At 38.4% G+C, this 72,089-nt stretch overlaps 1 protein-coding gene across 1 annotated transcript; it reads right to left on the reverse strand.

Moving 5' to 3' along the window:
• Window positions 1–23,542: 23,542 nt before the first annotated feature.
• On the reverse strand, window positions 23,543–28,967 carry irx5a (iroquois homeobox 5a). The gene is made up of 3 exons (XM_044133320.1): window positions 27,914–28,967; window positions 26,618–27,023; window positions 23,543–25,923 (listed from the first exon to the last, which is right to left on the reverse strand). The coding sequence occupies exons 1-3, from the start codon at window positions 28,154–28,156 to the stop codon at window positions 25,214–25,216; spliced, it is 1,359 nt and encodes a 452-aa protein (XP_043989255.1). The 5' UTR covers window positions 28,157–28,967; the 3' UTR covers window positions 23,543–25,213.
• Window positions 28,968–72,089: the final 43,122 nt, after the last annotated feature.

A 72,089-nucleotide genomic window follows, 5' to 3' on the forward strand; every position in this document is an offset into this window, starting at 1 on the left:
TCACAGTCTGTGCCCTAAAGGAATTGCCAGAAGCTTCTAAGTTTGTTTCTATTAAATGCTATCACTGAGAAAACATTTAAAGTAAGTCAGCAAGAGACTGCTGCTTTGACAGAAATGTGCACATTCTCCTCTTATAGGCTGATTGATTTATTTACCCAGGGCATTCGTGGACTGTAGGTTGTTATTGAATTATAACAACTAGTTCATGTTTGCTGTAGCTTCTCAATAATAACCTCCATTTATCTCTCAATCTGAACTCTGTATGACTTTAGATTGTTTCAGAACAAAATGAACCTACAATACACAATAGAAGACATTACTTTAAAGACAACAACATATTTTAAAATATTTTTAAAATGGTAAATATTATGCCATATTAATTTTCTATATAATACATTGCCGTTATTAGCAGTATTTTTTTTTTGCATGTTGAGTCTAGCAATAGATATTATTTTAAGTGTTAATGTGCTGAAATAGGTCTAAGGATAATTATTTGCACCTGTAGCTGTGCAGTGCTGTAGGTAGAATAAATGCTTTGCATCTCATGTGAAAATGCTGCTTTGGATTTTGGAACAGATTTGGACTATGGATCCCAACTTTTTGGAAAAACATTTGTAACAGATTAATGGGCAGTGATAGTTGTTTGTTTAGAATCATTGCCCTTGTCTCTCATCCTCACCATTTCGTTCCCAAACAGCTGAGCACTCCGGAGATGCATCTCCACAAAAGTTCAGTTTTCACAGAAGTGATCATGTTCTCCTTTGACCTGTTTATCAACTGTATTTTGTGAACAGCCCCAGGTTGCCTCTTGCTTCCTTATTTCCAAAGCACTAAGAGACCCTATATCTGCACTTTGAGTTTTTATTGAATAAATAATGACACTGTAAAATTTGTCAAGTGTCGTATGTAATCTGATGTGGTCTTTATCCAATTTTATGGCCTGACACAATTTTAGGGCCGTATAGTTTTTAGGTAGGCTCTCACATTTCAAACCAAATATTTAGTCTACATTGCGTTGCATGCATTCATGGGTGGAAAGGTGACTGGCATCGCTGCTGTTATAAATATTGCAATTATTAAACTAAACTTAGATGAGAAGGTGTAACATTTCTCATACAAATAGACTCCCCACCTCATGAGCTCCATTTCTTAATGTAGCATCAAATTTCTAGAGAAGCACACTTTTAGTAAGCTGAAACAGCATTCTGCTTTGTCACTGTCTTTCTTAAATGATTTACTTAAGAAATTTTTGTTTGGAATATTGTAAATGAACGTTAACCATTTTGTGTAAATCATGCTGAGAAGGTCCAAGAGCCATAGGTCTGGAGGTCAGGAGGTGGGGCTCTGAGCATGCCCACAAGGCTGTTCTTTATAGACGGCAGACAGATGAGGTGAGTAGGGCAAGCTGTCAGCAAAACCAGAGAAATGCATACAGCAGTCTGCTCCTGCCAACCCCTCAGATTGCTTTAAATTCATTGGGTGTGGGCAGTGTCTGACTTTACGAGGTGTTGGGATAGTATGAAGTTGGTTTGTGTGAAAGCAGGCAAATATTGATGTATTTTTTTCACCACCTCTCTACTGAAGCACTTCAAGGTTTGGTTCCAAGGCTTGGAACCTGTGAATAATCTTAAACCAGTTCTTTGTGTTTAAAAAGCCAACTCTTGACTATCTCTTTGTTGTCTGCGTAAGAAGGAATGTAGCAATGAAGTTGTAAGAAAAGTATTTCCTGAATTTAAAAAAATTTGTTTTGTTAACACCAAGTTAAAAATTGCATGAAAATCAAAATCACTGGTACTTTTTCCATTAGTAAGTGTTTGATTATGCTTATTACTGGTAACAGTAGAACATTTTAAATTTTCAGTCCTACACAAACACACGCACCTTGTCTTTTGGTTGTAAGAACTAATGGGGAAATTCTTGATTTACAACTATTAGCTTCAGAGAAATTACTTTTTAGAAACAATTATAGTTACTGCACTGAGATAAAACTGAAGTTACCATGTGTCCTACTTCTTTTTTTTTTTTTGACCAAATTAAATGAACAAATATAATGAACAGATTACACCCTGTATTCAAATTATATCGACATTTGCATTGTTATTACATGGTATTAAAATAAGGAATGTGTTCAGAATGCTTTCGTTCAGTACTTATATACTTTCAAGTCTTATCATTTTCAAAGCTTTTCTTTCCAATAATGGGTTTGTAGCTTACTATGTGTATATTGATTTTGATCACTCTCAACCAACTGTGCTACAGAATATTCACTGTTTTGTTTTTGAAAAATATAATTAAATCATTAAATCAAAGATAGAAAGGAGTACCTTTGTTTGTACTGAAGATCTTGTGGTTAGTTTTTACAGTTAATAAAGTTCAGTAAAATTTTAATAAAAGAAGGCTGTCCCCTTTTGTCCATAAAACACACATGCATTAAATGTCTCTGTGGCCTAGGTTGTACCCCTCTGAAGACTCATCATCCTTTCTCTTTCTTCTGTTGGATCCTCAGTTCAGTAACAAAATGTGTTTTGTCAGAGGTATTGATGTATAATGCATTGGCATCAGTGAGCTTATTTCCACTTTAATATTACTGAAAACTTTTTTAATATTTAGTGATTTTGCATAGATCTTTGTGACAGAATGAAAGTGTTACGGCAATGATCAAACAGCGTCTTGTTTCAGGTCACATCTCTTCTGTCTTTCTGTCAAAGCCATTCCACAGAGGACTGGGGAATGACAGAGTACTATTACTGGGGGGGGATTTCTCAAAAATGATGCCAAATCACATGGTTTTTCCTGCTCCTCCCAGTCACTGTTGAGACGTGTCAGAAATATACGTCTGTCACAGTATCCCAAGGCGGACTCTTGATCCAACAACGAGCTCTTGTCTTGTCACCTGTTATCTCTACCATGTTACTGAGTGGTGTGTTAGAAAACACACAGCATTCTTAAAAATTTCATGGAATGAGTTTAACAACGTGGAATGTTCCCAGGAGCATATTATGCTTTATTTAAGTAAAGAGCTGGGAAAAGATTTAGATGGAATAAATAAGTCAGAATTGTTATCTAGCCAAGTTGACAGGTTAGCATCTATTTCATTAAAATCCAGATGTTATCCACCTATTTACATTGGATATGACTATGAGCTGCATTTCTCATGAAATTGTGCAATTTTTTGGTCAATTTTCTATTAGAGATTTAACAATGAAGGTAGTGACAGCAAGTAGTTTATTTTTTTTTATAGAACTTTAACTGAAAATTTATGTTGTGGCTATTTTCTGAGTTTGCTATTCTATTGAAATGATTGAAATTCAGTTTATTACAAACTGTCCAAAAACATTTAAAAGTAAAATTAGTCTGATGTGTGAACTGTAAAAATTAAGAAACTGTTTTTAGAGGAAGCACACCTATTTGTATATATTATTCTGCCAAAGTTATGCAACCTTTGTCTCTAATTAAATCGCTCTCCAGGAATGATCTAATCTGCTTCTGAAAGCAGATTAGTTTTTAAACTAAATAGTTTATGTCTATGTAGTTGTGACACAAATAATGCAGCAAATCAGAGCACTTTCTTGCATGTGTTTTAGACTTTTTCTTTCAACAACATTCTCAATACCATGCTGCCATTATTTTTTAAATACACTGGAGCCATTTTGTAACTGACACACTGCAACTCATATGTTGAGGCAATGATCCAATTGTGAACTTTGTTTTTCTAAAATAAAATTTAAAAAGCACCATGTAAGGCAATGGCATCAGTGACACAGTAGTACACTAAATTCATCATCCTTCACTCTAAAACACATGTACTAAAACCAGCTCATATTTTACCATTAAACTCATGTAGCATGCTGCATATCATTGTCATGTATGTACATGACAATTGTGACAACATATTTAATATTTGGCGAAATGGTGCTTTAACTTTTCAAAAACAATTACCTACATTTTTATTTCTAAAATATTCTTTTTTCAAGAAAGCTATACAGAATTGTATAAAAACTTTCATAAACTTTAAAAACTTTGCCCCAAAAATCTCAGGAAGCTGACAGTTTCCTGTGGGGACGGAGGCATCTTTGCCTAAGAAGTTTGTCCATGACTTCACCACAGGTTTCCTCTTTTGACATCCTCTTTGACAGGCAGATTACTTTCAGTTATAAAAAAATCTTTGTAGGTACAAGCATACAGTATGTACTTTGGATTAACGGGGAGTGATAAATGTGTAAAGAGCAGTGTACTCCCTAAACCCTGAGAGGGCCTGTGGTGAAATGCTCAAGGTATGGATTAGCAGAGAGCTTGTGGCAAAATAACATCGCCTACAGGTGCTCCAACGTTGACTTGTGTGTGTGGCTTTCTGACATTGAAATATCCTAACACACTCTTAAGTAGCAATAATTATGAAAGAAAATTGTTTAAATCATTACATGATTAAACTATGTTTGCAATGTTTGTCTTTCAGCATTTATGTACATGCTCTGCCTACATCTGTCACTTTCAGTCAGATTATCAGCATTTGCTTTCAGAATTTTATTGAAAGTCACATTCCTGAATCTGTCATACTGGGTCCACAGTAACGCCCCACAGGCATACCAGTCAGCTTAGACACACCACAAATATCCACCCTGAGATATGACACAACCCTGAAGTCAGGAAATAAAATGCCTTCTGACTGATATGATTGTTTCTTTGTTTTCCTCTTTGTCTCCTTTGTTTTTCTTTCTTTCTTGCTCACTCACCTCTCCCCCCTCCACCTCCCTCTGTCAGCGTTCCCGCAGATTCCCCTGCTGTCGGCTCTCGTCACATTCCCCAATCTGTTAGCCTTCTGATACCGGGGCCAGACTTGAAAGGAAGTCTTAGGGACGAGAGCTTATACACTGTGCCAGATTTTGTTAAATAACTACGAGATGTTGGTGCCAATTCATTGGTAATTGTCCCTCCTGGCGCAGTCTGTTGAAAGTCCTGGAGAAGCCTAAGCTCAAGATCACTGCAAGTGTTAATCTTCTTATACTTAAGGTATCAGGTTTTCTTTTGATGTCGCTAAACATGTTGACTCCTATCTCAGCACAGAAGGCAATCCAGACATAGCTATGAGCGAGATGGGGGTTTGTCTGCCTTCGTCTTCCAAGAATCTTATGGTTTGTGTGTTCTTTTCCCATAGCGTTCATTATGCTGCTAAAATAATTCAGCAACAAAATGAGAGGGAGAAGAAAAAAGGAAGAACAAAATTGATTCAATGCTAATTGCCTTTTCCTTAGTGCAATTGGACTTGCTCTTGTTTGGTGCAAAATGGCTGGATTCATATTTAATGAGGTGAAATCCTGTTGCTCAGACAAGTCGGCTTGATAGCTCAAGGTTGTTCTTTAAACATGTTTTGTCAGAGAGCTCCTTCCAAGATCAACAGAAACGTCACTTGTCTCAAAGTATAAGTGATTAAATATCGAATTCTTTCCTGACCTAAAGGCATGTTGTATTAGTTTTAGGCTCACATAAACCACTTGTGAGGTAGAATGTGTGTTTATACACATAGTTGCTGTGTTGACCACACAGATCCATGAGCAAGGGAATCTGCCCAAGGGAGTCAGGTGGACAAGTACAGGAAAGGTGCGCTCTCTGAGGCTCACACTCTTTGGCACGCCCAGCCTCCCTGAGGTGCTCAGGTGAGACTCGGTGATCAATCACTGATGCTCTTTGTCAGATGAGATTCTCCCATTAGTCAGTCAGTCACTCATTCGGGCAGGGCCTCAGGTGGTGGGTGATAGTGCAGAGGCTGTGGGATCAGGGCGAGCTCCCACATGTACAGCTACACTGATCTCACACACAGGTGGAGATTTGTCATGAACTGCAAGGAGCTCATCTGTGGTTGAATATTGCTGTGACACAGGCAGAAAGTCAAAATCACACTTTAACTACATCTAGGGTTTGTCATATGTCGTACAAAAAAACAGCATGTTTATATAATACAAAACTTACACACAACTATAAAAACATTCATTCCTCATGCTGCAATCAAAATCAAAGTGTCTTCTGCCTGGAGGGATTCTTTAAACTCCATTCATGCTCCAAGATTTATGGCAGAGTTTAGGGCCTAATTGGGCAAGTTTGTTATTGAAATATAAAGACTGGTGGGAACTGAGCTGAGACATGTCTTATCAATTCACCTCTGCGTCTCTCCTATCTTGAATTACTTGCATAATCCAACCTGTGCTTTGCTGTAATTTAATTTTTGATTTAGAGCTGTTCGTCTCTGGCAGCCTGTAATGACTGGCTGTGAACAAAGTGGTTGGTGGCGACTGGGTGTTATAACGTCTGCTGCACGTCAGAGAAATGTGACCTAGCATGGTCATTAAGTTTGACAGATAAACAGAAAGGCACATCTTTGGAAGCTTTAGACTTGCAGCAGACCTGATTGATGGTCATGCAGCATGCTTTCCATGTGCTTTGCAAATGTATTTATATGCCTTGAACAGTTTTGCACAATTTGTCATGTTACAAACACAGACTTTCAAATTTTTACTCTCAAAAAACTTTTAGCAAAACCATTCCATTTTAGTTCTGGTTTTATGATGGAAGGTAGCCCTCTGTCATCTTTTTCAAGTCTTGAAACCACTGACAGGTTTTCTTCCAGGAATGTCCTGTTTTAGCTCCATCCACATCTTTCCTTTCACTCTGCTTCCACGTCCCTGCTTAAGAAACTAATCCCTCAAGTATAATGCTGCCACCTTCAACAATACTTGAGACAGAGCACCTTCTTTTTAAGAGTTTGCTGTCTTCCCTACATGGCTTATGGCAAACTATAAGCATAACCTTTTCTGTTAATACCTCAGTTATAAATTGTTTGTGCAGCAATAAAATATATTAAAATCTGTGGCTGCGATGTGATAAAATGTGGAAAAAAGTCACTGGAATGTAATGTGCCTTGCAAACTTATTTATATGTGCCAGTACCAATAGCCAAATCCATTCTTGGTCAGTGTGTGATGAACAAAACCCACTCTATAAAGTTCAAGTGGTGCTCGGTGGGCAGCCTTGCATCAGTCAAACCCACAGGTTGCCCAGGGGTCAAAGCAAAGCTGGCACTTAAAGTTTTAACACACAGTCAGCACACATATTATCCTGCTAATGATGGAATTACAGCTCTGACTCACCATGTAGCAACATGTAAGAGATGGGAGGACGGCAATAGATTATCGTCTGAGAAAAAAGCCACTCTCCAAGCAAAAGCAGCTGCTGCCAGGGAAGAAGAGAGCAAGAGTGAGAAGAAAAGGTGGAGATGGACATAAACTCCCAAGAATGGAGGTTTAGATGATTGTAATTATGATTCTCTATAAAACACTCAGTACTGTCATTATCATTGAGTCACATGTCCATGCGAGTGAAAGGGGTGTTTAAATGGATGTGTCATCGCTGTCTGAGGTTGAGAAGGGAAAGAGAGGTTTATAGTGGAAAGGAATAAGATACACAGACTGTCTTTTAAAATTGCCACTGTCGATATACAAGTATAACAGATCCAAACGGATGTAATGGATTATGGTGACTCATTGTGTGGAAGTGTGAAGGTTTGTGTGGGGGTTTATGACTCTAGTGTCTAGTATATCCATTGTTTTCTTTGGTTTCTAAATGCTTATGTTTCTCACATAGTTACATGTGGATTTGTTTAAATGTTTATAGGACTGTATGGAGCTGTGGGTGGATATGTTTGCATGTGTGTGTGTTGAAAGCCTGAAACGTCTGCGGTTCAGTATAAGAAAACTGGATGTGCACATGCAGGGGCGATTGATTTCAGTGTTGTGGTCCCTCTGTCTAAATGTTGTGGCCATCTTGTTTTCTTACTTTGGTTTCAGAGTGAAATTTGGAAGAAAAAAAAAATCCATATTTTCAATGGCAACTCTGACAGAGCCAACAAGGGTGCTGTATTTTTATCCTCTCCGGGTAATGGAAGTTCCAGAAGACAAAACAGTTACAGAAAGTGGTGCAGAGACTGGAGGGCGGGGTAGATTGTGGTTAAGAAAGCCATATTGGACATCTAGCCATTTGGGAAAAGTAACTATGAGAAGTGCTTCTCCGCCTGTGCACTCTCCACAAAACATAAGCCTTACAGCAGTGTGCAGGATGCATGTCGACTTTCTTACGGTGAAATCCAATCATGGTAGGTCTGAATATTCTCAAGCAAAATGGCTCCAAGTTTAATTACACTTTACATGCTGTATGACAGTTTCCATTGTGCAAATCTCAGCCAAACAAGGCTGCGCTAAATCGTCTAGGCATCCTTGTTCACACTGGAGTCAGTGAGCCGAGACAGAAGGGAAGGGCCCTCAACAAGAGGCCCTCTTAACTGCTCTATTATGGAAACACATACCTGTAGTGAAGGAGTCACCTGAGACTCAAAAAGCAAGTAGCTAAAGGCAACTAAGTTCCTCTGTGTTTTTTTCGCGGCAGCACCGTCTTGTACTTGACTGTTGTCGAACTGTTATGGTTCCAGTTCTATTGTGTTGATAGTGGGACTCATGAGTCATGAGGAGATTATATGATAACCCTGTAGCCATGGGCTTAGTTGCTGTAATGTATATCAAAGTGTCCCTTCTTCAATCTGGGTTTGGAGAGACAAAGTTTTGCAAAAAATACCATACTAAGATTGATAAAAACACTTTAACTATCTGTGACATTTAACATATCCTAAGCATTTAACTTACTTTGCACTAGCAGTACCCAGGTTTAATTCAGAGCTCATTCATGTAACCTTCTTTCATTTTAGTGGGAAAACAAAGGAAACAGGAGCCTCTCTTCTCAGTTTGATCACTATGGTGGTGGGAAAGCTGGAACCAGGCCTTCGAGAAATTCCTTCTTCAAACCACCATGACTGAGTAGATTAGACCCCCATTCGTTGGCAAACAGTCTTATTTCCAGAAGATATTTGGGGCGTTTAATTCAGAAACAATGCACAGCTGAGGTTTGAGCCTTTCTTTACTGCATGATTTTGTTATTACCATTCTAAATATTTTTTTGTTAAAGAGGAAGCAGATGAGTGGCACAGTGAAGCATGTTCAGATATTACCAAATACACTGGTGTCGAGCATAATTAATCTCCCAGTTGACTCTTTTTCTTCTGTACACATTGAAGTCAGGGGAATAAAATCTGACTAACACTCTTTTGTGCATACCGGTGCAGCCTTTGTTGAAGCCATGTCATCAATGACACATGGATATATGCATATTTTATTGGGACATGCATATTTTACTGTGTAATCCCTGGCACAACATTACTTTGTTCAAAGTATATAGAGAGGCTTGATAGTACTATTTTCTTTGACTAGATTAGGTTATGGGGTTATAGTAAAGTAGGGTAAATAAAAAATTGCAAACAACCTTTTGTATTAGCCGTTTTAATGTTGTAAAACTGTAGTATTGTGTGTTTGTGCTTCAGATGAAGGACAACAGTGAAATAACAAATTCTCAAGCTGGTGCAAGCTTCCTATCTGGTTATGTATGATAGTGTTTTTTCTAAAAATATGTGTTACAGCTGTCTACAAATGATGGGTATTTTATGGAAGTGAGTGCTGTTATGTCTTTGAATTGTGTGTGTCGCTTCTGTTGATATTTAATGTTATAATTGGATTATTCTTCTAAAATTTGAGTTGTATTTTGTCTATTCTGTTTTGGTGGCTCTCGTGTGACATGAAAAGCATTTGGCCCATGATTTTTTATTTTTTTTTGTCTTTGTCACAGTTAGACAAATTTCAGATCATCAAACTAATTATAGCATCAGACTAAGTTCTAAGTAATTATTTCTGTTGTTAAGGGATAAATCCATGGACACCAACCTGACAAAATCTTAACAACTCCCATGAAGCATTTACCATAACAAGTATTAAATATTTAGATTGCTATGAAAACACTTTTGGATAATCTGAGCTTGTAAAATTATTTTAAACTTGCCACCCTTGATAATGTTTTGAACCTGTTTGAGGCTATCCCACAGAATTCCAGTTGTATTGAAGTCCAGACATTCACTCAGCCATTCTGAAACCTGTAATTTAGTTTAGTTGGGTTTTTCAGAGGTGGACTCGCTGGTGTGCTTCATTGTCCTGTTGCATAAGACTAGCACACTTTACATATAGAGCACAAAGTGATACCAAATATTTATGGTAAGGATATTTTAGAGACAAGAAGTCATGGCTTCATCAGCTATGCCTATCAGGTTGTTGTGAAACAGCACTGCCACCTCAGACTGTCACACTGACATCAAGATGTTTAACTATGGGTCGGAAGTTTTTGTTGTTGATGTTGTTGTTGTTGTTGTTAGTTTTATACCAGATGTAATGAGAAGCTCAATTTCACAGCCTCCTTCAGAATATTAAAGATGTAAGTCTTGATAATGCATTTTTGATGAAAATGTGATGTTCTGTATTGCAAACAGTATTTTTTGCTCTGGAACTCTCCAATAGGTGTTCTTGAAGAGATCCACATTGATTTTGATCAAATTAAAGTTATTTTGTTTAATCATATACAGTATTAGTCATGACCTTACCTGAGTGTGTATGTGCATTTTTTTTCCTGTGTTGTTTTTGCATTGATAGCTTGGCAGCCTGCGCAGTGTGTACCTCATCTTTTTGCCCAATGACCGCTGTGGAAAAGCACCAGCCCCCCAGTCATCTTGTGACGAAGTTATAGAAAATATTAGTCATTAATTGATACAATTAATGCCAATTAGTGCTTTAGATGTTCTTTTTTGTGACTACCTGGTCCTGATGTTAATGTGTTTGGTTATCTGAAACATTTCGTTGTGACAAAAACAATCAAACTTTGTTTTTAGGTTTTGTTCATTCTACAGTGCCAATAAAATGAGTGTTTTCCTGTAGCATCTTACACTATTGAAATGACAGAAAGATATGCAATAGTTTTATAGAGTATTAAATACATGATATAATAGAGCAATTTAGTATTGCATAAGCTGTTTTTGGTCAGTGCTATTTACTTTATTGTTGCTCTTAAAATTACTATAAATCCTGTACAATGTCATTTAAAGGTTGTTACAGTGGAGAACTTCAGCTTACATGAAATGGCGTCCCAGATTGCACTTATTTACAAAACCCAACAACTTTGAGACTGTGGCAGACTATACAGGAGCTGAGTGAAGCCAAATGTGCTTGTGAAGCAAACATGATTGCATGTGGTAATTCTCTGCACTCACTTTGAATGGTGTTGTGGTTGAAAAAGTGATTATACCATGCCAGAGAAATGCTAATGTATGTGTTCACAAGAGACATAACATCCAGACACAATTAAAAGCACAAACAAGTGTCAGCCAGTGTTTGTGTTAATAAGCGGGTTCGCTCGAGAAGGGAATGAGGATGGAGATGAGACAGAGGGAAGAGAAGGGGAGCGCGGTCACTAGCACGTGTTGCCTGCACTCAGTGACGGAAAGAATGGCAGCACTTATAAGTGGAGTCCAAATGGAAACAAGGAGGGGAGTTGTGTGTGAACACTGGGATAAATATCAACTGTTAGGCTACACACCCTCCCCCATGCTCCCAAACGCCACCGCCCCCAACAGTGCCAAGCATCAAGTCTCAGCAAAGTTCATGGGAGCAACTTCAAGCATATCACTCACAACTAATAGCCCTCCGTATTCTAGCTACTCATGCACCCGCCACTTAATCATTGTGTTATATTGTGGTACTCTGGGGTGCTGCTCGTTTTTTAGCCTCACAAATAGACAGATAAGAACTGAGTAAAAGTTAGCTACAGCAACTTGTGGACAAACGATTATGTGTCTAGAGGGAGATTAGACATAATGATATAATTGTATCATGCCCACCCGTTCTTCATAATTCATAGGCATATGCATTGCTATTTGGGTAATTTACCTTGGAAAAAGTATTCATTCCACCAAAACCTTTTTATATTTATATAATTTTAACCACAAAGTTTATTGGATTTAAATTGGATTTTGTGTGAAAACCTAAAGCAAGGTAGTTTGTAATTGTGAAATTGAAGTGAAAACATGCTTTTAAAGATATTAAAAACAAAACATCTAGAAAGTGTATTAAATATAAGCTATATCTTTGACTTTTTAATCATTATATTGTAGAACTACAGTCCTAGGAAGTTAAAACTCCATATCTTTTGGGGTATGGTTCTACCAAATTCTCACATTTAGATATTTTAGTTTTCCCACTGCCCATTTTTCTGTCCTTTTGCAAGATAGTTCAAGTTCACTCCAGTTCAATGAGCGGCATTTAAACACAGAAATGTTTAAATTTGGTCACAGATTCAAAAATAGATTCAGTTTGAACTTTAACTAAGTTGTTTTAACCCATGCAGAGGATTTGATCTATACTATTCCATTTTAGCTCTGACTGTATGTTTCAGGGAGTTGCTGAAAAGTAAACTTCCCCTTAAATTTATTGCAACCTTTAATAATTTTGCCCACATGTATCTATGAACATCTTTACATCAACTCTGATGTAAATTTGTTCACAACTGAAGAAAAGCATCTGGTGCTTCCACCAATGTGTTTCTTTACGTGGATGTTGTGTTCAGTGTAGTATTAATATTCCACCTCACATAAACAGTTTGCATTTTGGCTGAAAAGTTTTATTTGGATCGAATCTGACAATATCACTAGATCTCCTTACTGGCTGTGTTCGATGTATGACTTTTGTTTGATTGAGTGTTTCTTCTTTTATTAAGGATAAAAACTAATAATTGATCATCAGATATAATTTTATAACTTAACATGAGCTTCCTACAATTTTATCCCAGACCATTTCAATAAGTTTCTTGGTCCTCAGGCTCAGGTGTGTTCATTAATGTTCACTAACAAATATCTGAGTCCTTTGCAAAACACCTGTATTGATGCTAAGATTAAATTACACAAAAATAAATTTTATGTTCTTTTTAGTAAACCTCCAAAGACAGTTTGTTACGTTGTATTTTAAATTGGGAATGAAACACACACTTATGCCCACACACACCCATCCATATATATATATATATATGCAGAATTTATTGAAGCAGATCCTTGGTAAAGATTAATCAGTAAAGTTTGCTGATGTGTGTGGAAAGGAGTTTTTTATTTATACATTTATACATAGCAGGCCTAGAAATTCAATAAACATTTATTTCTCAGCATTTTCACACTGGTCTGGTTTCCGTTGGTAATTATTGGAACTTTTGATGATGGATCAACAGCCACACAACGGAGATGAGGTAATGATAAGGGATCTAAAATATGTACGAGTTACCCAGCTCTTTACCTGTGGGCATTCAATTTTTAGGAATTTACTGGTAATTTTTTACTTTTTTAGTTAGAACTGAGGATGATCATGCCAGTTTGTTATGTCTTATCGCCTACGGTTAAAATAAGGCTCACCGCAAATCAAAAACAGATCCTACACTTTAAACACTATTGCTCATGTATAGAGGGGGCGGGAGGAAGGATCACATGTCCCGTTCATGTGTTGCCAAAACACAAAGTGTCTAAAACTATTCCAAGATTACAGTCTGAAATAGCTCTGGCTGTTCTATCTGTCACTCTTCAAAAGTTTTAACTTTTATTGTTAAATTCATGAAAGTGGGTCTACTTAACATTCTTTCAGAATTTGTCACATTACAACCACAAACTTCAGGAGGTATTTTTGGGGCTATGTTTTATTAGGACTGGGACAAACCAGTGAAATAGAAGAAAAATTACATTTTTGGGCATGTTGTTTTTCAGAACTAAAAATCTGAAAAGTGTGGTGTGCTTTTGAATTCAGCTCATGCTCAATCAGATTTGGGAAGCATCTTTGAATATGAGTTCTGAAATCTTTCCTCTTTGGTTTAAGGTTTGGACAAACGAGTCTCCCCTTTTCTGCTCAAGAAAGCCATTCCCACAGCAAGATACTGCCACGACCATGTTTCTTATTAAAATTGTTATGACACTTTTGGGGTCATGTACAATGTTACTTTTCTGCTTGACATTGTTTTGAATGTGTGCCAATATATTTGATTCTGGTCTCATTCAATCAGAGCACCATTTCCTAAAGGTTCAATGCCTCTTCTACAAGGTTTTTGGCAATTGACAAATACTACTTATAGCTTATTTACAACAATAGCCTCTCTTTCAAAAAGTCTAGACTTGTATGACTGTCCTGCCTACATATTCACCCATGTGAGCTGTGGATCTCTAGTATCCATTGACTGCTGCTGTTCTTATTAAAGTTGTCAGTCAGTTTGCATGGACACTCATAAATATTGGAAGTTCTAAGTTTGGGATATTATTTTATAACATATTGTTATTTAATGGTATCAGGAAATTAATGTAGACAATACAGTACGTGATATATGCTTCTGTGTGTTGGATTGTGTTGCTTCCATGCATGGAAAAACACTCTTAATTGGACATTTTGTTGCTGATGACAGTGTAGATAGAATACAGAGGCACAGCTCTAACCTCTTCCATGCCACACACATGCACGGTCCCTCTGCTTTGTATTTGATCTCACAGAATATCAATTATTCCACTGTTAGTCATTTTTATGGTGCCATAATAGATTTTTGTCTTGGAAGATTTAAAAGCCTGAAAAAAAAAAAAAAACGTCTTTGTCTTGGGTGTGTCCCTACCCTCAGTCAACGAGAGGAAGAAGCTCTTCATCACAAGATCAAATCCTTAACTCATCCTGTGCTATTGATTGCTGCCGACTTACAAATCATATGTATTGATCAAAGCAGGGATGTTACTGAATGTAGGGCAGACAGTAAAATCCTATCCATTTAGTCTTAATAGCCCACATTAAAGCAATTATGCACACAAATTAGGACTTTGTGACTGTACTCTTATTATAATCAATATTTTTCCCTTTTCACTTTGCATTTAAATCCATTCAATTCTGATAATGAATCATGGTAGTCCTTGCTATTGACTGCCACAGCTGGTACATTTGTAATTGGTTGGACAACCTTTTATCAGCTACTTTAGCTCTGTATATAACTCTGCTGCAATCGATGGTATAATGTGCTTGAGATTTTTATATGCATGTGTCAATACTCATGTATTTACTAATGACAGTGCAATCATAGATGACCCACTAATGTACTCACTTTGTGAGTCAATCAACAGGTCAAGGACTGAAGAACTGTCTATTTAAGTGCACTGCACAAAGAGAATGTGAGCAAGCCATTTTTATTTTCCTCTTTTTGTTTTTAGGAAAGCCCAGGACAGTGTCTACATTGCTCAGAGGTATATTAGTTACTCCTTATGACAATTTTGAAATTAACTTGTTTGTTCTCATGCTCTGTTTATTGTTTATTTTCTTCAGCTGTTTCAAGAAACATCACAAAAGCCATGAAGTATCTGACAAAAGTGAATCCTTAAACTTTTGTATAAATTGTCATTTTACAGCCAGTGCATAATTATTAATTATTAGAAAAATGGTGCATGGTTTCCAACATATTTTATCTAAAAATCTCAACAGTGTTGCATGCATATAGTGTGGTATCTCTGTAGTTATACAATCCACAAGTGTTACATTTGTGGATGAGTAAAAGTGAAATAAAACATTTCGAAAGCAAAATTATAAGTTGTTGCAAAGGGGAGATCAAATATCTGGATGAATGTAGTCAGATGAAACAAATGTAACTTTTTGGTCTATACTTAATAAGCTATGTGTTGTGGAATGGTTTGGGTCACTTTTCATGTGTTTCAATGTGGCAGAGAAAGTGCAAACCTAGATCTAATTGAGACTATTGCTGTTGTTTATTCAATCTTTATGAGCCTTTCCTATTTTGCAAAAATGGATGAGTAAACATTTTAGGCTGTAGCTGTCATATTTGTTTATAAGTTCACTTTTTCTGAAATATCAAAAAGCATATATCAATTTCTTTACAGTTGACAATAAATTACTTTGAGAGAAATGAATACTTTTACAGGGTAGTGTAAATAGATTTTTAGAACTAAATCTGTAGATGTTAAAATCTAACATGAAAAAGACATCTAGTCATTCATAAACTGCTTGACTTGTTTATGTAAATTTTGTTTGTAAATGTTCTTCTGACATTTATTCAGTCCAGAAAAAGCAGAAAAACTGAGGCCATCACTCATTAAAATTCTTGCTTTCCCACACAATCCAAAGAGTATAATTATAAACTGTCGATGATATATGCAACCAAACTTGCTGAGTTTTTTTTCAGAAGTCAGGTTATAACTTATTGGTGATATACGCAAGTGAACTTCCTGACCGTTGGTTCAATGAGTTTCCGATACGAGAGGAGGATTTTTTTTTTCTTTCCATTTTTATTGTTTCAATCCTGAAACTGTAATTTAAAAAAATGACATGGTTGAAATTACATCCTATGAATTCTAACAAGCTCTGTAATATGAGGTTCTAACTGTTCCCATTCAGCATACAGAATGCCGTACAATAAGTCATATTATATGCATATTTGTCAGGGAACTGAAATGGTTTGTGAAGCAAAACATCCACTTAGGAGCTTGATTTTTAACTCTGTTTTTTCACCCTGCTGATTCCGCTTTTTCCGTATTTGTTTTTGTCACTTTTAGGATGCAATGTGCTCATAAAAAATTTATTGCCATAATCTGCATATATTCCGATCCCTCTGATTGTGTTGTTGTCTCTCGTTTTGAGGAAAATGATTGAAAGCAATATCAGGAAGCAATGAGTGGATCTCAATTTCGTCCTTTTTGACGAATGCATTTCATCTCCTTTGTGCTGTGCAAAAGAGGTGATCAGACCTAGAATAGCCTGTGCTTGAACCACTCCATCCACTGTATCAAACAAAAACAGACACCCTAGGAAGCCACTGAATATTTAAAGAATTTGAACTGCTAATATTTGATGTGAGACATGTAGTAGGCAAAGCACCACGAAATTTCTGTGGGTCTCTTACTGAGTTGCATCAAACTATATCAGTCTAATTGCAACTAAAGTCCAATTTTTAATTTCTGATTTTCACAAATTCTGTTATGTGCAGCATGCAAAGCAATGCGCAGAGCATTGAAGAACCAACAACCAATGAGGTGCATGTACACTAGAAAGAGACAGAAAAAGAGCTTTCTCAGAAAACTTATGTCATGAGACTCTCATTATCTAACGTTGGCACCCGAGAGATCAACACTGCCAAGAAGATACAGCGTTATAATTGCTTTTATTGGTTTATTGTGTGAGCGAAGGAACTCTTTGATGTATTTAAGGGACTGAGCTAATGAATAAGTAAATGCAGAATCCAGTCTATCCAGGGAACTGATCTCAAAGGGGGTGATGATGGGGTTGGGGGTAGGGGGTGTTAGCACTGGTTGGGAAGGGGGAAGCGACTGAAGTTGCAACAATGCGTTCTTCAGTTGCCAAAAATGGTGAACAAGCTCCAACTCAATCAAGCAGAGTAGAGCAAAGAGCAGCAGGTAGGAATGCACCGGGTGCAATTAAGTGTAAGCTTCCCTATGCAATGCTGAGTGAAGAAATGCGTGACCCTGGATTTATTGGAGCTGGCCGGGCAGTGGGATGAGGAGGTGGGCTTATTTAGCAAATATGTAGATGTGCTTTTGACCCCAAAGTGACCTAATCACAAACCCACTATCACAAATAGGCACAAACAAACACACACACACACACGTACACACACACACACACACACACTCCCTCTCTGCCCTGGCTGTCGTTAATCATCATTTGTGATGAGAGCAGGCCTTGTTGCAGCTGAATAATAGAACATGTGATCCCTTCTACTTCATTTTTCAACATGTTGGACACTTCCTGTGTAAAGTGTGTACTTGATGATATTTGACTCATTAATTAGTCTCTCTGGCCTTTGTGTTTGTCGTTCTTCTAGACTTCACAGACTGTTGTGGGACGAGGTCGGAGATGATGCCCTGCAGAACCCCTCTTCCTGATTTTGCCACAAAACTGATCAGACGGTGAATGTTGAGAGTGTGCCTCCCTGTCTGCAGGTTTTCTTGCATTTTCAGCTTAACCTTTTATTAAACCGTTCATTTTGCATCAACTTGACCCACAGACCGTCTGCCACATTCTCATGCCCATCAGGTCAGTCAGGTTAACAGCCAAAGGGAGGCTGGGGGCAGGAGGGCAGTGCTATCTCATCTGCATCCCTCTGTCTGAAGCCTGCGCAACACATTTGCAGATAGAGAGGGAGAACTATATGCTACAACTGTTTGATGAGCAGCAGGGCAATAAATTCATTAATCATCATTATATGCCTCATCAAACTCTTTGCCAGACTCTCCATGGGAGTTACACAAATTAGCCAGTGAAAAAAGCAGTCATTTTAGAGGAGCTAGGTAAGTGCTTTTTGATTGCTTTCTTGAACAATGCTTCCCCTGACAAGCTAATAAATCAGATCGTTCTATACTTAAAGTGCAGCTACTGTGAACCCAATCTGAGCTCCCCAAACAAAAAGGGAAGCTGTGTAGGACGAGGGGTTTTACCACAGACGGAGCTCTTTCACTGATTTGTTTTGGATTCCTTTTTCTTTATTCGGCAACAAAGAAGTCTGGGTACAAAGCTTTTGATATCTGAATGAACTGCTGTTAGGTCTCCAGATGCAACAAGGGATTTTCTCACTTCATATCAGAATAACCTCATGTTTGCCTTGAAATGAGAAAAACCAAGTCAATAGTGACCATATGGTGTAAAAATTTCAATTAGACTTTTCTTCTTCCTCTCTGTTCTTTATTACAAGCTGCTCTGGTTTTATACATACGACCTAAAGTGGGATACATATAGCTGCAAAGTGCAGGCTTTTCTATGCACAGAGAATCTTACCTGGCAAGTGATGCATACCTACTACAGTGAGCACATCCTTCCATCCAGATGGTCATTCCATGCAAGACCAGCAAATCATCCATCAGACTGGAAGAAGCTCCTTTTATTGAAAATGAGGTCAATAGATGTCTTGAGCCTTATTTTAGGCTGGCCTAGCAAGCCTGCTTGAGGTGTTAGCAGTTCTCGTTTAATGAGTACAATGGGACATCTTGATTGGGAAGGATGCAGTTGGCAGAGGGGGGTAGTTAGGGGTGGTCTCTTATCTGTTTAAAGCCCCTCTCTGATGAGATTACCTATTGGAGTTGGCTGTAAACCACACTGTTAATCAGTGTGCAGCAGCACACTTTCATTGGCTGCCAGCCACTGCAGCTTTTTCATATTTTCTTGTATTTTCTTTTTTACTTTGGAATGAAACAGAAATTTTATGTAGAAGATGGTCAGATTGGGGCTTCTACTAATTTTAAAACAAATAGCCACAATTTCACAAGTTATGTTTTACTATGGCAAAACTTGAAGTGAAGGTGAGGTTTTAAAACAATTTTAATTGTTTTAAAATTAAAACAATTAATTGCTTGAATTTTAATAATTTATAAATGCATGTTTTTAAGTACAATACAATAATACAAAATAATCAGTAGGTTTGATTTGTTGGAACATACTTTGTTAGCCTCGGCTACATTTAGCCTTGATGCTTTTTTTCTCCTAATGTTTAATGTAAGTGACCTGATGTCATTTGAGACTGAGTCACTGAAATTCAAAAACAAATTCACTGTGGAAGACAAAAAATTTTTTTTTAAATAAATAAATGTTGTAACTTTTATCAAATCCTCAGCAGGAGGTTTTCTGGAAAGTCAATTGCAATTAAGGTTGCAGAACTTGCTTAATAGATAATTATTTACCATTTAACATTATTGTTGAATTTGAATGTTTCTTTCTGTGTATTTTCATCTGTAATTTATCATAAATTTTTATCTTAAATTAATTTTTAAAAACTGAGTGGCCATTACGGTGTTCCACCCAACCACAAAACTAATTGGTTTTAGTTTGTGTTTATATTTAGACTTTGCTGGTGCTGGTTCAATACACCAGATATGCACATCTTACAAAACTCGAAGCCATTGTAATTGTTCCTGTCTGGAACCAGTGAGTTACATCACTTATAAGCACCTTAAAGTTCGCATTCTGATGCTGTCCCAGCCAGGATCAGTGCAGCTTCTGTCCTTGAGAGAGTGAGGTCTGGTCATACGCAGGGATCCCTTTACTGCTGAGCTGAGGCAGAGCTTGGAATAACTTGGGGAAACTGAGTAGAAAGCTAGTACCCTCTCTTTATGTCCATCTTGGGAGCTGATCCAATTAAGTAAAGAGTCATTTGCATCCCTCGGACTACACCAAGCTGGAAGCATCAAAAATTAGAAGCTTTGCACAAAAATAAAGGACTAGCAGTGGCAGGACCAATTTTTGTTGTGCAAGGTGGTTTGAGGAGGGTAAAGTGTCCCAGATGACGGTGGATAATGGTAATGTTACAGGCGAGGCCTGTGTGTGAGTGCAGGCATTATAGCGGTCATTAGGACAGATATCTGTGTGGTAATGTGGAGCAGATGTTGAGAAGAAAGGGATCATTTAAAAAGGGCAAATGTAAATAAACATTGAGGCAGCTCGGTACCCCTCCTCCCTTGTGGACCCAGTGAAGTCACTGAAAGAAAACAGTTCATCAATCTTCTTCACGGCCATACGCTTTGTGAGATTAGAGCTGCGAATCCAGATTTATTGAGACCTTCCTTTTTTATTTTACTGATTTGAACAACTACTGCAACTTTTCCATTTTGGGTGGCGTAATGATCGCAAACTATACATGTTTCAAGATTGCACATGTGTATTTGGGTATTGAACCTGCTCACCTATAAAGCAGGATATGTGCATGGCCAGAGGAAGAAGAAAGGGATGGTGGTTCCACCTTCGTTCTGGATTCAAACTCATTCTGCCCTATGGCCATGCATACCTGAGGGGCTTTGGCATGGAGTTTAGGCCACAAATCCGCCCCTACATTTTATATGTACATAATATACATATAGTGTGTGTGGGTGGGTGTGTGTGTGTGTGTGTGTTTGTGCATGTCGCCTCCCTCAGGGCAGGGCAGTACCCCTCAGTGTGAGCTCCAGTGAGCCCTTACATGGCCACTGAACACAGACCCTTTGCAGTCACAGGGTCAGAGGCTCACGCCACACTGCTGTCAGAGCAGATTGGTCCCATTTCAAGGAGTCAAGGTGCTTTCAGAGGAGAGCTTTGTGGATGTGCATGTGTGTGCTTGTGCAGATTGTGTCTCCAATTAAGTAAAATTAGGCTTCTTGTTTGCACTGTAGAAGCAGTTCAGGAATTTAAGCTAATTGAGTTATTATCCTCACCTAAATCCAGTTAAACCCTTTTTTATATATATAAACACATGGCAGTGCAAGGATCTCAGCGCATCACTCCTTTATAATGTTGTTTTTTTGTACTTCATAAAAATGTTTTATTTATGTTGGGGGAGTTGGAGGGTGGGTCACTTAAAACATCTCACAGCTGAAAATTACACATGTAATCTCTCCCAGAGGGGCTCTATATGGAGAAATAGAAAAACAGTCCGTGAAGTGCAGGAAAACAGAGGTAAATCACTTTCTGACACTTTATCTGGGCCACTTAAGCAGGTTCCAGACTGCTTTATAACTCCATTTAACATGAGCAAGTTACTCTCCGTGATTTGAGTGTAATGTTACACAGAGATGTCAGAGTTTGTTTTATGTTTTTTTCATGGTTCTGTACCAAAAAATTATTTGTATAAGGAAGTAAAACCTGAAATCTTACTTATTAACATGTAATCTTGTGTTTTAGAATATTTCAAAGAAGAAGTAGAAGAATTGATCGAACGTCTCAGCAGCCTTAGTGACAATTATAAACAGCCATGTTTTCTGAGGCCCCTATTTTTTTTTTTCCGCGCGCTTGGTATTGCGTGCGTTTCAGCACATAAGCTTGACCCCTGCGAATAATCCGAGTTGGCCAACTATACAGCCGGTATCTTTTTACGCACTCGAGCTGAATCCGACTCCCAACTACAAAGTCGTGTTGCATCAATAGTCTTGTTTATGTAAGATGCTTCGAGCGCTATGAGCGAAATTCAACAGGTTCTGCTTTCACACCGCGGACCGACGCAGATAAACAGTTCAGAGGCTTTCAACGACCCATTTGACCGGTCGATGTCGAAGTTGGATTGGTCCTGATCTTATGTCAGCCTCAAAAGGAAATCTCTGAGTTTCATTCAACCTTCTAAAAAAATAATCGAACAAAGTAAAATAGAAAAAAGTATACATAATATATATATAAATATATATATAACATTATTAAATACTTGTCTGTTGTTTTTTTATTCATTCGTTTCTATTGGCTTCATTGTTCGTAAATGTCAACTATTTGAACCAGGAAAATGCCATCTAGCTGTTAACAATTGGTCGTTTTTTTTTTCTTTGTGACAACAATTTCGATATGACTGTTTTTTTAAGTGACATAATTAATTTAATTTTATGATTAATGTATTCTTGGGGACTGCAGGATGTATACAGGTTGTTACCCAGTGTTTTAGCTTAAATAACAAAAGACGAAAACTAAAAGGAAAAAAACAACAACAACGAAACAAACATTTTTAACCCGATTCTATACGCTTAAGGTTCAGTAACAAAGTCGGAGTGAAGGTTACAGAGCTACTCTTCTTCCTCTCCAGTTTCTCCCCCTGTCGGCTTATTTTTTTCCCCCTTCATTTTCACACGTGGGAACGGCTTCAAGCCTACTTAGTATTCTCAAATTGTAGCGATCCCAACAATGAACCGACACGCCATTCAAGCGGATGGGAAGCCAGGGACCGAGTTAAGGAAAAAAAGTTGCTGGGAGGATCTCCCCTGCAGGCTGTCATGCCTTCTCTGATGAAGGCTCGCAAATTCTCCCGCTCCGCGTCCTCGAGTAATCTGGGGTTAATTGACTGGCTTTTATCGCGCAGGGAAAGAGAACAAGAATAATCAACGATTATATACAGTCTATATTAATTTGGTTGGTGATTTTCTTTTTTTCATCTTCATTTTCTTCCCCAGAAACTTGAAGATAATTACAGTTAGGCCTGTAATTCCTGCACAACCCCTTCAGCAGTTTAGCATTATAAAATATAGGCTTATATTGACATTGAATATGTTAAGTCCCAACGTTTTCTTGAATTAATAATAATAATCATATTAATAATAATAATAATAATAATAATAATAATAATAATAATAATAATAATAATAATAATAATAATAATAATAATAATAATAATAATAAATGGATATGCATACTGAAGTAGTACATTTTTAAGTCAACTTGAATCGTGGGACTAGAAAAAAGGCAAGTAATCCAAAAAAATATGACAAATAAAATAAAATAGACGAAAAATAATAATTTAAAGAAAATTTATTTTTCGTTGTGATTTGTCAAACGCCTAAAACTTCTTTTGAATTAAAAAAAAAAAAAAAAAAAAAAAATGTGAACACATTAAATAAAAAAAATCTTCCCTGATGTATCTCAATCATACAAATTCGCATTCTACAGAAACTCAGCAAAAGACGGAAAAAGTATTTTAATGTCTTCACACACGATTCGGTAATGTTTTCTAATGAAACTCCTAAATACTCTCTGAGGAGACGTCGCATCGAAGAGCTCCATATCCCTCCGGGGATCAACAGCAGGAAGAAGAAAAAGAAGGGTGTAAAAAAAACAAAAAAAAAAAAAACATAATTACGCTATTTAGCCGGCTGATGTGTCGCAATCACTGCTCTTGCACACTCTGTCAGATTAAAATAGAGGAGCCGAACAGAGGACATTAAGGCTAAGGGAATTATTGAAACCTCAGGGGAGATTTCACGCCGGAGAAGTGGGGGAAAAAGCAAACTATAGAGATTAATGGCGGCCATAAACAAGAGCATGCCATCCCACAGCAGTGGAGGTCAACAATAACGACATCAATAATAATAATTATACCTTTTCAATGCCCTTTAAAAAGAGGTAATAAATTTAAAAAAAACGAATAAAAAGAACTGACAGCAAAAAAAACAAAAAAAAATTAAAAAGAAAGAAAATAAGGCCTTTTGGCTTTGAGGCCTAGAACACATCTAATCATAATGTTTCATAATAATATTTGTATTATTTTTTACCTCTATATTCAATAAGAACAAGCTTAAAAATAATAAATAAAATTTAATCATTAATTTAGTCTGATTTCCTCTTTGTTGCTCTGCAGTTACACCAGTTTTAATCCCCCGTCATATTAACTGATTATTGTTGTGGCTTCAGTTGTTTTTGTTTTCTTCTTCTTCTTACTTGTATATACATCTTATTATCACATTTTTTATTATAATAACTCTTACCAAGCAATTCGATCGCGGATGGGTTTCCATTACGGATTACCAGACTCCCACACCCCACCCCTCCCTGAAATTGTAGGAGCAAGTGTGACACCTACCTGCAGAAGTTGGAAGAGTTATAGAGAGAGCGCTGGCTTGCACACACTCATAATATGTTTCTGTGTCTGCTGCCTGCATGGCAACGTTCTGCAGAGTTTCACATCCAACGCGCAATTTAAAAAAAGAAAAAAGAAAAAAAAGAGACTCGATTAATGATATATAATGGGCCAGTATGTTTTAAATGCATGGTCGCGTCCCTTTTAAACAGCTTTGCCACGCCTTAGAAAATAGTAATGAGGTCTAAATTTGGCATAAAATCCTGCTCATTACCGGAGTTCAGCACCTGATTGCTCTGGGTAGAACACGAAAAGGTAATTGGGTTAAATGGCTGCGCTTTGCTGCTGTTATTATGTCAACATCCACTTTTAGAAACGCGCACAAGAAAAAAAAAGGGAATTGAAAATAACTGAAGGATTGAGTAGAATTTGACCTAATAAAATTAAAATCATAAAGACAAAACTCCCCAGAACTGCCTGTGTGATGTGAGACTAATGATCTTTAAACAATCTGTCATCGTGCAAAATGCAAGTAAACAAACCAAGCAACATCAGCCGTTCCACCAAATAACCTCTGCACAAGTGTGTAGGTTTTTTTCTCCATAATTTACTTCAAAGATAGCGTGTTGTCCATTTTAAATACAAAAAGCTACATTAAATATACATGTTAGTCTTTCATACAAATAGGCGGCTGCAGCAATTAAGACCATTTTTGTTACATATTTTTTAGGATTAACCATTCAGAAACTAAAAATTCTTTTGAAGATAAGCATTTACTCAGAAAATAACCATATTCTCAGAATTTGCTTCAGCGTTCTTCTTGTTGTTTTTTTCTTTTTTTTCTTTCTTTTTTTTTAATGCAACCACAAAAAAAAAATAAAATAAAATAAATAGAAGTCCGTGGTGAAGTGGAAAATATTCAGGTATTAAATATTTGACATACCTTTCTTCAGTTCATAAGGGGAGTCTTTACAAAGATCTACCTGCGTTTGGCCTCTGACTTTCTGGCTCTCCCTTACCAAGGCCTCTGCTCTATTTAACACAGTCTGGTTTAATCCATTGAAATGTGCCGTGGAGCCCGTGGTCACCGAGCCGTGGTTACTGTGAAGGGGTCCAAAGCTGCCACCATAGTTCGTGTAGCCGGGATAGAAAGGGGAGGTGTAGTACAGAGGCCTGGATAGGACCGTGCTGTTGGGGAGCGGGCACTGGGGGGAGGACCGAGACGGAGAGGCGTTGGTGCCCAGCACTGCGCTCTGACCCAAGCCGGGGCACGCCTGCTGCGTCTCACCGCTTCCCTTACACCTGTCTGAAGACGTAGCGATCTCCGCCAAAGACCAAAGTTTGGGTTTAGGGGCTGAAGGGGGCGAGTGAATAACAGAGGTCACGTTGCTGGTCACCGTATTCTGCGGGTGGCTCAAATCGGACGGTTTGTCTTGCGTCGCGCCGGCCTGGTTCCCTCGGGGCACCGCTGGTGGAGACGAGGTGGTCGGCTTGGCGGAATCCGGCAGCAGCTCCGTAGTCCGCTCCTCCTGCTCTTTTAACTCCGAGTCGCTCAGGAGGGGATCCGTCTCTTTACCATGGCTCTCTTCTTTAAATCTGTCACAGCCAATGTCCCCTGGGTTCAGTAGTTTGTGATCTGAAGCGCAAATAAAGAATGGAATCATTGCCAAATAATCGTAACAGCACATTACTGGTGGAGCTGAAAAAAAAAAAAAAGTATTTTAGGTGATCATGAGGCAAAAGAAAAAGAATTAAAAAGTGCCCTGTACTAAAATATCACATTTAAGTATAACTACATTGGTTTTACTGCGCTTATAAAGTTCCTCATAAATAAGTGCACTAGACTAAAAAGGGGAATTACCTCATAATTACAATAATTAAAGATTCTTAACGTTACCATGCGATTTAAATATATATATATATATATATATATATATATATATATATATATATATATATATATATATATATATATATATATATATATATATATCCGTTTGATGCATTAGAATTATAATGGACTTCAGCAGAAATAATCAGAGTAAAAGCACTTTCACTTGAATTCCCAGACCACTTCAGCATTTGCATCCTTATTATGCCGTTAAAGATAAATTGACTGCTAAACACTGTGCGTCCCCAGCAATTTCAGCCCATGAAAAGTCAAACGAGGGGACTTCAAGGTGATTATTATTTAAAGCAATTGTCTCATTATAAATTATACACCACCATTAACCAGCAATCAATTTTGCGCCTTGAGTGGAAACGACTGCGATGAAAAATTGATGATTTTTTTTTTTTTTTTGCCCTTTTTTTCCCCCTGCAACACCGACCTGCCTCCGTGTCTGTGGAGTCCCCCTTGTCAAGAGGCTTGTTTGGCTCGTCGTCGTCATTTTTCTCCAAGTCGATGTTCTCGTCCTCCTCCTCGTCCTCGCTCCGGTTTCGAGGGGTCCAGGTCATCTTGTTCTCCTTCTTTAGCCTCCTCCTGGCGTTAGCGAACCAGGTGGACACCTGTGTGAGGGTCATTTTGGTGATGATGGCCAGCATGATCTTCTCCCCTTTAGTTGGATATGGGTTCTTTCGGTGCTCGTTGAGCCAAGCCTTCAGGGTGGCGGTGGCGTCCCGCGTTGCGTTCTTGCGGTATGCGGGGTCACCGTAAGGGTAGGTGCCCAGGGGCGCCGCATAAGGGTGGTATCCAATAGAACCAGCCATTCCCGTTGTGTGATCGTAGGGAGAACTCTGCAATAAAAACAAAAATATTAGTGAATGCATACATATTTTGAAACTTCAGTTATTTTCTAAACAGTTGCAAAAAAAAAAATAAAAAAAATCTTAGAAGTAAACATACACGCACATGCGCGTGCACTGTAAAACAAACGCGCACGATGACGCACATGCCTTTAATTCAGTAAAATGTTTATAGAGTTGTGGGTAACTTTTATGTCTTAAATGATGTCTGATCATTTACTTTTTTGTTTTATTTTGTCGCAACATGTAGGTAAGAAATATTTGTTGGACATAATATTAAACAAGATTAAAACGACCTATAATATAGCCCTTATAATAATTATATTATCTTTATTTTCATGTGCCTTTTTTATTGTTGTTATTTGGTCTTTAAAGACAGTCTGAGAACTTATATCATAGGGGAAAAAACAGCAAGGAGATTAAAAATCAAAACGGCAAGTCTAATTTTTATTGCAGCTGGGGTTGAATTCCGCAGCTGACGCAGTCAATAAGCTTATAAAAACAAATAGAGTGACCTATAAGCTCCAATCATATGGCGCTTCTGCACTCGCGCTTCGCGCACAGTGAATTCAAGGTAGTGTTTCACCATTTTAGATAAAAGATACAGACACACACACACACACACATTATATATATATATATATATATATCTATATATATATATATATATATATATATATATATATATATATATATATATATAATGTGTGTGTGTTATTGATGACATACTTGCGGGAGACTCCTGAAAATATAGTTCTTTTTTGTATATATACTTTAATAAACAGCCACTTGGTTCATTAAGCAGAACCCTTACACTTTTTTTACATCTGCTTCGCTTTCTGCGCCTTCTCTGGATCAATAATCACCTTTAATTTACTCACCACGTATGAGGTGAAAGTGGCAGCCGCAGCCGCGTCCGCGCTGTAAGGTAAGTGGGAGTTGTAGCCCGGAGAGGCGCTGGTGAACGCGGTAGATCCGGCATAGGGCGCAAACGCGGATCCCGAAGAGGACCTCCCAAGCTCCTCGGTTCTGGGTCCCGATATGACGCTGGTGCTGTACGCGGGGCAAGAGTACAGGGCTAAAGAGGCGGACGGCTGGTACAAGTAGCCCTGAGGATACGCCATGCTGGAGCCCCGAGAGTGTGAAGCCACTTAAACTTGCGCACTTTCCCCCGCTTTTTTTGTGTGTGTCTTCTCATGCGCTGCTGCCGGAGCGCATATGAGCTACGTGTATGCAGACCCCGATGTCAGTCCTCTTCTTGCAAATGACAAGGCAGAAATCAAAAAGTGAACTGCCGAAATAAAAAAAAAAAGAAGCGGATTATTTTTGGTCGCTGCCAGCCAGCCACCCAGCCAGCCTCTGTCCGTCGGAAGAGTTCACAGTCTGCTGCTCCTTTATCTGAGTTGCACCGTCGCTCTCATGCCTGTGCAGAAGTTTTATTTTTTTTCCCGTCGGACGGGGGGCTTTGCTTGGGAAAACGTCCTGCCAAGATGCTAAGTTGGAAATTGAGGATCCTGACGCCTACTACGCTGCGCAGCACGCTCCTCCTCTCGGGGTGTAGTCACAGAAGGGAAAGGCAAGCTTATGCTGGGTAACCACAACCCCTGTCCAAACCCATGCACACACACGCTCTCCCTCTCTCTCTCTATCTCTCTCTCTCCCTTTCCCTCTCTTTCTCTCTCTCTTCCTCACCCCCTCCCTTCTCTCACGTTAACTAACAAGCCTTCTCATTCTCAATTTCTCTATTTTTCCCGTTTTTAACAAGCCTCGTTGCAGTGAGCCTCAAGTACGCCTGGCAGCCCCCCTTTTGGACGGCGACGTCATGCGAGTCTATCAACTCTCAACTTTCCTCCCCTTTCTCCCAAATACGAAGTCCTTACTTTCACACTTGATCAACAACAAATCGGCTGTTGTATGCAGGAGATGTGGGCTTGCAAGATACCGCCAGGAACGAAAAAAGGCGCCTCGCTGCAGCGATCGCTTTCTTTGTGCGTAAAGAAAAAGAAAACGCGTGTTTTTTTTCCCCCTCCATATTTCGTGCGCTAAACGAGCAGACAGAGGCTGTTCGATCTCTGCGCGCATTGTGTTAACATCCGCGTCTGTGGAGGGACTTTGGGGTGGTTCAAATGGATTATTGCAATTGTCGGCTTTCTTAAACGCCAGCTGAGGTGTTGCGCTTGTTACAAAAGTGAGAGTTAAACGATGCAAACTCCCCCAGACCGATGTTACAAAAGTGAGAGTTAAACGATGCAAACTCCCCCAGACCGAACAAAAACAACTTTTTTTTCTTTTTCCCCCCCTCGGAACAGTTTTTTTTTCCTCTGTGAATTTAAGAATACAAATCACCGTCATCATTTTGTATCTACCTTTTTTATATATACAAGAGGGACATTCGTGACTCGTTCTTAATAATAAACTTCGACAGATTTAACTGAGACGGAGACTAAATAGTTTTTGCAATGGATCCTGGAATAAACCAGACCCATAAGCGCTCCCAGAAAGTCGTAAACCCTGAAGCCGCGGCAGATTAGTGCCAACTACGCCAAATCCGCCTGAACTAGAGGGTGTAATCTCATTTGATCTCAGCAGATATATTTCTATTTTGAAATGCAGGATGGCAATAAATAGAATGCAAAAGATGCTGGAACTTTTATTTTTATTTCATTTATTACAGACCATTTACTGGAAGTTAAATTAATAATAAGCCATAATAATAATAAAGATAACACCATTATTATTATTATTATTATTATTATTATTATTATTATTATTATTATTATTATTATTATTATTATTATTATTATTATTATTAATGTTATTTAATATTAAAGATTATTCAGTTTTTATAGTGATTTTATAATTTAAGTTAAAGTTTTAAATAATTTGGTGACTGGCTGCAGTTGAAGTCTCAGATAAGCCGAAAGGGATCGCTGTAGGCGCTGCTAAAGAGTGTGTGCACACACTCTGTCACGTGCTTCTTACGCTCTGAAACCCCTCCAGAGAGCAAAGAGTGATGACGGCGTTACACAGTGCGAGCACACTCAGACTTTAGACAGGAGAGTCACAGAAAGGAGAGGAGAAAAGGGAGAGAGAAGGTTGGACGCAGGAAGCGGCCTCTACATGACAGACTGATGAGATGAAACTGATATGATAGACCTGTTCAGAGAGTCCGCTTCAAATCGGAACTTTCTTTAAGAGTTTTTAAAAGTCTCTCTTTTAAAAAAATATTTATGTAAAATGCAACTTAATTAGTAAAATATGAGCATGATTCTTTATTAATAGAAACTCTTTTTTTTAGTGAACTAATATTTTTATTGTATTTTATCGTATTTAGTAAGATGTTTGTTGTAAGACTTGGAGAGAGTGTGTGTCATGTTGTCTTGACGCGTTTTGTTTCAGAGTCGGCTCCCTGAAGTAGGAGCCATAATTTGAAGATCCCACCGCCTTTTAAAGGAGCGGGGTTACAGCAGCTGCCACCGCCTCTCAGCACCGCGCAGATAAAGGAGGAGGTAAGTAGCGTCTTCCCTTTATTCTGATGCGTGAAAGTGGGATGTCATCTTGGGTTTTCATTGCTTTTTTTGTTTGTTTTTTTTCGTTTTGACTTTTTCGCCACCCCCCCACCTCCCCTTGAAAGAATTACACCGCATTTTTATTTTCTTTGACGCATGAAAACTGCTCATCTTGGCTAAGAAGAAGCGAGTGAAAGATAGTCCGTGCCACTTAAAATGCCTGAGGGAGCAACTGTAATCTAAATTGGATATAGAAGCTATTATTACACAACATTATGCATTGTGGCGGACTAATTGCGTGGCTGAATGAAGTTAAACAGTCATTTATGTCGAGTGGTGGACAGGTTTCTGTTGCGCGCAAGGTCAGCTTGCGCTGCTCCCCAAAGCCTTAAGTGGTGTACAGGAAAAAGAAAAAAAAATGCTTGAAGTATTCATGGGATTTTTAACCATTCTAAATCTGTGTCCTAAACCGATTAGTTGACACCAATTTTTCTTTGATGTATTAGCTGAGGGCTTTTGCCACTTGGAATCCCATTGAAATTCAAAACAGTTTTCGCTCCAAATGCTTCAGGGAGATCTGCGGCAAATAATGGATGTAATTTATTTTTGACCTTGCATTTTTTTTCCAAGGGTTATTAAATGATTAAACACACATGCACTCTGCATGCTGACTAAACCTGAATTAAGAAAATGTTAACTTTTAATGTTTTCAATGTCGTTTTGGATTTTTAGATGCATTTAGTTTTTGCTTAAAAAATGTTTTTTTTCTGTTTTTACCTAAGAAAACTGTAAATTTTTGTATTTTTTAAAATTGTACTGACTGTGTTTTGTTTGAAATCTATTCAGATCCATGATGTGGACATCTTCTCAAGTCACCAAGCAATGAACACACACGCCTTCATGCTCCGAATACACTACAAACACACTTCATTTTCATTTACTTGACTTAAATGTCAGTAATTGCCTCCTTCCTCATTTTGTGAATGCCTTTTATGAATGACCACTTTGTAATTATCAAAATAGTTTGTGTCCTGGAACAGAAAAAAACAAACAAACAAACAAATTATCTGGAACCCAACGAGCTGATATTAATTTTAAGGGGAACAAGTTTGTTTTCTCTTTACTTCTTCAGTGACTTAAATGAAGATGCATGGTGTGAGAGTGAGTGTGTGCTTGCTCTTGATGGGGTCTCTGTACCCGTGCACATCCCACCCTCACTGCCCACAATCCCCCCACCAAGCTGAATGGCAGACCTCTGGATTGGCTAAGTGATGAAATGATGACCCCATTATCAGAAGTGATTCCAAAATGAGAGGTATCAGACAAAGACTGCACACCCCTCTCTGTCTCTCTCTCTCTTGCTCTCTCTATCTTTTTAGCTGCGGCACCGTCCTCCAGCAGCCTGCCAGCTGAGCAAATGATGATTGATTTGCCTGAGAAGGATCACAGGAAGCAACCATTGATTTATTTCTTTTTTCTTCTTCTTCTTCTTTTGGTGTTTTATTAGAAATATTTATTTACTCCTGTATCTGTGGGATGTATCAAGATACACTTCGTATGGCAGAAGCCATAAGTGGGATAATTCACATTTCTTCATCTGAAGACGGACGACCTGAAGTTCTGTATTCCTTCAGAAATGAGTCAATAGACTCACTGAGTAAATGAATATTGATTGAATAATGCCTGAGTGTGAATATGAGCTCTTGCAGTGACCCTTCCTTCAGACTTAACTACAGACATTCTTAGTGATGCCAAACCTTTGCAACAACGTATCTTATTCAGGGACAGCTAAAAAAATCCTTTATAGTACATTTATTTCAGAAATACATTTTAAAAAGTGAGCATTATATTATTAAAATTCATTGTTACTCATTGCAGTTAATTCTGATAACTTTGATAACTATTGGTTGCAGCTAATAAAAACCTAAAATTAAATTTCTCCAAAAATTCATATTGGAAATACCAATTAAATATAATTAATGTATTTTTTTTCTTCACAATTTTCTCAAGGCAGAGCTTGAGACAGACTTTCTTCTGTCACACTTTTTCCTTCCACTAAACTTTTCAATATGTTTGGATACAGCTAATTGTGAAGAACTACCCTGTTAAGAAATGGCTTGATGTAGATTATCTATTTGTTGAGGGTGTCAGTGCTTATCTGCTATATACAGTTTATATGTTAAGTTGGCTGAAGTCCTCTACAGGCGTTTGTGTGCCACACCATACTTGTAAAATAATATTTCTGTATTCATTTTTTGTTAGTTGTGTAGTATTATAATTGTCTGCAAGACTAAATTTTGGGTTTTAGCTGTAAGCTGTAATCATCAAAATGACCAAAATTGCTTAAAATGTATTAATTTGTGTTTAATTAATCTATATAGTAAATGTTTACTTTTTAAAATTTAATTACTGAGATAAATAACTTTTTAAAATATTTTATATACGAGCTTTGAGACACACCTGTAGGCTACAGCTGGAAACCAAAGAAGAAGAAAAACATGAGCAGTTATTTCCCCTTCTCTCTGGTAGTAGCCTACTTGTTTGTTTCAGCCTAATTGAGCCAACCAGAAGTACATTTTGTTTTGAAGATGCCATCAAGTAATAATTCCATTCTACCTTAAAGCTCATGAGATGCACACAAAGGAGGAAAGTCTGTTGCTTCACAAAACGTAAGGCGATACAATGTGCAAATCCAATGAGTGCCAAAACATTGAAACCACAGTGAGGGAGCAGTGTCCCAGATATTTGCTCTGACTTAATCCAATTGAAATAGTATGAGTGAGTTGCAAGGGCTCCCAGGTCTGTTTCTTGCTTATGTATGTGATGCATAATAGAAGTTGACGAGGTTGGTGATAGATCACAGCCCAGGTAATGTAAACACATTAATCCCTCAGGGTTCATGTGCATGTTCTTTCTCTTGTTTGCTCTCTTCTATCTGCCTCTCCTTATACTGAGACACCCCCCCCCCCAGATCCACCTCAACTCCAACCCACCCACCTCAGCCTTACCTCCACCTCCACTACCCCCTCCACACCCCCACTTACTCCCCAGTGTTCATCATCTTCCCTAAATGCGTTAGTGGAGCACAAACCAGAAGCAGCCTTAATCTGTCAACATGCCCTTTAATTGGAAGGAGAAAACAACACGTGCTCCTGGTTGTGCCATTCCTAAGTGCACATGCCAAAGAAATACAGCGGTCACGGAAGAAGTGATCCCGGGAGAGTGGGGCATAATTAAAAGTATCTTTTAATAAGCTTGTAATGCTGAGCCTGACTCTTGTTGCCCTAAGCAGAGTGCAAAAATCTGTGGCTGGAGACGGACATGCGAAGGGGGCTTCTCTAAGGGAGCCTGTAAACGATACACTGCCTTCACCGTCATCAGACATGCTGTCTCCGCCTGAGTCACCGCGCTGAGGACAACAGCCACTTTCAGCCCCTGCTGCGGACACGTCGGCTCACCAGCTAACCGTGTTCCTTTGTTCTCCGAATGAGAGATTCTCCTCCCCAACACATCAGCTCTCCAACTCCCCGTCCCCCGTGTAGCTTTGCCAACTTCTGCTCTACCTCCAACTCACAACACCAGTGGGGAGTGAGAACTGGGATTAAGGGGTTGATTTTGGGCCTGCTACACTGTAATCAAATGAGACTGCTTAGGGGAGAGGAGGAGAAGAAAGAGGAGGTGGAGTATTATGTTCTGTAACGCATTCCACTGCAGCTGTTTTTTTTTTTTTGTTTTGTTTTGTTTTTGTCAGGGCAGACTTTGATGCCATATCCCCTTACCTTTGTAGTCCCAGTAGCCATGTTTCATAAACACAGAATAGGAAACATCCTCGGCATTAGAAATGTAGATTGCCGCTTTCCTCTCCTCCACTCTGCATTCCGCACGTGCCCGGTCGCATTCTCCATCTCCCAGCACCGGGGTATTAAGTTTCGTCTCCCCTGCCTCTGATACATTTAAACATCTCACAATCAGCCCCAGTGATTTAGAGTGTCATGTATAATCTGCAGCAACAACAATGCCAGCTTCACTTTATATCCTTGTAAATGTCGTTTTTTTTTTGTTTTTTTTTTTCATTTTTTTATTTTATGTTTCAGGACAGGTGCACTTGCTAAAACACTTAATTCATGGAAGCCGAGAAGCTAGCATTAGAGTAATTTTGAATTTGTCTTCATGTTTGAGGATATTATATTAATACTGAGCTCCTCATTCTGTAGAGTACCCTCTTGCTTTGTATTATCACACAGGGAATTGTCTGGTCTCACTTCTCTTTGTAGTTAACTGAAACCCTCCATGGGATTGAGTGTAATTGTATTTCTAAATCTAACTCATTAAAAGCCAAACTCTTCAGTTCTCCTGCCCACATATCATATTTTTGTCTCACTGCAGTCTTTACGTTATTCCCTACTCTCATGAGAGTGCTTTCACACATGATTTAATATTTAAATGTCAGTCCTGTGAATCATTTAAAATAATTCAATTATCCCCCACATGAGTTTTTTTTTTATGACAAGGTACAGAGTCCTCTTTTCTTTTTTTTTACCCATCAGAAATGTTCTCCGTTGTCTTCTTCTGTTTTGTCCAACATCTGACACGCTGCCCTGGGTGATTGAACCAGATGTGGAAATCCAAAGAGGAGATGCTCCCCCTAATACCTGACACCTGGTGCAGATTTGGAAGGGATTGCACTGCAGGTACTGCCTTACCTTTTCACCAATCCCTAAAAGTCCCTGAGGTATTTCCTTTCCTGTTCAGGGCTGTGTTTGTATCTGCTCTGCTTTGCCACCCAGCTATCCTGCCTGTGTCAGTCGGCCCTGTGTGTTGGGATTAGGGCGAGAGGGTGTTGAAATATGATGCCTATCATCCGTTAGATACATGCAGTTCTGATTTGTCCGGATATTTGTTTGGCCTAAAAGATTTCAGGAGGATTAATATGTTTCTCAGCTGTATCCCAGGCTTTCAGGGGGTTTAAATAATACTTTGTTGGTGAGGTAGATTATAAAATGTAATAAAAAGGTACTAATTTTACATCTATTAATGTCTTTAAACAGTGAACACAAGAAAACCTAAATGTCACATGTATTTCAATTTGATTGTACTAAACAAAGCTGCTGCTGTGAATATTTACCTATTCCCCCAGCCTTCTGTGTGTAATTCTGTTGGTGTAACTTTTCTCCAGTTACACCAACACCTGAGTCAGGGGATGATTTAAAACCAAATCTGTTGTTTTCTGGAGATCCTTCTCATCTGCAGGCTGCTTTGAGACAGAACAAAAACCCAACATCAACACATAAAGGACATCAAATCCTGGCAACCCTGTGATATCTGAGCTAGGTGATCACAATGCACCTTTGTATCATCTGACCCGGATATGGGTAGGCATTATTTGGACCAAGTTGGGACATTATGCTCAAGAGCTGCAAAACAAGATACACCTAGTGATACAGCGCCATGCCTATTTTGACAGGTTATCACCAAAACGTCAATGTATTTCACTGGGATTTTATATAATAAGCCAATACAAAGAATTAAAATGTAAGAAAAATAATACATATTTTTAAAAATATTTCACTTAGAAAAAACTAACACATATACCATATATTTGCATTTAGCTGCCTGAGTCAGCAGAACCACATTTTGCTGCATTTTTCAGTGAAATTCTTTTGGAGAATGACTCTACCAGCCCTCTGCTTTCAACAGAAAGCAATTTTTGCCAATTTCTCTTTGTAGTTTAATCACGCTCATTTTGGAGCATCAGCCATTTTGATGTCACAAACACTGCCAATTTACTTTTGAGCTGGAATTTGGCTAGAACATGCAAAACCTGAATGCATTTGATTTAAACTATTTATTTGTAGGTCTGGCTGTATGTTTAGGGTCATAATCTATTTGGAACGTGAACCTCACTCCAGCCTCAAGCCATTATGGGGTAGGGTGTGTGTGGTGTTAGTTTTGTTCCACACGAGTTATGTACGCAGGTCAAATATTAATAACGTTGGTTTCGTCTGACCAAAGAACCTGTTCATGACTTCATACAGGGTTCTTTCCACAAAGGATTTCTTTTTGTTATTTCTTGTTAGTGTCTGTACTTTTCAAGCATATAACTAATAGTTTCCTTGTCAGTGGATTATCCCTCCTGAGTTGTTGATCTCTTACTCGTCCAGAGAAACCATAAACCTTTTGCTACTTTTCTGATTAAAGTTTCCGTTGCCAGGGCTTTTAAATTGAGGAGTGTGGCCATCTTTTGTTGGGAAAACAGTTATGCCGCACTCTCTGAGATTTCCAAATCTTGGGAAATTGTTTTATTTCATAATCTTGCTTTAAGCTTCTCCCTTTTAGCTGACTTTTTAATTTAAAGAAATCAAATTAAAAAAGATTGAATGCAAATGCATGCCACAATCTTTTTTATTTTCACTTGGAAAACAATAAGAAAGCACAAAAATCCTACATTGTTTCCTTGTATTGTGTGTTGATCTTTCAAATAAACATCCAATAAAATATATTCATTCTTTTTGTAAAGTGCAAAATTGTACAAATAACTTTTGAAAGACTCTAAAACTCTATTGAGCACCACATTTTGAATCATTTTAGACAAAAACAGAAAATCTGGAACTGTAGTATAATATTAAAACACGATTAAGATAGATTAAATGTTGAAGGCACAACATAATAATGTATCAATTTCTGCCTGATAGAGAGATATATTTTTGCATCAATGAAGCACATTAAAGTTCTCACTGGCTGAGCTTTCCTGCTTTCCTGTTTATGTTGACACATGCAACTCTCTTCCTGATGCAAATTCAATCTAAACATTAAGCAGAGGTAAGGCAAGCGTGGCCCATAAAGGCTGAGAGCTCCAAACACTTTGAACAGACAACTATCACTAATCACTCCCAGAGCAGTGCGGCGTGTAATTACTCTGCCAAACGTTTGCCTTTCACAGCTTAGCACCGGGAGCCCTGACCCCGTCTTTCCTCACCGCCGTGCATGTGGAAGCCTTGTGCCCCCTCCGCACAGCCACCTCACCCCCTCCACCCCTTTTTTTCCTTCACTTAAAGAGAAGGCAAGCTGAGCCTCCCTCTCAGTATTTTGAGGAAGAGTGGTGGAGGAAGGAGAAAGGGAGAAACACTGGGAGGGAGAGGGCCCGAGGTTGGTGCTTCCGGCTTTGTGGGAGCCCGTTTAAATGGGCTTTGAAACCCTAGCCATCCGGAGATCAGAAATAGCCTTATTGACTGCGAGGGCCCAGAAGTTACTGAGCACGCAGTGTTCTGAGAGTTCACCCTTCCTGGCTGCTCCAAATGGCAGGAGGGGGCATGCAAGCCAACCAAAGTCTCAGGACATTAATTTTTATATCGAGAGAAAAATTTAATTTTCTTGCTATTTTTAAATGACACAAGGTTGTACTTTACTGATTTTCTTGCGTTTTCCCCCTGCCTCTTGCCTCTGCCTTATTTATTGATATTAGTTCTGCAGCTGTCATTCTGCAATGTGATCTGTCCTTTCTCTGGGTGAATGCTGATAAGATGACACAATGCAAATATGAAGCAGGAGCGGGGCCGTCTTGGTAAGCAGGTATTGCATGTGCAGGGGCTGGCATCCCCATAATGACTATTAGGTGAATTTCACAGCCTGCTTCTGATGTCTAGCAATGACAGGGGGCCTTTAGAAAAGGATGGACAAGCCACTGCCCATCCTTAAACCCCCAGACACACACAGGCACATAAATACATACACCCAGAAGGATATACAGACAGGACAATATCTATGGATTCTAATATGATGCTACTTGCTCCTGAGTAAAATTTTTCCTGTAATTTCTTGCTTCTTTGAGTATATTTTTGTCATCTTTATTTGTTTTTATCCCCCTATTGAGGCACAAAATGAAACTAACCACATCAGAATGACAGATTTGGAGACGTTTATAGATTTATGGCTTTTCTTTATGTTGATGTTCTCATTCCTGTGCTGTGGCATAAGCCAGTACTGCAGTACAAGTTCATTTTGACTTGCAGCCTCTTACAGAGCTCTCTATGTCGCAGACTGATCTTGTAAAGGCTTTTCAGCGAGCGCCATTTTATCTTTGATGTAGTAATTTCACTTCATCAGTCAGTTGTGACTAAAAATACATTGGGGATTAGCTTCATGGCCAGTCTATCTCACACTGCTTTGATAACATAATGGGTTCTGCCTGCTCGTGGTTACAATCATCTGATATGTAGGTTCATAACATTCAAAACTGCACTTATAACACTGCGACCTTTTTGAAAAAGAATAATAGAGGGTGATCTTTTTTTAAATGCTGGTGAAAATGATGTGTCTCCCTATTTTTAATTCCTTTGTAGGAGCATTTTGCGAAGATGAAAACAGCACCCCCCTCCCCCCCCAATCCTTTCCCCTCTTCAGTTTCTATTCTACACAAATTAGCTATGGTCCTGGAGGGCAAAATGACAAGAGGTTACTGGAAGACTATGTGTTTAATTAATTGAAAAATGCTTAAATTGCTTTTACAGTTGTTATGTGGAGTGAAAAAAGGGAATCCGTGTTGCCAGTACTCACCCATAATTAGCACCCGCGGGAATTAAATATTTAGCATTAGCTGTGTTGCGGCACTTAGGACACAAATTTCTATTTTAACTATGAAAGCAAAGCTGTCTTAAGTGCATGAGTCTGTGTGGACAGCTGTGCAAATGGGAACAGCACAGGATATTTCAGTGAAACACCCCAGTGGCATTCTGGGTCCTTCCACATCACTTGTGTAAGAGATATGGCAGTTGTATTCCCAGGGGTTAGGCATTACTCAAAGTATTTAGTTTTCTAATTAGGCTGAGGGCCTTCGTCCATGCCCACCACCATCACAGGAGCCAATGAGAGTTTGCTCTCAGAAGTGCCAAATGCTCTATCTAAGAAGGAGGAAAAAGAGAAAAAAGAAAATCGAGAGCAACAGGAAGCATGTGCGAATTTGTGTGAAACAGCAATGCACACGTGGTTTGAAGATGAAATAAGAAGACCAGGAGGAAAGCCTTTGTTTATTCCAACTTTAATTACACTTTGGCTTTAATGACTCTACTGGTGTGTTTGAGGCTGCCGAGGGAGAAGCTGTGGAGCCTTAATGATCTGTAGAAGTGGATGTCAGCCGACCCGTTGGAGACTTAAAGCCCATTTTTTTGAAAGTCCCTGTTGGTTTGGGCCTAGAGGCGACATGACAAATGGAGTTCATGCTAAGCCACACCAGACTAGACTCAGAGTTTGTTTCAGTGTCTGCTTAGCTGGTTTCATACAAGGACTGGGCTGTTTGGAGGCATCAGCAGCTGACACCAGCAACTGTTAGACGTGTCATTGTGCATCTGTGTTTTTGCTCTAATGAGAAGTATTAAGGGTTATTCCAGCTTCATAACACTTTGATCTTTGTATGCAGAAGATTTTGGATGTTAGAAGTGTAAAAAAAAAAGAGAACTTGGCCCGAATATAATATGCACTAAGTTGGGAACACATCGCTACTTTAACATTTTCAGAGTTTAGTTACTGTAACACACACCTACTATTTTGGTTTAAACAAACGAACCATTGATTTTTTTAATAGATACGTATGAAATAATGTTCAATTCAATTCAGTTTATTTATGCAAGCGCCTCACAATAGATGTCATCTCAAGACACTTTGGAAAAAGCTAATTTCAATTCAGTATTCCAATTAATTCCAGTTACTAAGCTCATTTCGATATTCAAAGTAGTTAAAACATTTTTACATATCGATTGCATCAAGTCACTGACTTGCAGCATTCACTCCTTGACGAGAATGTAGCAACAGTAGACAATCGTTTGCGTTGTGCCATTGACAATCCCTCATACCAAGAAAGCATGCAAAAATTCCACTTTGACAGGAAAAAAAAACCTTTATTTCCAAATTAGCAGAGTAAGATCTTTAACATAAGAGACATTTTGAAAGATAATCAGACAAAACTCTTTTCTTGAGTTATTATTTTAAAGACACAGAAAGATCGTCTTTGTACGACAAGAGGCTACATCCAAAGGACCGTCAAGAAAACTTTTAAAGGCATTGGAGAACGTTAAACACAAAGATCAGATCTGGATGTTCAAGAACATTATATCACCAAGAATTGGTAGGCAAAAATCTGAATGATCAAACACTCTGTAGCTTCTGTTGCTCCCAGATAAATATGGATTAAAGTGTTAAGAAAAAAGGCAGACGATTGCAGCAGACTGAATCACAGAATCATGTTCAATTAACACAGCAGTACTTGTAACTCTCTGAGAAGCTGTGTTATTTGTTTTGACACACAGCCGTCTAAAAATTCTACCACCCCAGCTTCGGCACACAACGTTAAAACCCCTTGTTCTGTAAAACAAATTCTGTGGATTATTCAAAGCTTTAAGAATTAGGATGGAAAAATCCATGCGTAAAATTACCGTCCATTCAACTTCAGGCAATATTTTCCTCTAGAGAAAAATATGTTAATTGGTCTCTCTGAAGAAGCTCAATCCTCGGGTTATTTAATTTCCCTGAAAGCTTTAGCTGTGATGAATTTACAAGCAATATGGTTGTACAACTCCTTGCACCAGTAAGATGGTCAACAGTGGTGAAAAATCAGTAAAGAGGAGAATTGAAAAAGAAAGAAAGATGTCGTCAAGTGGATAAATATCTACAGCAACTGGAGGACAAGATGAAGGGAACAGAAATTTGGCAAGATGTCAATGCATCCAAGAAGTCATGAAAGACATTCTGCTGCAGTTCACTACAAACTGAAATGTGCTCGATCTGCCAAAGAGTTATCGTTGTCATGACTGTTGTGTCGTCTAATTGCTTCCGTCTGCTTTTCCCAGAGGCTGCGTTCAGCTCTGTCACGGGTCCTTAGTGCTCCAGTAGCCTGGTCAAAAAGATGTCTTGGCAGAGTCCCAGGGTGGTTGCTTCGCCCACGCACACTGCCCTCGCCAGCTCCCAGAAGCCTTTGTGGTGAACCACTGACCGTGCTGTTTCCTATTTTCCTCTAACCCAGCAAATAATGTGTCAGAAAAAGATTATTGATAGCCCATAAAAGAGGAACTGAAATGTTGTTGCCTCTCTCCTCCAACTTTAAAGAACAATACAAGTGCTAAACCATCAGTTTGAATTCTGCAGTGCGCTTGAAAGCGCACAGAATTTCTTTTTTCCTCCTTGTTGTTCAGTTCTGATGAGAAGGGCTTAAACTGGAACACAAACAGTCAAAAAAAGCCACTACATGCATAAAATGGTGCTTCATTTTTCTGTACATCTGAAAACCTTGTAGTGATGTTTACACTCTTGTTTTCTCTTATCAAAAACAGAATACAATTCCACAAAAGGAACATTTCTTCTTTTCTCTGTGGAAACATTTCCATTTCGCCCAGTTTAACAGTCACAGGTGCAGTTGCTGCACATCTGCTCTAAACATGAGTTAATTCTCAGACACATAAGAAAAGTCACTGTGTTTACAGAATTAACTCCCCCCTCTATCCACCTCACAACAGCTGCCCGTTGTACTTAGCTGATTGAGACTCTAGGTTCCTTCCCAGCATCAGACTTCACATCCAAACAGTTTTATTTTTGTTTTCTTTTTTTTGTGAGAAATGCACTTTTTTATTCAGCATTGGGCTTTTAATAATCACCTTGCAAATTTGTTGCCAATCTATACCTAGACTTACAGTTCCAGTCAGAAGTTTAGTCTTCATCAGCATCAATGTCATATTAGTTCAGTTATTATTTTTGATTTTTTTTTCTAAATTTTTTCAAGGTGGAATGGTTTAACAGTATGCAAATTTAACATTGACGACATCAAAAAACAAAAAGGTGCACAAGTTTGAATTTGTTGGCAAAATTCATAGAATTTACAATGGAAGGTTTCTTAACACAGACCTACAGTCTGGGCTCATTCCAAAAGAAACTCAATATCCGTTTACTTTATTTATTTAACACTCATTTTAAGGTGTGTTTGGCCTCGTTGTCCTGTTCAAACAGCTGGCTGTGTCCAGGTTTCATCCCTCTTACCTTTGATTTGAAGCAAACGTGAAGAATTTGCAGACAGTCCACATCATTTGATCTTATTTTGTGCAATGGACCAATGCCAGTGGTAGCAAAACAGATCCCCAGCATGATGCTACCACCACAGTTCTCCACAGTGTGAAACTGTAAAAGCGCAGTATGCACTCTACAGTTTCAAAAATTCCCTGGTCCTTGAACATGTCACATTGTGTGAGGACTGTATTATAACATCCTGATAATAAGCCATGTCACACCATATGATGGAACATGCCAGAATATGCAATCTGTTGCTAGTGCAAAAACCTGTCAGACAGAGATATTAATTTAACAATGATTTGGCAGCCAATTATAGGTGTTAACACTTATTATTAGAGTTAAACTCTGAGAAGAGGAAGGAGAGGATAAGGAACAGGATACAGCAGTAAAACCAATAATTGAATGACCACAGATTGCCCAAAAAAGGAGACTTTTTTATGATTTCTTCACAGCAAAATGTGGCCAGTAATATAATGATCCCAGCCTCACCTTAACTCTTCCATGCATACTTCTTCTCACTGATGCAAAATAGGTCAATCTGTGTTTTTGAAAATTAAACTTTTCTCCAGAACTTATTTGGCTTGCTCTTAGGCAGTTTATGTTTCTGTCCATCTTTGGAGTCTTTTAGAGTCCTGTTCTGGCACAATGGACAAAAGAATGGCGAGTCTGGTTGCCTGACTACATCTGTCTTTTCAGTATAAACAGCGGTGGTTCTTGCATGAATGCTGCCCTGAGCAAGTTCCTCTTTCTGCTATCTTCTAACCAATAAAAATGCAGGAACTATTCTAAATTCTGGGGCAGGTCAAAATGAAATACAATCCTGCCAAAGGATGTAAAATATTCTCCATGTTCCGAACCACAAACAGTGGCCATCATCTCCCAATTAACTGCACATAAGAGGAATAAAAACATTTATTCAAAATGCAACTGACAGGTAATTTTTTTTTTATCAGGTACATCTGCAACATCCCCTCACCTCCCACCCCTCTCCCCACAACTTGCTCTAATGCCTTTCTTGGAAACATATATGGCCTATATAAAAAATCTAATCCTAACCCTAAACAAAAAGAAGGAAAATATATATATATTTGCATTATTCTGTTGATTGTCCTAATGACAAATCCTGATTGAAAAAACAAAGAGGTTAGGCCACAACAACTACATCAGACTAAAATGGAGAGAGAATCTAGAGAAATTACAGAAAACTCCAATATGATAAACTAACCTAACAAAAAAAAACCTGATAATTACAGAAAATAAAATGCACCAAAGGAAAATATAAATAAGTAAATGTGTCTTCTGCATTCTTTGACCTTTATATACAAAATCTAATTTAATATTTCTGAGTATCAGCACCAAACATAAACTTCTTGTCATATGTGCAAAACTTTGTCTGATACCAAACTGCACGTCAGTCAGAAGATACCACCATGTAGTGGTGGCAGCATCGTGCTGTGGGGACTCTTTTCTAGAGGGATGGGAAAGCTGACTAGAATAGAAGCTAAACACAGGACATTCCTGGAAGAAAACCTGGTAGGTGATGCAAGAGGTTTGTTACAAAGCTCCACCTTCCATCAGGACAATGCTAAGCATACACCCAAAGCTAGCTAGTTAAAGAGCTGTGTATACACTACTGGACAGGACAAAAAAAAGAGGGTTATAAACTTCACTTTTGATGCAACATAGAAAAACATGAAACCATTTCTTTTGTTATATTGTGACTCAGATATAATAGGTTCTTGGTCAAATCCACATGTTTGGAGTCAGTTATAAGCAGAGTGCCATAATAGGAATAATGGCCCTTTGATTTTTGCTTTTCTTATTGGAACACCTGTCACTTTTTTGGCAAGGGCACATCTCAGCACCAGGCCTTCATTGGTACCACTGGGGGGAGGAGTGTTTGTGTGGGTGTACGAGAGAGTGGAAGATGAAACGGCAGCCGAGGAGGCAGTGATCACACAGGCGGAGGGGGTGAGTGACAGACAATACCTGCTGTAAAATTCCCTCACATCTCGCTTATCTGTATTCATAGATCTCGGCTTCTATGAACGGCAAACTGTAGCCCACACCAGAGGGCTCCTTTGGCACAACGCACCTCTTAGTTTGACTCTTGCAACTTACTACACAGACCGTCCTTTTTCCCCCTCTTATTTCTTGAAATATTTGCCATCTTTTCTTCTTTGACTCTAGATCAAGTGTGTGATCAGAAACTGAAAGCACATAGGATCTTCTTTCAGAAATCTACACTCTTATTATCTTTCTTCAAACATAGGTCCCCCCTTGTTATAAAAGTATTCAGCATAAAGCCAACTTATTGTGTTTTATTTAGATTTTTCTGTCTACATGCCACACCCACAGCACACCTTCTAGTAAATCCTTTTGAATTTTTTTCACCTTCTTTACCCTCAGTGAAAGTTCTGATATGTGTTCCTAGCAGTGATTAGCTTGATCAGAGCCCATGTTTTCTGTGCTGTTACACCCGCCCTCTTGCGTCCCTACTCCTGAACACCCCATCCACCCCATCCCACATCCCGATGACTGATTCCAGGCCTAAAACTTCCTGAAACCTAAGCCATGTTTCAAGAAGAAACACACACTCCAAGGACGCCACAGCACAGCGGCTGTTCAAACCGGATTAGGTTTGTTGTGTCAGATCGCGGTTTCAGGTTTGACTTGAGTAATGTGTCGTTTAATTTCTTCGGGAATTGTTTTGACAAAACAAGTTAGCGTAAAGTCGGAAATGTCGTCTAAGACAAAAAGGGTGTGTGTAGCGTGTATGTTTTGTTTTGAGTGTGTGTTTGTTTGTTTTCTTTTTTTCTTTACGCTCATGTGAAGCATGTGTCAGTCATCAGCGGAGTGTTACAGTGGAAGTGACATCAGAACCCTGGAGGGCCTGTACTGTGAGAGGCTTTTTGATATGATTTCTGAGAACAGAGACTTTAGCAAAAAGAAAGGAGTTCCTTGTGTCTCTGTTGTTGGGAGGGGGGAAGTCTTTCTATACAAAGGGTGCAGATAAACTGGAAGGTGTTCTGCCACACTTTTACTCAATCTTTAAACTGTTGACTGAGCCATAATTGTGTTCCTAAATCACACATTTCCACTGACAAGGGTAATTATTATGACTTTAGTACACAGACATAGATATGTTTGTCAGCCATGATTACAATTACAGTCATTCTATGACAGTGAAGGCGAACTGTGCTGTTTTTTGTTAACCTGCATGTTGAAACCAATTTCATGTCTTGACTTGCATTTTTCTGGCTTTTTACAGGGTAGATTCAGTGCTGTGGAAAATGTGTTTGCCCCCTCAAAACCTTCTGTCTGTCACACATGTTTCACACAATCTAAAAAATGTTTATAACAAACAATAATAACCAGAGTTATTGCAATGAGGCGGTTTTCCAATGAAAATCAAGCATTTGACCGAGCACTCAAGAGCAGTGTGTTTCAAATTGTCGACTTTGACTAGGGCACCCTAAACTCTTTGTTTTGAATGGTTTTATTCAAGACATTCAGAGGTGGAGGTCATAATGTGCTGTTTATCATTTTCCTGATGGATAACACAAATGTCAGGTCACAAACAGACGACTTGAAGTTCATGTTCTGGATTCCCTAATAGGAAGCAGAGCTCATTGGTCCATCAATCATAAAGGTCATCAACCCTAGAGCATTATACTACCTGCACCGCTACCATCACACCCTGTTTTATTCTTCCAAAAGTCTTGTGGATCAACAAAATGTTCATGAGACAAGAACTTGTTTTCTTTTCTGCCAGTGGCTTTGGAAATCTCATGTGGATTGCATTTTTGCAATGCGTGTTTTTTTTTATAGTTATTTCATAAACACTGACATTAACTGAGGCTGTGAGTGAGTCCTCCTCTGCCTTACCATTGTTCCATATTATTTTCTGTTTGTGGATAATTGCTCTCATTGTGGTTCGCTGGAATCCCAAAGTCTTAAAAACAGCTTTTCCCAGACCGTTAGACCCTAATTACTCTGTTTCTCATCTGTCCTTGGATTTATTTGGATTGGACCATGATGTGTTGATTTTCATTTTCACGGCCCATTGCATATGGTCAGGCAGCTTCTATTTAAGTAATTTCTTGATTCTACAAGCCTGGCAATAATCAGGCCTGGGTGTGTCTATTAAAATTCAACAAGAAAAGTAGATCACCATAGTTAATTTATGATTTAGTAAGGGAGAAATTCTTCTTTCACATGGAGGAAGTGATATGGAAAGCTTCTTTCATTTGACAAAGAAAATTGTCATTGCAGAGCCTTTTGTATTTCCTAACGTTATCTTAGCCTAATGTTAAAAATGATTTTGATGTGAAACGTGTAAGTGAAGCAAAAAGCAAAAACAGAAGACATCTGTGAGGGGAAAATACTTTTTCATGGCATTATATTTTCACTGAGAGGAGAGAGTAAGTAGTACTTGTAGCGCTATCTCATCTCTGACCAGCAGTGCAAAGTCGGGAAGAAGCTGATCTTTATCCTGGCTTGTCTCAGGCTGGAGGTGATGATGCCCACTGCAGCAAGAGATTGATGGGGGGCCTGCACAAACGGCAAGAATGAGCTCTGGCCTTTGAAGTCGTCGACGTGGAGGGAAATTGATATATCAGTTTAAGCCCTGGACCCTATTAAAGGAGCCCCCGTCAGGTTAATGTGATAGCCTCAATGTTACCCCAAGACCCATTCGGGTCAGCCCTAATTCCTGCCCCGCTCTCGGCAATCTCATTTTAGTTTCTCATCAGCAATGTTCTTCCCATCAGAGGAGCTCTGCTGGGGAGTACATCACAGAGTCAGACTGTGCCATTTCTCTCCCGGAGTGATTTAAGCCAACAGCCAGAGCGTTAATCACCAGCCAGAAATTCCCATGGTTATTTGTACAGGCTGGACAGTCTTTAAAGTGGCCTCTGTGGTGATACACTCATCCCTTGACAGCACTCTTGAATTCCCCGCTCTTCTTTTTTTTGTTCCTCTTCCTCCAACTCAGTGCTTTTTGAGGTCTCAGCCAATGGGTCCCCATGGCCAGCCGATGAAGCGGGGCTCCCAGGTCTGCAGAGGTGAGCTCTGTGATCATTCATTTTTAATTACACGCAATAATACATTTACATTAAAAATGTAGAAAAGTGTCTTTTTAATTCAGACACGTTGTATTTATTATTTAATCTTGGTCTTGGAGGTCAGATCACAAGCAGTTCTCTGTCCATCATTTTTGGGTCGCTGTACGCACTTTGGTCAGTCAGACATTCCCCAGATTTTAAATGTGTTTCTTTATTCACTTTGATATTCTTCTCCTGTCATAAGTCATGTTGTGAGCCTGATTAAACAACTTCAAAAGGAACTTTCATTTCTCCAGAATTATACTTAAAGTTATGATCAAAGATGAAATAAATCAGTAATTCGATGAATATAGGTGCATATAAAAGGAAATAAATATATAATTGAAAAGCTGCTTTATTTATGTTATGCTATTCAATTTATTCATAAATACAGAAGATCCATTAGACACAGTGATACAGTTTCAGTGTTTAGTATTAGTGATAGTGGCTTATAGCTCATAAAATCCAAAGTGTAGTTTCTCAAAAATTTGAATTCAAACAAAAGAAAGAAAAATCACACAATGAATATTATGTTTTATCCATGTATAATCAAGAATCTCGTGTCCAGCCAGTGACACACCTTACATGTGGAGAGTAAGCCAAAAAAGATAACTTCTAATAAAGCTGTCTTTTCACAGAGTATTGTATCAAAGCTGATTATAAAAAAAAATCATAAAAGGCTTTTATTTTTAAAAAGCTGTTCAAGCAACAAGGATAACTGCAGCCTTGATAAGATTAGGAAGCAAAGTCTATTCAACAGTTTGGGGGGGATATACAAGATGTGGGTTGATGTTTGAGGTCAGTGTTTCATATGCCACCACACACAGACATACCAGGCATGTGCTATGACTCACCACAATTATGTTAAGTTATTTCTGAACCAGATACAACATCGGAGATGTTTTACTTGGGAAAAGGAGAAAAAGGAGTGGACTTTTACTCAGTGGTCTAATGTCCGTTTTTCACATCAGAACACTTTGCATTTCCTTTAGAAAATTGGGGTCTCATTGTCTTACAGAACGGTGGAGATATATGGATTATAGGTTGCACATGGTTTAGTGTGAGGCTTCCAGAGTCAATGATTTAGGGCAAATAGCATCTGTTGGTGTTGATCCAGTGTCTTTTATCAGGTCCAATGTCAGCGCAGCAGGGCACTTCATCCCTTCTTCTGCTGACAAGCTTTGTGGAGATGCTAATTTCAATTTTCAGCAGGACTTGTCAACAGAGATAAACTTGTCAATGACATTCTGTATTACTGATTTGCACCTGTAGAAATATAAAATGTACATAAAGTGATAAAAACTTAAAAATGACAACAATCTGAATGGCATCACTTCTCTGTGAAAATACTTTCACCTGTGTCTCATGAATAGGGTGTACTTTGGTGTCGCACTTTTTTTTTTTAGTTTTTGGCACCTTTGCTGAAGGTCTAGACATCCACGTGCTTCTTGGAATGAAAGAAAAAAGGAAGGAATGGAACAAGGAAGGAAAATACTCTCACCCGTGAATTTGTTTATGACACCATCCTTTTAGATGTACGCGCCCATGCATATTTTGTCTCCTCTGAGTCGAGAGTGTTGAGATTAATCCCATGTTGTTCCTATTATTGGCCTCTCCTGAGACGTTATGATTTGAATGTCTGTCTAAGCGCCATCGGATCCATCAATTGGATTCAAAGAAATGTTATCCAATACTCTCTCCAACCCAGCAGATGTTGAGGTTTTGTAAGTCGAATTCCTTTATTATGTTAATACCACTGTTTTGTCACACGCACCATTTCCATTTGACTAGGGTGGAAAAATCATCAGATGGATTTGGCTCCCTCAATAAGTGATGTTTGACATTCAATGAGATGGGAAACATGAAAAACAAATTTCAATGGCGAGTGGCATCTGACAATCACAACAAGACAGCCCTTTGAACGAACAGGAGATCACAATATAATTGCGGCAGCATGTTGTGATTTTAAGACATTTGCTTGTATAAATTTCGCATTGATTAAGTTGTTTTGAAATATTCCGAATTCAAACGATTCACATATTTTTAGAGACAGTGCCAGCTTTTTATACTTTCAGCTTTACTTTTACTGGTGATAAAAGCAGAGAACAAACATGGAACCATATGGACGCGCGGCTTTGAAGAGTCATGGGTGCACATTCCTCTGTTGTTCAGTGTTTAAACACAAATATCCGTTCCAACACACATGCTCCCATATTTCACAAGGCTCTTTGTTGGCTCTTTTCCAGCTGTTAAAAATTAAATTGTGATGGACATAAAGTTTACAGCAAATGATTTGAGGAGATCATTACCTAAATGACTTTTACATGTTATATTTTAGGTTGCATCCTGTCTGTGTTTGTCTGTCGGAGGGAGACTCAGTGAAAATGTGCGAACTTGTGTATTCACATGTACCGGTTCTCCACATGTCTGCATATCTGTGGAGCTGTGCGTGTTAGTTGTGAGCTCAGAGGAACGGCGTGGGTCTGCATGAAGGAGTGTGGTTGCAGAGGACTCCTCTGATAGGCCAGATCCAGGGTGCACTGAAGCCTTTCGCATATATATGGAATTTTTGAATATCTAAACCATTATTTAGCATCCAAATCAGTTCTGCTTGTCTGACTGATGGACAATTTCACTGTGACCCCAGTCTCTTTGCATGTGACCTATACTGTCGGGATTCTTGCATATTGTTTGGATGTTCGCGTTGACTCCTCTGCCGATTTTCTTCCCCCTCTCTTTGATCCTTTTAGTGTGTTCTTTGTGTAGGAATTCATGAAAAATTCATAACTGGACTGTGGCTTTTCCATATCTTTATGTACAATTATTGGCAGCCATCCTGTTATGTCGAGCCATCTTAATAGTAGGTATTGGGCTCGGTTAAGTGTGACTTCAGATTTTTCTGACAGTTAAGCGGGTCTATGTTATGAATTGATAAGGTGGGGTATTATATTTGCAGATTTCACATTGTGCTTGCCTTCTTAGCTTACCATTAATATTGATGACCTGAAGTAGTGCTTCTTCCATAAAAAATATATTGAATTTAATATTATTATTATTACTCTTATTATTTATTATTATCATTATTAGTGCTGAGGCCATGCTTCAGTCTACATTATCTTCGCCTGTATCGTTACTGTGATAGAGTCCTGATTTGGCCCGTGCAGTTGTGTCGATAATGCTAACAGGGTTAATAGTATGTTCCTCTCCATCATGAGTAGTGTTATTGGCAGCAGGAGTAATTGGACAGAGGATGTCATTATCATGGCCCTGTGTGCAGCCAAGGATTTGCAGGAGCACAGGGGCCTGCCGTGTGGCCCTTGCCAAACTCGCTGATGTCCTTGGGAGCTTCACATGTAAATACCGTCTATTCTCCAAGCTTTTAATAAATGTTTCGGGAGGTTTATTAATGTGCAAATGGGTAAGAGTGCAGCTCACACTCGACCCCCCACCCCCGCCCCTCCACCCCATTCCCCACCCTCAGCCCCGGCACAGCGTGTGCGCAGAGGCACAGAGCTGTTTAAGGAGAAGAGATTCGCAAATCAGCCGCCGTGGAGCTAAGCCTGTGGCTCTCTCCACCAGGGAGCCACTTGGAGTATTTAATTCTGGCTCTTCCCCTCTTTTCCCCTGCATCCATGGAGAAGATCTGGGTGCGTGTGTGTGTGCGTGTGTATGCGTGTGTTCATGGGAGTCCATTACCTGCCAACAGTCCCTATGTTTACTTATTTGTACCATTTTCCAATAAGCTCTCCTGGTGCCTCTTTAGCCAGTGAATAGGAGAGGCTGCACAAGTGAAATGGGGAGAGAGGTGTGAGAGGCTGGTATCGTGCATGGAGTTCCTGCACTCACAGGGGCATACAAATGGGCAAATCTAAGGATAAAGGCTCCCAGGATCCAGCTATAGTTATATGAATGCAAATAGGATTAAAGTGCCAGCTTTAGAGGCTGATATACAATTCACAGTTTTTATAGAAGCCAGACTGCAGTCAGTCAAAGCCCATACATTATTCTGAATGTGAGGATGTGTTTATGACTTTCCTGGCCCACTACAACCTATATGTCCCCTCTAACACGTACATACGTAGTAGGGCTGCTGAGAGGATTCAGTGTAATAGCTCACTACAGTAATCAACTGGCATCAATATTTTTTTTGTAAATATACAATTATTTTTCAATTAATAATTTTTACATTTTCATTAAAATGCTATTATGCTATTATTCCTCTTCTATAAATATTTATGTGTGTGGAAAAACTTCTGTCACTATTCTGCAAGATTATATAGCTTGGCTTCATCTGTCCTACGGTTTCAAAACAAACATCTTGGATAAAGGATTTGAACTGCTGTTAATGAAGCCAATTTATATGAGTTTTACAAAGTTGACTGAGACTGAAGTACAAGTTTACCTGGAGTTAGGGGACACAAAAATGATTTGGATGTTCATTAAGGTTTCATTTCATATTTCAAAGGTTAAACTGTAAAAAATTAACATATCAGTTTTTGTGAATAAAACATCTTATGTCAGTTTTAAATTGAGTAATAAATTAAATGACAAAGAAAAATCCCTTAGTGGTTATGCTTCTTTATTATCTTTATCTTTATAACTCTGACAGATTTAGATTTAAAGTAATATTTTTATCTTATCAATGTCCTTCTTCTTCCAGGAAGTAGTAATATTGTTTGCAGTTGCCCCGTCAGAGCTCCCACGTGAAACTGATGGAGAAAATGTGGAGGTAGCAAAAGATTGGATGATAACAGGAAGGTTTTTTTTAAACTGTCCTTTTTTTTCAGTTTCCAAAGATAAATTGCTGTAACAAGCAAAAAGTTGGTCAGTAATTGTTTCATGAGTTTCATCTCCTTTTATTTTGCTTTATTATCTTTTGAGAGATGCCTGTCTCACTTCCATTCACAAAAAATAAAAATATCTCTGTCATATTCAAATATGAATAATTTTGGGCTTAACTGTTCTTACACAAAGTTTCACTTTTATTTTATTTCTATGGTCCCCTCTTAAAATGACTCCCTGGTTCCCAACCATGAAGGACCATCTCTGTCTTCAGTATTTGCTTTCTCATTTTTTAGGTGTCTCTCAATCAATATTAATTTTGTCTTTGTCTGGGGGATAAATGACTGGCTTGATGTAATCTGTGTTTGCTTGTAGATGCCTACAAGAGGGAACAACTAAGAGCTTTTATTCAGGTTTAGACAGAACTCTTAACACTTTTTTTTTCTCCCTTCCCCTCCGTATCTTTGTGTCTCTCTCTTTTTTCTCTTTTATAGCTGTTTAATTTAACAGGCATTTAAATGAACTGATCTTAAAAACAAAACAAAAAAAAGAAGAAGAATGTGTTTTGAGCTCCAGCTCGTTTTCATGTAACAGTTATTGAGTGCAGTCTACTCCACTGTGTCCATAACCTTTCAGTGACTGTTGATCGCAGTAAAAATTATTTGATGTTTAGCTGCCGTTTTTCATGTTGGGGGAACAAATAACAAGGGGCACTCCGCACCATATACTTTCATTCATTAGGTTCTCCTTGGAAACTTAGCCTCCTTCCTCCTCCCCCTTCTCTGTCCTCTTGGTGGGTTTCTGTCAAAACCAAGATCTGCTTTATTTCCCCCCGTGAAGTTAAGGAAGCTGGCGAAGCTGTAAATTTGGACGCCCTTCGTTAAGAGGTGCTCCCCTGGCTGTAATTCATCTCAATTCTCAGTGGTCTTTAGCTCCCTTTCAGAGGTTGTAAAGTACTGCCTAACGCTACTGGGGTCGGAGGCTGGTGCACGGAGAGCCTGGGGGTTACCAGAGAGGGGCTTGTGTCGGAGGGGACAGTCTGGGCCCTGTGACACATTGGGGTCAGGTGACAGACATGGAGATGATATATGGACACTCGTGTGACACAGCGCTAACAAGCACAGGCTTTTACAGAGGGTCTCATTTTCCATTGCTCCTTTTTAGTCCTTTCTGTGCCCCATTTCTAATCCCATTTCGTTCTACAATGTCTTAATATGTAGGATGCTGTTTCAGTTTGAAACTTTAGCTATTGCAGTTGTCAAAATAATTAGGAAGAGAATTAAAAGGGGTATGAAAAGTTAAATTAGCATGAATAATGTAAGAGTAATATGGATAGGCAAGAACCAATTAACTGTATTTATTTTATTTTTTGCATCAAAACTTATTTTCTAGTAAAGATTTAATTTGGTGTAATAATAAATTAAAATGATCATACTCAGTTATGAATACAGAAGAAGAAGCAACACTATTTTATTATTATAAAACAAAGTAGATGCAATTCCTGGAAGGTTTTTATTTTTCTTAATGATCTGACAGCATTTGATATATTAACAAATCAGATATATCAATATTATATGCAGTCTTGCTCATGTAAAAGGCAGCATTAATCTTTGATAACATCAAATCAAAGACCTATTTTATCATATCTTACATCTTAAATTAAGACTAAGCTCCCTTCTTTCTTTCTTTATTATTATTTTTTAAACTTTGCTTATAGAGATCAGTTGACCTTACCCCACAGGAAGCTGATGTGTGTTTTGAAACAGTAGCTATAAGCTCATTCACTTCAAGAGGGGATGGAAAGTCTTGTACGTATGCAAGATCAGAGTGTGAACTTTGTGTAACTATGATCTCTATTTTTGTAGGCTGAGAACGAACATCCAGTAAAACCCATCGCGGCTTGATGGCAGCCAGGCTTTATTTAGGGATGTTCCCTTGGAGAAGGAATTGAGCGAGCTGTGTTCATGAGGGAGTTTGTTTAAGGACTCATTTGATGGAGAGTCGGCGAAACAGATGGGGGGCAGTAATGTGTGTGTGTGCGGGTGTGTGTGTGTGTGTGTGTATGTGTGAGCATAGGGGGTATAGAAATAGCACTTCAAGCTTGGTCCTTACATCCCATCTAGCCACCCAGCGCCACCCTCTCTCCCACCAGCCAATGAGGCAGTGAAAGAGGCCTTCCTCCAACCCACATTCCAGCTCAGATCTGATTGCAAGACAAACATGGCATCTCTCCCTAAATCCCTTGATAAACATTTTCTAAAGCAGGGAAAAATAGAGAGGCAGCGAAAGTCTAATGAGTTAATTATGGCAACATACTCGACTAATTAGAGCTCAGTCAAATTACACAGGTTTTACATTACTGAGAGGTGACCAAATTTTCCTCTTAAGTTACAATCTTTAATTCTTTAAAGGCTTTTTCTGTGTCATGTGAAGGAGCTAGTGAACAGTCCCTTCTGGTAACTTCATTGCTGTCACCTGACGCTATCACTCAGAGACCCTATCTTTAAAGTGTCCATGTTGGCTTGATGGATTGATGTTTTTTATTGTATTTGGAACATCTAAGTCAACAGTTATGAGGTGAAAAGAGGATGTTGCTGCTTTAGGTCAGAAACTAAAAATAGGTCAGTCCTCAGAAGCTGTGCCACAGGCAGTCAGGAAATGCTTTGATTTCTTTTTCATCTTTTTTATTTTTTATTTTATTAGAATATTCAAAAGAGCCTCTGGATCTGGTGAACAGGTGGCAGAGCTTAGTTTCCCTCCACACTGCTAAAGCAAACTTCCTTAACATACTTTTCCATCTCAAAGGCTCAGGACCACAGCCAAAACATTAAGAGTTTGCTATGTGCTGTTTCTTACAAAAATGAACAAAAAATTATGTTTTACTCCATAAGCGAAGCAAAGGTGTAAATTCAAACCTTGTTCATTTTAAATAAACAAAAACATGTTTATTTAAAATTATACTCAAGATTAAGATAGCCCTTTTAAAAAGTGATTTAGGAAATCTCCAAGCGATTGCGTGCTTAAACATGTTTCTGAGTATGTGACGCACATTATGGTCTCGTCCCAGAAATCTGAAGCCGGGCTTGAGGGCCCACCTGTCTGTGGTTGTAGACAGATGAGGCTTGGCTGCCAGGCGCTTCATTCATCTCTGCTAATGCTAATAGTAATGCTAACATTAGTGCTAACATTAGCTACTGTTCTTGTTTCACTCTGTCAGCCTCTGGCCAGAGCCAAAAGTAAGATGGATAGCCTACTTATGCAGATGTCCTTGCATGTACATTCATTAGAGATCGTCTATGAAATAAATGAAGCAAAAGCTATATATGTATACTAAGTGATGAATTTTTAATTGCTGTTGAGCCTGTTAAGTTATATTCCAGCCAGTCCCATGGGGGAATTAATCTCTGCTTTTTACCCATTGAGGAGGCAGAAGATATCTGAAGCCCACAGTTCCAGACTTGTCTTTAGATACTTGTTTACTTTTCACTCAAAAGGCCAAGTTTCTCTGCTGGGTTAAATCCAGAGCCTTTTCTTCCTGTAGGGAATGATAGTTGTAATTAATCCCTTGCTGAGAGTATATTTACAAAAGTTCATAGCAGGACACTAGTTTTAAGGGATCCGTTGTAATCAGCCTAGCCATTAACTCCATATTTCATGCCGGAATGGATCATCTGGGCTGTGTAAAAGTTTCAGAAGAATGTGTTTGGGTTTGTCAAAGAAAAGCAACAACAAAGATGAAAGTAGTGGTTTCTGATTAGAAACAGCAATCGCATTTAAAGACCAGAAAAACAGAATTTTGTCTTAAAAATAATATTGTGGAACATTGTATTTAGTTGTTTTTCTCGGTGAGTATGAGCAAATATTTACTACTTTTAGTACTCATTTATTAATCATTTATTTACCTGCGGAGAACCTTTTCCAGCTTCCTTTGGGCATGTCAGTTGTTCTCGGGTATTTTGTTGCTTTTTTTTTATTACTAAACCAATAAAGTTGTTTCAGTGTTTCTTTAACATCTTTTATTTTAAAAGATTTTGTGACTCATTTGCTAGACAGGCTGTACACAGAGGGAGAAGTGGGGTGAGTCAGTTCAGTTCAATTCAGCTGAGACCTTTTAGCAGTAATTCACAACAAATGTTATCGAAAGGCACTTTGAAAATACTCTCTGTAATATTAACTTAATTAATAAATATTTGAACTTATTTAGGCATTTTCACAGTCAAATAATTGCATTCCAATTTGATCCGAGTTATAAAACAGTGCAGTCAAATTTAGTTTATTATTACAATTGTTTAAAAAAATGATTTTCCATCTAAGGAAACACTGCAGGAAGTATCAAGTCATTAACTTTTTGCACCACTCACTAGGGCCATGGGACTTGGCAATGTAATCCCATTGCCAATCTTTTTAATGACATATTGTAAAATTTGTTTTAAAAAACAAACCAAAAAATATTGGTATGCAACTGATTCATAGCGAGGTGCTGGTCATGTTGGTCCTGCACAGTTTCTAAGTTTTACAGCCTTGGTCTTTTACAACTCAAAAACTTTATGTTGAAACCGAGCCATCTGCCACAGAATATTTTATACTGACCATTCACTATTCATACCCACCTTGATGGCATTTTGTACAGACTATGCATCAGTCCATACTCATTTATTCAAAGGTGGTAAAAATTTGGTTTATTTTATGGACCTAAATTGATCTGTTGGTGTCCCTCCAATTGAGGTGTCCAACCCCACAAAAAAGTAGCAAATTATGGGATGTTGGTGTGCTGTATTGCAAAAAGTCTAAATAAAGCAAGAATAAAAGAAGTAGAAAGAGACAATTAATTTCATACCAGTAATTGAATGCATGGGCTCCAGCTCCTGTAGATAAATCCACAGATTTTTTGTCATTGTGGTCCTCGAGAGAAAAATTATCCAGATTGAAAATAGCATAAAAAATGATAGCATGGAAATATTTTTAGTTGTTTAACAATATTCCTAGTGATATCTTAACTTGAGGAGGTAACAAAATCAGGCAAATTTGCTCCACTTTCTCCGTTTCCAGTAGCTCTTGTGGCTTTTTTTCCCCATTAATATGATCATTTTCATTACCAGTTGTGGGATCCTTCTTAATGCAGAATTCAACCTCATGATTTCAAATTCAGAAAGAGCATTTAAATCATTAACATACCAACTCTACCTTGTAGGATGATGTGTCAATTACAAGATACTATGAAATAGATGAATACATGGGTAAGAAACTGTTAGCTTGTGTACACAAAGTGGAATTGGAAAAGCATAAAATGCCAATGAATGGGGTACAATATGTTAATTTATGTCTGACAGACCTGAAACAAACAATGATTTTACTGAAACGTAATTTATATATTACTGCAAAACGACCTATTTTATATAGATTAGTAAATGTAAAAAAAAAAAGGAAAGACGTTTTAAGTTTGAATCTGTTCCTTGTTTGTAATTACCAGTGTGCACCATTGTGTATTTCTTAGGCATTTGTTGAGTGGTAATTAAAGTGCAAGCTTATTTGGTTTTGAAGTACTTAAAAAAGAAACCTGTGTTTATGAACTAAGCTTGGGTTAAAACCTCTGGTCTTAGCAGCGTATGAGGAAATTTGACAAATTAAGTGTTCGGTGCAACAACATATACTTTAATTTGCTCCTAAAATGGTCTGGATCTTAAGATCTATGGTTATGTCTGGGAGTGTTTCTTTAGCTTGTTCTGTTTTTTTCCCCTTGTAATTACAACATGTTTTCTTTGGCAACATGCATCTTTGAATTAGCAAATGAATGTTTTAACCCTGGTGAACTTCCACAGTGTTTATGCCCTCCCCACCCCATTGCATACTTTGGGACTGAACACAACCGCTAATGATCTTTAGCATCACTGGCAAGTTTTATGTGTGATCAGACTGCATATACTTAAACGTGTTGTCCTGTACCTCAGAATATTACAGCAACGATTCCAATTAGCCCGATCTCATTAGGCAGCAAAACTCCACTGAGTCCCGCAAATTAGAGAGCTTCTGAAGTCTGACAGTCCAAAATGTGGGCCCCTGCTTTCTGTGCTTGTATGTGTTAGAGTGTAAAAGCCAAAAAGATTGTGGTCTTTTATTTTTTTTTAACAGAGAACTTATGGCTTTGACTCTGTGTGTGTCAGTGTGCATGCAACTGTGCAATGCTATATGCATAATTACAAGTCAAGGATCAGAAACAGCTCCTGTATGTACATCCTCCCTGCATGCACACGCACACCCACACCCACACACACACACACTTCAGAGCAGCATTGAACTTTCATCTGTTTGTTTGGACATATTCCCTACCTCTTGATTAATTTATGAGTTCTTGAAAGATGGAGGCTGTGCTCAATCTCAGTTTTAAAAGCATCATATTTCTCTTGCTGTCTCAGAAATACATAAACATAGAGACACTCCCTCTCTTGATATGAATGTAAAGACAGGGACATAAATGTCTTGTTTTTTCTCAATTTAAAACGTGTCAGGGTTTTGAAGTGACTTGGTGGATTTTTTTTTAATTACATATTTTATGATGTTTAAAAATCTTAATATTTGTTCTTTTAAAATTATAGGTCAAGGTTCTGCAGAACACTTAGATGTACATTTTGGAATAATTTATTGTTGTTTGTGAGAGCAAAGGTGACATCTTTGTTTTTTCATTTTGAACTTGATGCATTAATCATTCTCTTTAATCATGAAGACTTGGCTTTCTAGAGACATGTCAAACATTAAAAGTTAAATAAATTATTACTAAATAAATAAATACAGGGATAAAATGACATCTGTCTTTAGATTTAGAAACACTTAGGAAGATAAAAGGGTTCATAGTAGATATTTCTTGAAACTTGTCCTTCTGGCCCTATGACTAAGCCTCTTCAGCCTTTTTAACATGGCTGAAGATCCAGTTTAAGTCTTGGTATGTAGTAGTGACAGCTAGCGCCTTTAATTTAAGTAATTTTCAGAAATTGTCAGTGTTTTCTTTTGTTAAGAAAATCTGACCTCCATCTGAGTCCATGAGAAAGCAAATAATTCTTAAAATGTTAAATTCTCTTCCTGTCTCTCCAGGCCCACATCTGATTAGTCTCTATTAGAGATCAGAGAGGTAAGAAGGAAGTATCCTGCTGATTCATGAGCTGAGTGCTGTGTTACCTTTGGATAAGCCTGGCCACCCTGCTGCCTCACCACTGTATTTTATTACAGTTTTACAGAGTTTAGTAGAGCTCATGTTGTTTTTTAATTCCAACAACTAAAGTCTATTGTAAAACATGGAGTACAGTTACTTTGTTTTGATGGTTTCATTTGTAATAAATGACTGCCTGGAATAATGAATGAATAAATGAATGCCCTGCGCTATTTCTATTTGGAGTAAATGTAAATTTTTGAACCTAAAAAACTGCAATATTATCAGTTGGAAAATTGAGTAGAAGGAAAAAAGTTTAGGCAAAAGCTACAAATTCTACACAGATAAAATCAGTTTTAAAAGCATTTCAAACCAAAACCTGCAAGAGTTGCCTCATGCAAACATAGTTTAGTAAATGTACTACTGCTGTGGTGTTCTTATGTTCTACCAGCAACAACATTCGACGTGTATAGTTAGGGCTACGGAGTAATTCAGGGTAATCCTTTCCACAGTGCTATTATCTGTTTGGTTCTGTTAATCAAACTCAGATAATCCAGAAATGACAAACAATGCTTTTGTCAAAACATTGCAACTTAGTAAACCTAGAAACATCGTGCTAAGAAATAATCTCCTAAAACTTCCATTAATGCCATTTTCAAGGTCTTCTGCAAATTACTATAACATGGGCTCTTTAAAACTTACATCAAAAAGATGCTTGATAAATTCTTTACTCAGTATCTTGAATATCTTGAATCAGGGTATTTGGGCCTTGGCAACTACTCAAAGAGAGCAACTACACGACGGCTTTGATAGCAGAGGACTTTCCATTTGCATTTTAATAGATGCCATGTTTATTCAACATTCTCAGAGGCAGGAAATTAAAACTGGCATAATTTGTGTGATTGGACATTTTCGGTTTGCAGCATTTTTAAACTACCTTGGGTTTGCAAAACAAACGGTTTCAGCGATGAAGGGTGCTATTTGTCTCTTTTCAGTCACATGGTTTTCTTTAGGTGCTGCTTTACTTTGGACAATGTAGAAGATGAACAAGCTTTGGCTTTCAATCTATCCATGTGCCCTCTATGTATAAAAAAGACATCAAACTGAATTCCATGTGCCTGAAGAACACAGAGGACACTCGCTTTAAGGGTCTGTGCCGAACAAGACATCAAATCTGCAAAGCCGCTCCCTCTCACAGAGTCTGTCACACAAGCTCGTCAACTTGTTCTCAGGCATCATTTGTTGTTAAAGTTGTTGGTGTAGCAGTTGTTGTTTTCTTGGGTTGATCTGTGTCTGAAAACAACTGAGCAACTTCCACAAAATGTCTAAGACTGATCACTGCATTCTGCCATCCTATCCTGTCACCTTGTGTGCTTGGTGGAATTCAAAACACTTTGCTTTCAAAATTCCCCAATATGGAGAAGGGTAAGGAAGCAAATTGGCATCTTTCTGGTTTGTTTGTGCGCCTTGTGAGTCTACCTAACAGCCAGCAGGCCAGAAGACAACAGACGAGTGATTTCGGTTACATATCTGAAGTCAAGCAGCGATATAACACTGCCTGCCAAAATGACGCTCAAGTGTTCTGTAATGACTACATTGTTTTTCCTCCTTCTTTTTCGCCAGCCTGATTCTGAGCGGCAGGCAGAAGCACTGTCGTAAGCTAGCGGCACACCGAGGTCTGTATGCTCTGAGAACTTAAGGAGTTTTGAAAGTTAAAAGAGGGCTTTTCTTCTCCCTGATACTGTTGTGATGTTTCCCTGGCTGTCTTTTGTGCTGCAAGTTCACCAGAAGATGCTATTATGTTAGAGGTAAAGTAATATGGCTGTGACAGGCTTCAGTATCCATTTGAAAAGCACGTTTGGAAGACAGCCTCGTGTAGTGCAACTACCTCCTTTAAAAACTGCACTTTTCCCTCATGCACACTTTCAAGAATCTTGTTAAACACAAAAGGAGCAGCACCCGCTTCTGTGGGACGAAGTGGAGGGTGATGGGGGAGAAAGAAAAAGGGAAAAGGGGGAAAAATAACTTTCAAAAAAATATATTATGAATGTGCTTGCCAGGTATATGAATGTCGACTTGAATTTAGTGCAAAAGCATGAAACGGTGCAGTTAAAGAGCTTAAAGGCTGACCTTGAAAAGTCTGCCGTCAGAATCGTGTTAGTAGACCTGCTCCTCGCCTGTCAAGGTACGGCAGAATCACGACATTGTTTATTCACTTTGATTTGTCAAGGATGCATGCGAGAGTATTGACAAAAGATCTTTCTTCACCGCTTCCCCTGCCTGTATATCCCTTCTGTGTTTGGATCTTGCCGTCCCTGTGCCATGTGCACCTGAGCAGAGCCTAGGCAGGGGCCTTTTTTTTTTCTTCCAACGCCCCACCCTAATTATATACTTCTTCAATTGGTCCTTAGATGAACATTGATGATTTTCTTTTTTTTTAAGGGTCAGCAGCGCCAATTAGAATTAGCACCGGCATAGGCTGAGGTGTTTGTCATGCGTGTCACACGCTGCTCTCTTTTTCCAGGCTTGCCTTCCCCCATGTGCTATCCATATGGGGGGTGGTGAAGGGCTTGATGGGGGGTGCCGTCCGTACGGGGGGCTGTGGTCCTCTCAGTGTGGCACATCAAACTCTATAAAGGGAATCATTTATGTGCCACTCCCCATTACTGAACAGCATGGAGACAGCTAATGAGAGCCAAGGCAAAAGGAATATATCCACCACTTTGCTGGTAGACAGACACTGGCAGGAAAAGAAAACCAAGAGTCTTCAGGGAATCATTGTTTTCAGGGGAGAGAGAAAAAAAAGAAAGAACAAAAGGAATGTGTGGGTGCGTGTGCGTGTGTGTGTTATTCTCCGACCTGCTTCATCTATCAGTTTAGTTATTTTTTTATCCACCCTCTAGCGGTGTACTTGAGCTACAGTAACAGCTTGAGGTGAAGAGTCTGTAAAACACACACCGTTTTGCGAGCGCTGTGTGTGCATTTTTTTTTTTTAGCGCCCCCCCCTTCCCCTCTCCTGCTGAATTCATAATTAGCAATGATGGGGATAAATATGAGTGTGTTAATGTGTAAATAAATGTATGCCCTGGATGTGTTTTGTGCTAACGGACACTTAGGTATAATCATGTAGCTTTGCGGTGTGAGTGCAGATGTGCGCATGTACGTCTACGTGAATTCACACATGCACATAGGGGTCTAGTGGTGCTGATAAAAAGGTAGCTGTGACATTTCCAATTTGCCATGCACCAACCCACTCCATTTTCTTCCCTGCTGCCTCTTACATGGTAGAGTAAGCCTCTAGGATTGACAATAATTACAGCCTGCATAAAATGAAGAGGGTAATATGAACACAGCTTTGCCATAATTGCCTTTTCATTATTTGCTAACAGTGAGCTATTCAGTCATAAGAAAGAGATTGCATAGTAATTGGCTGACAATGGGAGGCTGAGGCTCTGTTCAGAGGCTGTGGTAATTTTTGTGTTGCTGTGAAGGTTTTTTGAGGGGCTTTTTTTTATTAAAAATCTGAAGCATTAAACTGTAATTTAAAACTACAATTTCCAGCATGAATGAAAATCTGGGTATTAACATGAGCTCCTATTTAGAGTGGAACATCCTATTAGCAGTATTAGCACTATTTGGTAACTTTCCATATGGGCTGCCTCTCAGCCCAAATGGGATTTAAGACAGCTTTGTTTCTCTTCTCCGTCAGTCTAACACATCAACAACACAAGGTTGTTTACACCGGTGGGAAAAGACACTCTGCAAGGTGGATGTAGGGATCGTGTTTGTGGCAACAGAGGTCAGGAATGGAAAAAGTTTCCAAAATGCACATTATTAGAAGTGCATATAATAAGACTCATTTTGCATTCTGACTTATGGTTAATGTCCATTTAAAGGTTTGGAACAACTGGACTGCAAGATTTCTAGTTTGATGCACTTTTTCTCTGAGACATCAGAAAGCAACTTGAAAATGTTATGATTTTCAAAGATATTCCTATAATTGTTATTACTCCAAATAGTGACTTAAAGGGGCTCATGAGATGCTGTTACAATAAAAAATAAATAGATAAATTGGATCAAATTGTACTCTCACAGCTGCAATGCTAAAAAAAAATTAATAAAATTATTAAAATATATTATTTAATTGACACAACTGTTAAAGTGAAAAGTTAGAACATGAACTATGCTTTTCTTCATAATTGGGAAACTACTTACATTCATCCAGGTACACTTACTTGAAGAAGAAATATGAAGACATTTATGGAGAAATATTGTAGAACACTGTGTGCGTCTAACTTGCTCAGCTGTGCAAAATTAGAACTACAAATTGAACAGATGCATCTTGGGTAATGCAGTTCCAAACAAATAGACAGACTTTTAACAACTATGCATGTTATTTGATGTTTAATTTTACTGCACCATACTTTTTACTTTTACCTGAGAAATATTACTACAGTGTATCACAATTCTTCCATAAATAAAACTGCTGGTTACTGTGCCGACTGAGTAATTTTACTAAATGAAGAGCAAAGACATCTTAACCAAAAATATCAACATACACAGACCTACAGATTAGGAAAAAAAGTGAAACCTCTTCTTTGTCCAAAGGTTTTGTTGATCAGATGTCATTTTCTATGTGCTGAGTCCACAATATATTGTTACTTCCTCAGTCATTTTAGTCTTTAAAATACCAGAATGTTCACAAAACTTAATATTTCTGCCTGTCTGATGACCTAATTTTACATAGAAAAATAAGATCGGATCAGCTACTCATTATTCAAGCAAACTTTTTATGAAATACATTTTCACTCTTACTTGAGTAATTCTTGACTGCTTGTCACTTTTACTTAAGTAAATGTGTTTAAGGTAGTACTACTCCTACATGAGTACAATTGGCTACTCTACTCTTCTCTGCTCTTTCTTGCATCTAGACAGAAATGCCATCAGAAGTGAAGGCCATAATTGATACCTGTAACTTGTACTTGCCTTTATAAAGTTTTGGAAATTTGCTGGCTAAAATGCAACTTGAACTTGAATGTGTGATCTTGATATCCCTTAAAGTGTTCCAGTTTCAAGACAGAAAACCAGGAAACTTGAAATTGTCTCACCTTCTGATACAATTAGCAATATGAGGAGGAGAAAATCGTTTTCTGGAGCTAATTTGTTACCTTTGTATCGCTTATCCCTATTATGCTTCATACATTTTTATTTTTATTATGATTAATTATGTTTCACAAGTCAGATTTGTTGGTGTGCATTTTAAATGGACTAAGCAGAACAGATGTCAAAACACTCAAAGGTAGCTCATATTGTCTTTTTTTCCATGTTGCGGATAAATGAGCAACGACATAGAAATATGTTTTGTTTAGCATTTGTTTGTGACCATACTAGAAAGCCCACTGTTTGATTTAAGACGAGTCTGGCTGGCACCAGACAACTGAACCGTGCCAGCAGCACCCATCCTTATAGACACCTCCTCCTCCTCAGACCCTATTCCTCACTGTGGCTAACAAACCATTCAGACAATCAATATTTATCTTATATAGAGTGCCAATCCTCAGTAGCCATAATCGTTTAGCTCGAGTGCTTGCATGAGTGAAAACTAAATTACATTTACAGTGCTATCACTGAGGGTCTGGTGTTTCCCAGGCATTAGCAGATATTTAGAGATGGCCAAATGTGGTAGGACATTAAAGAACATGGGTAAAAGAGATTGATTAGATGAGCAAACAAGAGGCCAACCAGATGTAGAGAGTAAGTGGAGGTTAATATGATTGCTGAACTGAGGAATTACCCAGTCCAGTCACTTAAAACAATATTGACTCTAAAGTTTTTATTTCAGTTAAAACAAGAGCTGTACTGCCCAAGGTGATACACACTCCACCTTTACTTATACTTTTTTATATATATATTTTATGGATATATCTTATTATTTTGTGTTATTTTCTATTTTTTAAACAAAAAGATTTTTGAACATTATAAAAAGCCAAATATTAGAAAACTCCAAATCTAGCTTCCACATAACAATAGAAACAAGTTTCAAATGAAACAAAGTTTTCTAGTTGGCTCATTATTTTGACCCGCACCTAAAAATCAGAATGCAAAGATGTGCCAACATTATTTTACCATGTATCTGGTCACTTAGTTAGGTCGACAACTTTTTTTATTCCCCGTTTGGTTTTCAGACTCTATCGTCTGGGATCACAGAGCTTTTGGTACACCAGCCAGCCAGGGCCCTCTTTATGTTTGAGGTGCATGTTGGTGTCATAATTATCTTACGCCACGGGGTTGCTGCTCTTATTAGTAATTAGCTCCAACCAAAACTGATTGGTATGGGTTCCTCCACTCATCCCTTTTAATGTTTAAACATTTACTTTGTGCTTGAAGGATTTGTTTGTATATATCTTGTGTGTGATGAGTGCTTTTCAAGTAATTGGCTCCTAGGGGACAGCACTTTCTAACAGTTAAAGAATAATTACAACCCTATGAAATGTTAAACTGCCCCGACTGTCTTTTCGCACAGGCTTAATTGCGTGCAACAAGTAAGGCAGGCTTTTCATTTTGTTCCATCACAGGAACGTACTGAGCTCACATGGAAACACACAGAAATTTTGTCGAGCTGTAAATAGCCTCTCATATGGTAATTTTGTAGGACACCAAAGCAGTTTGAGAGGCATAGAAGGTGGTGCTAGTAGGTTGTTTTTTTTTATTTTGGGAAGAGATGAGGCAGGAGCTCAGTGTATTTATGCTCTAATGGACTTTGGAATTTAATCAGTATAAAGAAAATCTTAAAAGAGAAAAGATAATTCATGATGAGAAAGCTTATGCTCCTCTTAGAGGAAATTGTTTATGTAAGGCCATTGTTTTTACTAAAAATAAGACATGTACATATTATTTGAACAGAGATAGTAAACTGCATGGTTTATTGATTATACTCTTATTCTATTTTAAAATGTAGTGCATTTAGATTGATGTGGAATTACTTTTCTCTTTTTATCTACTCTTCTCTATAACTTCCCTGACCCATCAGGTACATACTTTGGTTTTCATGATGATGCTTGATGGGACCAAGTTATCGTTTTGGAAGTCACCATTAAGACTCAACTCTTTGGAAACAAAAGTCCCAAATTGAGTCCAAAGTCAAGGTATGCAAGTCTCTGGTTGAAATGAAGACCTAAACTTTTTCATTTCAAGTCCTAAGCAAGTATGTAAAATAATTTAAAAGGTGGTTTATGTAAAGTCAGTTTTTGTGAATTATCAAGTTATTCCGTTATCTAAAACTTATCTGGAGTGTAGCTTTGATTGCATCTGAATCTTCCTTGGCAACCATTCAGGGTTGCTTAAATGCTTGCTTCCACAAAGCTCCACCTATTTTCATAAAGCACCGCCTTGTCTAATAGGGAAACCTTCCCTATGGGGAAATGCCCCTCAGCCAAATATGTTTATGTATTGTGTGACTCTTGGATTTGTTGCCTACCATCTTACTTACATCTGAGTACATCTAACCAGTATTTTGACTTTATCTTATCATACTGGCAGAATCTGAGAGGTGAACTGCAAAACCATTTAGTTTTACTTTGTGCACAAAACCCTCTGTTAACTAACACAGCTTCACCACACATGCATATTTTAATCTTGATAGTCTGTTATAACTCTGCAAGCTGATGACTTACTGCAATGTTTGGTATGTGTTTGTCTTCCCTGCTGTGTTCTGAAATAGTGTGTTTTACTGATTTTGATCCAGTGGGTTTTTCTCTAAGTGCACTACTGATTTAAGAGGGGTGAACAGGAACTGTGGTCAGCATGCTTCACATTCCTTCTTAAAATATAACTCTGTCTTGTCCCTTTTTAGAAAGATAATGCAGGTTGCGCTGTAGGCAAATTAAATTATTCAACTTATGTGGGACTCATCCTCTTAGTCCTCTTTTTGGCACATCAACTAACTTTCCCATGTTCACAGATTTGACTATTCCGTACAGGTGGCCATCAACTCACAGCTTCTAAAAACTTACTGTAACTAAAAAAATCTTTCCGTTTTTCCTTTCCTTGCTTGTCTTGCCGAGAGAAAATTCTGTATTCAAGTGAATTATATTGAGCTCAGTTCGGCAGTGGTGGCATGTATTTTGCCCAGTGGGCCCTTTGTAAATAAAATGTTATTACACGCCTGGATATTTCATGCTCTGTGTGAACACAGAGCTTACTGGTGCCATACTTCCATGAGATCACATGCAGATGTTAATCAGAGATTAACACACTGTCAACACAGGCCTCAATCAGCTTCTCAAACTGCCGTGCTTCCCAACATACTGATTAAGAGATGAGCCTCTCATGCAGAACTCGCCCATAGCTTTCTATTCAAGGATCAGATGTGCTAATAATCATATTCTGAATTCAAAAATCAAGTAGGAAGTTCTGAGGTCTGTGTTGAAGTGAAACAGATGTGATGCACAGCCAGGAAATGCAGTGCCTGTGTAAGCTGTTGGGATGTTATGTCATAGACCAAAACAAAGCATGGTATATTAGTATACATAAAGAAAAACCTACACATTTTTCATAGGTCTCACATATAACAATCTGAAAAGTGTGGCATGTATTTGTAGTCAGAAAACACAGTAAAGAATGTGCTTTGCTTTTTAAAGTAGCACATATCTCAGAACGCTCCAGGCCCCGAGTGAAACCTAATGTGGGATTGCCTTTCTTTAGCAGGGATAGGGAACCTGGTCAGTTGACTAAAATATTTATGGAGCTAAACACAGAAAGGAAGAAAAGATTTAGAAGGTTCACCTTCCCCCAGGACAATGAGTGAATGTACACTTACAGCTTTAATTAATAAGTGTAACGGTTTTAATGTTAGAAAATGTAAAACAAAACAAAACAAAACAAATGTGGGTAATGAATACCATCACATTAAAAGGAATACAATGTGCTGTTTGATATTTCTCATTTTGTCAGACTGAAAGTACATTTTCCCAAAACAATCTTTAAGCAGGTGTTAAAGGAGCTTTTCTTTAACCCTTGGTATTTCAGTATTGTAAAGCTTTTTTATTGATCTGATGTAATATTTTAAGTTTACTTACATTGTTTCCATGAATTAATTAATAACTGTATTACTCCCTTAGGATAAAAACTGACAATTGATCATTAACTGTAAACAGGAAAATTACCATAATTAACAAAAATAAAGGTTTAGAAAGGTCTATATAATGTGTTTCACTTTGTGAATTCAATATTATGTTAATACGTCTGATGGGTTGGAAGCCATTGTTAAAGAGAATCACATGAGGACAGCCATTTTTAGAGGCTTTCCTAGTGAAGTACATACATTGTTGGGTTTTAATCCAGTGTATATATTAGATAATTTTATGGTTGTTGTGATGAATTTAGAGATAGCACTTTGTGCCTGCTAGACTGAGCCCTATGATCCAAAAGGGAAGAAACACAGCCCATGGCTAAACAAATCCTTCTTTGTTTCGGGGTGCGCTGAGTGATCTCCATTGAGAGGAGGGGATGGGTAAACACTGCTAGCTCTATAGAGCTACACATTGTAAACACACTGTGCTCATTAACTATAATGAGATGTTATGAGGAACCCTTGAGCTCATTGTGTGCCTTCTACAGAACTACGTCCCCGGAATTGTTGTTGTTGTTTACTCCAAGCAAATCATGGTTTTAGATAAAAAAAATAAATAAAAAAAAGTTCTGCATTCCTCATACTGTTTTCACCCACTAATAATGAACGTCAAGGGAGGTGGTTCAGAAACACCTTCATTCATGATAACCTTTCAGGAACTTGCTTTGCCCAAGCTTTAAAGTAGGGTATGCGACTTGTGTTGGAATGTGAATATCTGCATGTGAAACATATGCTCCTTTATGTTTATAGCATCATCATACTGCTTCTTAGTGTAGTTATTGAAGTTTAGGATTATGACTGGGTATCTCTTATTATATTAATATAGCAATGATTTCTGAAGATAATAAAAAGTGGAAGCAAAATGAGAGGTCGATTCAGATTTGCCTGCCTATGTGCTCTCAATAACTAAGAACCTACATTACTCTGTAGCTCTGTGTTTCAAGTGCTACTCTCTTTCCTTTTTGTGTCATTTATGGCAGTGCTAGGCCACCGCCATGCAGCACTGCTCAGCATTTCGAGCCTAATTACAAATGTGCCAGCAGATGCTGGCAAAGAAACAGGGAGGGTATGAGTCTAACATGCATGGCTAGCATAGCCTCTTTGACAACAATGAGTGGCTTCACCTTGACTGTTAATTACCCCCCGCTCGGGTCCCTGGTTCTCACTTGCTGCATCCTCTTCTTCCATTCTTTCCCTTTTTTGTGTCCCCGCTGATTGGGAGCAATCTGATTCGGTTGACAGTTGGTTGAGATTTCTCAGCCACATGCAGCCTGACACTCCTAATTAGATGCTGCTATATGGCGGTTTACATTAGACAAACATTTGTGCAGGCCATGGGAGATGCCAGCTTTTGTTTGGAGAGCTCTTTAAACATGCACATACACACTCACAGAACACACACACACACACACCCACACACAGAAATCTTGCAAGAGAAACAGACGAGTTAGCTCATTTGTGCCTCCTTCCAGACTTTGTGTGTTGTGAGTCTGTCTGAACCATTTCACAGATTTGGATAACTGTGCAGATAATGAATTTTAAATCCTATCTCAGAGATGGCACATTGGTAAGGAACCCTTAAAGTTAATTTGCTTCCTGAAAATCATTAACATATTCCTGGTTATTGGCAGAAGAAGCTGCACTTGTTGTTTTTGTTTCGTGCCTTCGGCTTGCCATCAGCAGAGTATAGATTCATGGCTAGCTGCAGAGATGCTCGCTTGATAAGAGTCTTGCAATGATATGCTTGGCGCCAGTGTCGACATATTTCCATCAGGCCTGCCTTTTAATTTTCTGAAAAAAGGCCACCCCCTTCACACCCACTACAGTTATCAGCTCCACAATCACTGGCCTTTTCAAAGCCAACAAACCAGGTTTCAAATGGTTTGTTCAGACTGTGACAAGATGTAGCTCATTTCCCTTACAGACCCACAGCAAGGTCACCAGGCTTTTAGATTCATTCTGTTGGAAGAAAAAGAGGAGGGGAAGGGGAGGCACACGTAGAGCAAGGCCTTGTCCTCTGCCTGGAGGTCAGTCCAAACCCAGTCATCATTTTCAGCTGGATAAGGGAATTGGAAAGATAAGTGTGTGAAGGCATGGGTGTGTGTGTGTTCATGTCTGCCTATACTCATATATGTGTTCATACATTTCACACACTGTGGATATATAGGGTTTTTTCTGTATTTGTTTTAGAATATTTCCATTTTGTTGCAAATATGAACTTAGATCCACAAATAAGTGTGTGTCTCCTCAGGAGTTCTACGGTAAGTGTGGATCGTAGACATGTTAGAGAGGTAATACATCATTAGCATATCCCTACCGTTGGCTATTCTAGGGGATTTTCTATAATAGGAAGGCCTTTGTACGTTTGCCTGTCCTCTTGTGTGGCTTTTGGGCTTGTCAGCCTGATAGTTTAATCAGCCAACCTGTCATAACCAGTGCTGGAGAAGGACTTTGCCCTGTAAATGCAGATTTATATCTAAGTTACATCAATGAATTACATTTTCTGTCTAAATAGCAGAGAAGCTGGTTAAGGGATGTAATAAAGCTAATCTACATACAGCCCTGGGTGGATAATCACATCTAATAAGTGGGACTCACGCCCCTATTAGCTGGGAAGCGATGGGGGAGGACGGAGGACAATTCAAGGAGTCAGCTGTGCTTGCTAATTATCTCTTTGCAGTAGGTGATGCCTGTGTATGTTTGCCTGAGAGCTGTTGTGACATATGAGTGTGTGGATTTAGATTCCACTGCTTATGCAGCAGGTTTACAGCCCCTGCAGACACTGTCTGTCTTTGCAAATGTGTTTTTGATGAGTGCTTCCCCCATTTAAGAAGTAATGTAGATTTACTACAAAAGTTGCTAACATTCTTTTAAAATTGTTTCAACTTCACAACTCATCCATGCTACAGCAGAAAACATAATGTACAACTGCTGTATTGCACATACATCACTTACATGCTTAAAGGGCTCCAACATTCAAAACATTGGAAAGGTAACAGTGAACTTTGTTACATTTTGTCATGTTGCAGCCAAAACCTTTACTGTTTTCTAATAAATAAAAATGTGAAAATATGGTGTGCAATTGTACTCTGCCCCCTAAGTCAAATCTTTGTAAAACCACCTTTCTTTGTGATTACAGCTACATGTCTTGCAGTCTCTGTTTCTACCAGATTTGAACAAATAAGATTAACATTTTTAATATTTTGTCTTTGTTTCCCAAATTGGATTTAGGTCTAGTCCATCTTAATACATGAATACTCTGTGATTCTGTTAAAACTGTAGCTTTTTTAGGGTCATGGTGAATGGTGAAATCACCTTGTTTATTGGTGGCTTCTAACATGT

This window comes from Gambusia affinis, linkage group LG02, assembly GCF_019740435.1.
Source record: "Gambusia affinis linkage group LG02, SWU_Gaff_1.0, whole genome shotgun sequence".
Taxonomy (NCBI): Eukaryota; Metazoa; Chordata; class Actinopteri; order Cyprinodontiformes; family Poeciliidae; genus Gambusia; species Gambusia affinis.

Coding starts and splice junctions, on each gene's coding strand:
- irx5a (XM_044133320.1), bottom strand. CDS start 28,156: ATGGCGTATCCTCAGGGCTACTTGTACCAGCCGTCCGCCTCTTTAGCC. Junction 27,024..27,913: donor CCACTTTCACCTCATACGTG/GTGAGTAAATTA, acceptor TTTTTATTGCAG/AGTTCTCCCTACGATCACAC. Junction 25,924..26,617: donor CTCCACAGACACGGAGGCAG/GTCGGTGTTGCA, acceptor TTTGCGCTTCAG/ATCACAAACTACTGAACCCA.